Consider the following 72089-nt stretch of genomic DNA (forward strand, 5'->3'; position numbering starts at 1 on the left):
CAAAAAGAATATTAATTTTGGACATGTAATTCCCTTTTCTACCAGTAGGGGTAAAATGGAAGGTTGTGAAAATTGTCCACTGTCCCCCTCTATTGATGGACACTGGTCTCATGTCTCTATCTTCCTGCTGACGAAAGTTATTACAAAAAGAATATTAATTTTGGACATGTAATTCCCTTTTCTACCAGTAGGGGTAAAATGGAAGGTTGTGAAAATTGTCCACTGTCCCCCTCTATTGATGGACACTGGTCTCATGTCTCTATCTTCCTGCTGACGAAAGTTTTTACAAAAAGTTTATTAATTTTGGACATGCAATTCCCTTTTCTACTAGTAGGGGTAAAATGGAAGGTTGTGAAAATTGTCCACTGTCCCCCTCTATTGATGGACACTGGTCTCATGTCTCTATCTTCCTGCTGACGAAAGTTATTACAAAAAGTTTATTAATTTTGGACATGCAATTCCCTTTTCTACCAGTAGGGGTAAAATGGAAGGTTGTGAAAAATGTCCACTGTCCCCCTCTATTGATGGACACTGGTCTCATGTCTCTATTTTCCTGCTGACGAAAGTTATTACAAAAAGAATATTAATTTTGGATATGTAATTCCCTTTTCTACCAGTAGGGGTAAAATGGAAGGTTGTGAAAATTGTCCACTGTCCCCCTCTATTGATGGACACTGGTCTCATGTCTCTATCTTCCTGCTGACGAAAGTTATTACAAAAAGTTTATTAATTTTGGACATGTAATTCCCTTTTCTACCAGTAGGGGTAAAATGGAAGGTTGTGAAAATTGTCCACTGCCCCCCTCTATTAACTGACATTGGTCTCATGTCTGTGTCTTCCTGCTGATGAAAGTTATTACAAAAAGAATATTAATTTTGGATATGTAATTCCCTTTTCTACCAGTAGGGGTAAAATGGAAGGTTGTGAAAATTGTCCACTGTCCCCCTCTATTGATGGACACTGGTCTCATGTCTCTATCTTCCTGCTGACGAAAGTTATTACAAAAAGAATATTAATTTTGGACATGTAATTCCCTTTTCTACCAGTAGGGGTAAAATGGAAGGTTGTGAAAATTGTCCACTGTCCCCCTCTATTGATGGACACTGGTCTCATGTCTCTATCTTCCTGCTGACGAAAGTTATTACAAAAAGAATATTAATTTTGGATATGTAATTCCCTTTTCTACCAGTAGGGGTAAAATGGAAGGTTGTGAAAATTGTCCACTGTCCCCCTCTATTGATGGACACTGGTCTCATGTCTCTATCTTCCTGCTGACGAAAGTTATTACAAAAAGAATATTAATTTTGGACATGTAATTCCCTTTTCTACCAGTAGGGGTAAAATGGAAGGTTGTGAAAATTGTCCACTGTCCCCCTCTATTGATGGACACTGGTCTCATGTCTCTATCTTCCTGCTGACGAAAGTTATTACAAAAAGTTTATTAATTTTGGATATGTAATTCCCTTTTCTACCAGTAGGGGTAAAATGGAAGGTTGTGAAAATTGTCCACTGTCCCCCTCTATTGATGGACACTGGTCTCATGTCTCTATCTTCCTGCTGACGAAAGTTATTACAAAAAGAATATTAATTTTGGACATGTAATTCCCTTTTCTACCAGTAGGGGTAAAATGGAAGGTTGTGAAAATTGTCCACTGTCCCCCTCTATTGATGGACACTGGTCTCATGTCTCTATCTTCCTGCTGACGAAAGTTATTACAAAAAGTTTATTAATTTTGGACATGCAATTCCCTTTTCTACCAGTAGGGGTAAAATGGAAGGCTGTGAAAGATGCCCACTGTCCCCCTCTATTGATTGACATTGGTCTCATGTCTCTATCTTCCTGCTGACGAAAGTTATTACAAAAAGTTTATTAATTTTGGACATGCAATTCCCTTTTCTACCAGTAGGGGTAAAATGGAAGGTTGTGAAAATTGTCCACTGTCCCCCTCTATTGATGGACACTGGTCTCATGTCTCTATCTTCCTGCTGACGAAAGTTATTACAAAAAGTTTATTAATTTTGGACATGCAATTCCCTTTTCTACCAGTAGGGGTAAAATGGAAGGCTGTGAAAGATGTCCACTGTCCCCCTCTATTGATGGACACTGGTCTCATGTCTCTATCTTCCTGCTGATAAAAGTTATTACAAAAAGAATATTAATTTTGGACATGTAATTCCCTTTTCTACCAGTAGGGGTAAAATGGAAGGTTGTGAAAATTGTCCACTGCCCCCCTCTATTAACTGACATTGGTCTCATGTCTGTGTCTTCCTGCTGATGAAAGTTATTACAAAAAGAATATTAATTTTGGATATGTAATTCCCTTTTCTACCAGTAGGGGTAAAATGGAAGGTTGTGAAAATTGTCCACTGTCCCCCTCTATTGATGGACACTGGTCTCATGTCTCTATCTTCCTGCTGATAAAAGTTATTACAAAAGAAGGATAATTTTGGAAATATAATTCCCTTTTCTACCAGTAGGGGTAAAATGGAAGGTTGTGAAAATTGTCCACTGTCCCCCTCTATTGACTGACATTGGTGTCATGTCTCTGTCTTCTTGCTGAGGACAGTTATTACAAAAAGTTTATTAATTTTGGACATGCAATTCCCTTTTATACCAGTAGGGGTAAAATGGAAGGCTGTGAAAGATGTCCACTACCCCCCTCTATTGATGGACACTGGTCTCATGTCTCTATCTTCCTGCTGACGAAAGTTATTACAAAAAGTTTATTAATTTTGGACATGCAATTCCCTTTTCTACCAGTAGGGGTAAAATGGAAGGCTGTGAAAGATGTCCACTGTCCCCCTCTATTGATTGACATTGGTCTCATGTCTCTATCTTCCTGCTGACGAAAGTTATTACAAAAAGTTTATTAATTTTGGACATGTAATTCCCTTTTCTACCAGTAGGGGTAAAATGGAAGGTTGTGAAAATTGTCCACTGCCCCCCTCTATTGATGGACACTGGTCTCATGTCTCTATCTTCCTGCTAACGAAAGTTATTACAAAAAGTTTATTAATTTTGGACATGCAATTCCCTTTCCTCTATTGATGGACATTGGTCTCATGTCTCTAGGTCCTTTAACTAAAAAGCTATTACAAAAACACTGCCCACTGAGCTATAGCAAAAAACGAAGAAAACTTGCACTTTCCCCTCGGTCCCTTACTGATAGCACCGCGGAGAGTGAGCTCTCCCGGTTTAATGCACATTGCGACTGCTTGTGCGGGGCAGTGCTTATTACATCGACCGAAAATTATGAAAAAGAAGGCTGTGAAACATGATCAGCTTTGCTCTTTTGGTGATCACACTGTTTAGATTGTTTTATGGCAAGTCGATTTGGAGTTATTGCCGTTTATCGCTGAATGTGTCACGAATATCGAAAACAAAACCAACTTAACCCCGCTTTACTTTGCTGTGTCTCAGGAGTGCAGCAGGAGCGAGTAGGCTATAGTGAAAACACAGAATGAAGTTTCATTATATGGACTCTGCTGAGCAAAGTGCAATAGATTGGAGGAAGCAGCAGTGCGGAATTCAAGGCTGTAGCTAAATGAAGTTTAATTTATTAGGGCATTCTTCATGTCATGTGGAATGGATTTGACGGACAGCGCTCTGAAAAGTACAAAGACATTCACTGAATTAGAGACGGTAAAAGTGGGTGGGTCTAATATCATTGGTCACATACAATGGTTCCGACGCTCATATACACATTATTAATAAAATCAAACTGTACAGTATAGCATGGCTTATTGTGTTTATTGCGTTTGTTTGTTTTTTAAAAACACTGTTTTAATGCATTAAGCCACAGTGTTTTAAAATGTGCCTGCATCTGGAGATTTGCCTAGTAGGCAAACTGACTGAATATATTTAGAACTATTAGAAGTATTGTCTAAGACGAGATATTGGTACACAAGAAGTTCACATGAACAATTGGACTAAGGCTACATTTATTATTTAAATAATCGTGTACAAGGGATGTATTGACAAAAAAAAAAACTCACTGTAAATCACTATATAGGTAATAAGCTTTACAGTTTGACAATGTGTTATTTTAAAAGTAATTTTAATTAAAAATACATCGGACGTTTTAACCCAGTCGGTGGAATTGTCAGACGGTCCCTCCATCAATCAGTGGGCAATTGATATCAAACTGACGTCAAATTGACACCAACATTGACGTCAAAAAACATGTCAAAAACGTAAATCAAATTGACGTCAAAAACTTGACGCCAAATTGACATCAAAACTTAATGTCAAATTGACATCAAAAAACAGGTCAAATCAAATTGACGTCAAAAACTTGACATCAAAAATTAAGGTCAATGACTTCCACACATTTATGTCCTATTCTAGACAACCAAAATAATGACACAACTAATAAATGTAAGAACTATTTTATTTATCAAGATACAATTCCAAAATACAAATGTGAACTGGATTTTATCTCGTCAAGGGACTACAGTATGTAAATTTAACAATGTAAATCAAAAGCATAAAAAAGGCCAATTAACAACATACTGTAGATAGACGATGTAGATACACTACCAGTCAAATGGTTTTGAATAGTAAGATTTTTAATGTTTTTTTTTTAAATAATTCTCTTCTGCTCACTAAGCCTGCATTTATTTGATCCAAGTACAGCAAACAAAATAAAAATTTTAAATATTTGTACTATTTAAAATAGCTGTTTTCTCTTTGAATATATTTTAAAATGTAATTTATTTCTGTGATTTCAAAGCTGAATTTTTAGCATCATTACTCCAGTCTTAAGTGTCACATTATCCTTCAGAAATCATTCTAATTTTATTATTTGCTGCTCAAAAACATATTATTATTGTTATATTATGCTGAAAACAGCAAAGTAGAATTTTTTTCAGGTTTCTTTGATGAATAGAAAGTTCAGAAGAAAAGCATTTATCTGAAATAGAAATAATCTTTTGTAACATTATGTCTTTGTCATCACTTTGGATCAATTTAATGCATCCTTGCTAAATGAAAGTATTATTTTCTATAATATATATATATTTATATATATATATATATATATATATTTATTTATTTATTTATTTATATATGACTCCAAGCTTTTGAATGGTGTCTAATGTTACAAAAGCTTTTTATTTTACATAAATTATATTTCAGATCTTTGGATCTTTCTATTCAACAGAAAATCCAGAAAAAAGTACTCAACGGTTTTTAATATTGATAATAATAATAATAATAAATGTTTCTTTAACAGAAAATCAGTATTTTCAGAATGATTTCTGAAAGATCATGCGACACTGAAGACTGGAGTAATAATGCTGAAAATTCAGCTTTAATCACAGGAATAAATTACATTTTAAAATAGCAAAATTCCTAAATAGTAGAAATTCTTAAAAAAACATTAAAAATCTTCCTGTTCATAAACTTTTGACTGGTAGTGTAAATGCTAGCTTGTACCTATTCAGAATCAGAACACAGATCAATCGCTGTCTGGCCCTTTCGGCATCCCATACCCCCACATCTGTCGGGAGCAGACCGGAGATAATTCCGCATGAATTTTTTAATGTCAGCCTCTGACGCTGATGGTTTTGACTGCTGTACAGCACCTGAATGAAGATAGAGACACTTGTATCACTCATTTTAAAATGCAGTATACATTTTCAACTAACCATAACTCGTACTAATCCACAAAGTAATTTAAACTCTTTAAATAAGCATGGATAACCAACTAGTGGCTCAGTGATCCTCACTATTATTTCCAAGTAAGCTGCACCAGCAGGACAAAGTCAACATAGTGCAATTTTAAAATGTCCTATTTTTCAGATGCAAAATTGAACTGACAAGTGTTACATGGACCCGATTCGACTAAAATTGGCGCTACACAAAATAGAATTCACATATTTTACAAGGTGTGTGTTTTATATTCTCTGATAATTCCAGTATGAACACTTGCTTAAGTACATCTCATCCATACTCAAAAGCCTTGATTACATGAGTGTAGTATACAGAATATCCAAATTCTCATATACTGTTACATTTACTAGGAGAAGAAAAAGAATGAAAAAGTGATATGATGTGATACTGAGGGAGACAGTACAGTTTGTCACTGCTTATTGACATGGAAAGCGTTAGGATCCCTGAGCCATTTTGCACTCAAGACATTACAATCTACAAAACAAATTCTAACCAATGCTAGGCTACTATAGGCTTCATGAGTACACAACAGCTTTTGGAATGAATAGTGTAGCAGGGTTGAGTAGGCTATTTTTATATTATTGTCATCTGTGGTGGCTAAAAACAGGGTTTGTACAGATACTGCAAAATAAAATTCCAAGGCTTTCACATATGGGGGTAGAATCGTTGCAAAATTCCAAAAAAGTAGACTATCAGCCATAAATAAATGTAAAGACATTAACAAAAATTTAACGTATTGATAAACAGAATGAGATCCACAAATAAATGTTCTAGTTTCACAATCAAGAATTAAATTCACACACAAAAAATAAAATAAAATAAGATTTGCAAATAAAAAAAAACATTCACAAATATATTTTTATGTTACAAACACAACTTTGCCTGGTATTCTTTTGTGAATCGCATCCTGTGCATTTGTAGATCGGTCACTGTGCATTTGTGGATTTAGAAACATTTCTAGCCTCAAGAAGCTGATGATCCACAAATGTGTACACTCCACCCACCATTTACTCAAGCCAATCAGATAACTGTATACATAACTATGCCTGTTTTAAAGGGTTTTCCAGGACCTAAATTTTTAAAAAGTCAACTTCAAGCACTTTAAGCATCTTGTACGAACCCTCTACAATGAGTAACACTGACCTAGCTGGACACTACATCCTCTAATCATACTAGAAAAGTGATCCAGTACCTATCATAACTCGGCAGAGCTCTGTTTTGCCAAAGGCTTTCTTTGGTCCTGTGCCGTCCATGTTCATCATGGCCATCAATCGATTTGTAAGAACTCTGCCAACAGAAAAAAGACAACCAAGTGAAATCAGTAACCAATATTTGTTTAGTTGAATGAACAATGTAAGTGACCAGAACAGCTGAGCCTTCAAGCAGAGAAGGAATGCCTTAGAGTTTTTCTCCATCGCTTTGGTCGAGCATTATTTCTTATTATTTCTTACTTTTTCCAAAACTTACCCAGGCCTGGAAATTGCTGTTTGAAAATACCATGACATTTCCAGGTTTTTAATGACCGTACAAACCCTGTTTTTAGTGTGTGTACTTCAGGTGTACATGAAAAAGCCTGTGTCAGAACAGCACGTGAATAAAACTTTTAAGTGGCAAAGCTTTAAAGCACATGCAAATATTGCACTTTTGTGATTGTGAATAAGTGCAGTATTGCTGAGTTAACACTGATGTGAATGTATGTGGCATTGTACAGTATATTAAGACAGAGGTGTCAGAACTACAACTGATAGAATGTATGCTGTAGAACGCACACTACGTTATTTCTTCGAAAGCAGATAGTGGAGACATTTTTTATTGTCAACAATCAAAAATCGTTAAATAATTGTTATACCCCTAATGGGAACCTATTTTTCCTGCTAGACTGCATTTTCTGTTTGTTTCAAGAAATGATAAATTGCTTTTATGATGTGAAGAAGTGACTAGGTGATGTGAAAGTTGATCTAGAAGTTAAGAATTTCAATTCTGATCTGAGAAATGCACCAAAGCAACAGAGAAAAACTGTATTATGGAGTTTCATTTACCTTTTCATCACATTTCTCACACAGTCCTCAAGGTTTGCACCCCCAATCTTGGCTAACCGAGACATCTGAAAACATTTTTTAAAATTTGACATTTTCCAACTCAGGAACACAGAGAGAACAGTTTTACTATTGGCATGGCAAAGTTATACTGACCATCTGATTCTTCTGTCCTTCATCAGTTAGTTGCCCTTCTAGATTCTTGAGCTCATGCCTGCTGTTTATCTTATCCAGGTGGAACTGAGATTCTGGGGGCACAAAGTTTTGACCCACTTGGGACAGCTTTGCTCTTATATCAGACAGTAGATAGAGGACTCGTTTTTGGAACTCTGAAAGTCAAAAAAGTATATACACATTTTTCCCATTTGCAAAAACACCGCTGGCGTGGGGTATGGGACCGCTGGCGTGGGGTATGGGACCGCTGGCGTGGAGTATGGGACCGCTGGCTTGGACAGACATGGAGTGGACTGCGGGACCTAGATCTAGGAGTCATTTCTCCTGATGCTGAAGCCTGGCTGGACATTTGTCGAACACTTGGTGGTTTTGGAAAGGACAGACCTGATGGATGAAAGACAACCAAGTTAGATGATGGATTGGCTGAAATATATAATACAAGTTATGATGCTTACCAGTTTGCTTACTGTGTTGTGATTGTGCTTCCACACATGGCTTTCGTACATTGCATCCTTTTCCAGAACCATCTTGGGTGCATTCATCCACATCTGTGTAAGAAGGAAAACAACAATATAACCACAATGCATACTATCACAAGATATAATATCCTTCAGCACCAGAAACCAGGGACCTGCCACAGTGGCCAATTATTCTATACCTAACATAAATCCTGGGTATTTTTTCTTCTTCGATACCCTCTTGACAGGACTGCATTCTTCCTCACTCAGATCTGCAGTTGTTGTTTGGTCGAATGCCTCACACACCTCCCGCTTCTCTAAAGTAAGTGGACAACAAAACAAACTTTTAATAACTAACTTAATTTGTGTTAAAATGTTTATTCAAAAGCAGATCGTAGAGACATTGTAATCTTCCACGATCAAAAATCGTCATATCACACAGCCTTAATTAGAAAAAAAAAAAAAAAAAAAAAAAAACTGATTTAACTTTTAGAAAGGGATGTAAACTTACTTGACTTGATTTTAATTTTCAACAGTGGAAACTTTTTCCAGCTGCTTGCTGGCTGTCGCATCTCTTTGGTTACATTAGCCCCTGGTGGCCAGTGAACCATGCTGTCCTTCACCCAAACCTCTGGGATGACTCCCTCCTCTTCTCCATGTGGCTCTGTCCAAACTGCCCTGATCCACATAATAAGACCTATAAAAGAATCAGAACAAATCAGTACTTTTAGAGAAGTGTTATTTCAGTTTAGGACTCTGGCAACTGCAACAACTTACTTAAGATAACTTAATCATTCTCTGAATGTGTTGCATGCAATCTACATAAGGGGAGCATTCTTTCCTCCACACTCAGAAAAAGCATCATATACAACCTCCACACCCTCACAAGGATAATTTCTGGAAAAGCTGTTAGGCTGATGATACATGGGGCAACTTTGAGCAAATTTGCCAGGCGACTTTTTTGAGCAATGTTGCTTGGCCACTTTTCCATTGAGAATGGGTAACAAATTTCTATCTGGATACTTTAGATTAGTTGTGTGCCCTGTGTCTCACCTGGTTGCCTGCAACATTGCCTAAAGTCATCTGGCAACATTGCTTAAAAGTTGCCCCTTGTATCATCCTCCTTAGGAACATTACTTTCAGTAACATACTTACAATTCAAATACGTTCTACTTCATGCAGCAAGGGGAACAAAATGTACCCTGTGTCAGCTTCACCGGGGTTGTTTGGAAGACAGACAACTTTTCGAATCAACTGCGGTTTGCTGATCAGTCTACGTTTGGTTCTGCTGATATCTCTAACACGGACGATGTTGAGCAGTTTAGAATCACAAGGTTCACTGAAGAAACTCTCTGTGTGGCATTGGCGTAGCACATCACAAGCCAAGGTGCCTTCTTCGCGTATTTCCTTTACAAAGACATAGTCCTTGTTCTGAAGAATGAAACAACAATCTCGTGGCCTTGTGGAGACGCGAGTAAACCACTCTTTGGTCAAGGGCCTACATTTTGTAGACTGCTCTAGTTCTGCCAAACGCTTAGCAACTTGGGCTATAGGATTACGAGATTGTCTGACCATTTTCTTTAGAGTCTGCAGGTAGTTCTCAAATGGAAAGCCTGAAATCCCATTCAGTGAACATCTAAAGTGTTCCACATCATCTGGTAAGTGAAGTAGTGAGTGCACATTGTATACAGTGAAGGTGTTTCCATATATATCCTCACACTTCCTCACATAGTACATGAGTAGCTCTCTGACATAGTCCAAGTGTTCCTCACGCTCTGCATCATCAGAATTCAACAGGATTGACATTGCAACCATCAAGGAAAGAAAGTGACTATATACAGCAGGTGAAACCGCTCTTCTTAGAACCACTGGTCCAGTATAAAGTAAAAACTGTCTGAGTTCTGTGGCCTTCCACCGGTCCAATTCCAGTAAAGTCCTAGGCTGCCGAGCAAACTCACTAGGAAGATCTCCATTCAATGCCTTGAGTTTATCTGAAATGTCACTCCTTTGCTGAAATGAGAGTCTGCATGTGTTGGGTCCTCCCTGCATGTAGTGAAGCATTCTCCTAACTACACCCAAACACACCAAGTGCATGTAGTCCAATGCAAATGTTCGAATACATGGAATCCCAGCTCGGGTCAGTGGAGATTTTTCAACTTGGTGATCTTTGTAGGTAAGTCTACTGAATTCTGCTTCAGACCTTGCAACAACACCGGGTGCTGTAGCACCGAGAACAACTCGTCCCACATAGGTGCCTCTTACTGTGCAGCGCTCACATGCGAAGTAGCTGTTGTGATTCTTTATACACTTCAGAAATGATCGGGCTGGTGCATCACAAATGAAGGCTTTCACAGTCACTTGAAGTGTTTTCTCTCCATGGACTATGCCATCTTCCTTAAGATGCTGCAACTCCTGAAGAAAATCAGAAAGGTAATCTTGAACTGGGCTGGGTTTTGCTTTTCCACAATAGAGTGCCACAATGAAGGGTGCAAAAGCATGGAAACTGCACAGGATTGGCCACATCTGCAGGCTTGATGATTTAAAAAGTGGAATACCATCAATGTTGAAGCACATGTCTATGCGGTCTTCTAGGAAACCAGGACTCTGGGCTAAAACTTTCAAAATGCCAGAAGCAATACCAAAGTATGCATATTGTCCACCACACAGTTCAACTGTTTCCATTCTTTTAGGGGTCTTCAGCAGTGTTCTGGCATCCTTGGGAAGGCGATGTCATTGGCGCCTTAGAATGTCTAGCAGTTCATTTAGTGCAGACCGCTTACATTTGTTGTTAGCTGCCCAAGCTGCAACTTCCTCACCCAGATCAGGAGGAGTTTCCTCTGCAGAATCATCAGAGAGATTGCCAGCAACCTCAGAGTCAGAGTCAGAAGACAAGACTAATGCATCAGAGTCATAATATGAGATGTTGCCATCTGCTGAAGGTGACAAAGAGGCAGTTTCATCCTCACTGAACTGAGCCCTCAGCAACCCATCTGCATCACTGCTATCTGAATCATCATCTGCAAGACACAGCACTTCAGCATTACGTTTCCTCCAGTTTCTGTAGTATGCCATTATTTAAGAGTCACAAGCAGCTGCAAAATAAAGAAGGAATGCATCTAAGATATTTACAAAGATGTTATGGGAGAATGACAAGCATGGGTCTTTTTGTCTTATTAAACATTTTAAAAAAATCTCATGTATTTTCAGCAGTCAGGAGTACTAACACTATCATCAATTAACAGACAAACAAAAATCTAAACTGAAACATGGTTCAACCTCAGTCATAACCAATTACTTAACTGTTAGTATTTATTTTATATTTTAATTGCGTAGTTTTATTATTAATCTACTTTTTAATTATTTTTTATTACAAATTTATTATTTTCAATTAACTTTTAACTAATTTGAAGTAGTTTAACTTATACATTTCATTTTATTATAGGCTACACTGTTTATTTACTGAATATAAGACTTGCAATTGTCTGTCGGGTGCTATAATTGTGCATACAGGATCAGCTCAGCCCATCAGCTAACTATAATTCATTATTTATAATTACGCAATGGGTCGGCCCACATTTTACAGCGGCTCACCGTGAAGGTGCTCCCGATGGCCAGTCCACTGTTATTACAGTCTGCATAGAGACGCTAAAAATTAAATTTAGCGTACACTATGAAACTATTTTTATATCATTATTTTGATTTTAATGAAAAAATCTCTTAATGAAATAATAGTGAAAAGGTATGTTTCTGCTTATTAATCACAGTTTGAACGAGAAGAAACCGCATTTTCCGTATTTAATTTCTGGGATAAATAACGAAAAAATGAATGGACTCAAAAATACACGGACCCCCGTGAAAGCAAGGAGATGTTCGTCGCGGAGCTCTAGTCCGAACACAAACGGTTAACGCATCATCCCCTTGACATTTCAAAATCATTAATGTTAGACTTTCAATACAATGCTTATAGTCATATTTTATATGTTCACACAGCCAAAGCTTCAACCACACTGGTAACGTTAGGCCACATACTGGCGGGAAATTCGAATACACACAAAAAAATCATTGCACGTTGCAGTTCCATTGCAAGTCATAGTTCATTCTAACACAACCTCCTAAGTGTTAATAGTTACACAATATAACTTGATTTATATTTTATAAGATAACACATTTACTCACCTGATAAAACGTGTCAGAGAACCGCTTTCTGGAAGCTTCAACTTCAGAATGGACCAATCAAGGCAGTGATGAGGCGTTTCAACGGAAACCCGGAAATGAGTAAAAGAGCACCATCTACAGATGTGGAATGCTTTCTCAAAAAATGGCCATTATGGCCCTACATTTTTCATAATTCCAGAAAATTATTGGAAAACACAAACTGAATTTGAGAAAATAAAATGCACGTTTCATAGAGCCCAAAAAAATGTATTTTTTTGTTAAACTTTTAATAACTTTAATAAATTACTGTTAAATGACTTTTTTCATGATTTCAATTAATTAGACATACTTTTTATTATTAATATATATTTTTTATTTGTCTGTTGGAGTCAAGAAAAATTAAAAAGAAAAAAAATGGAAAAAATAAAATAGATTTTATAGGGTCATACATTACATCTTGGTCAATTAAGGAAATCTGAATAATTGTAAAATCTGAAGGGGAGCCTGTTTTTGTTCACCAGACATGAAATGTCAAAGTGAAAAAATTCACTGTGAAAAATTAGGCCTAATGTAAATTTTACAATAATTAATAATTGTTACTGTAAATGCTGGTTTTACAATTATATCGTAATAACAGCAAATGGCAATTCCATGCAAAAGTCAACCTTACCATGAAAAAATAACGTTTTTACCAAAGTTTTTTCTATACTGACAGCACAGATGTCAACATTTGGTGGTTCAAATACCCATGACCCAGGTCTCTCTTAAGGTTTTTTTTTTTTTTTTTTTAAGTGCATGATTTTCCATAGTCTGGTAAGTGCTATTTTCAGGCTTGTCACATCCATAACAGTACATATTTATCAAAATTAAAATAACATTATTCTTTGAAGAGCCATCGCTTCTCTATTTGTTGGGTATTATTGCATCTGGTTTGTGCATTTTAATTTGAAGAAATCCTACAAAGTATAGACCTATTCTCTCAAAAACAGTGTCCTTTTTTGTCACATCCATAACACATGATTATTTCTCTTTTTTAACATAGAAAACTATATAGACTGATATTTTTCTGATGTTTAGACTCTATCAACGAGGGTTTATTAAAATATAAGCAGATGATTTAGTATATTGGTAACACATACATTTTCAAGAATTTATGTCACATCCTTAACACAAAATGTCACATCCATAATGCTGTATTTGCCAGTATACAGTATTATGATAGCACTATAAATAAAAATAAATAAATAAATAAGTATTTTTGGTAAATTTAATAATCACTCGACTGTTTACCTTCAATTTCAGCATGAGTAAAAAAAAATTAATAATAATAATAACAATAAATTTCGAGTAGAAGTTACAAGTCCACATACAGCAGTTTGTGTTCCATGCACAAATCCAACACATCATGGTTCAAAAGATGACAAGGATGTGTTTCAAAACCTCATTTAAGAAAAAAATGCTATTTAAACTTAATCAAGCTAATGACAAATTCATAGTACACCATAACTTTACATAAATCCTGATTAAACATACTAATCATTGATGTCAATACGACGTCGATATGACATCAATTAAATGTTTAAAACTTTGATTTGGTCAAACGTTGATTTGACGTACATTGAACGTCAAATATATTGGCCTACATATATATTAAACCAATTTCAGTGCAGGATAACCTCCTATTTTTCCATAATTAACCATCAGAAGAAATTGGCATCCAAGCTGAAATTAAAATTATGCTATAAAGCATCTTGGTCAAATCTTGACTAATATTTGACGTCAAATTGACATCAAGGTGCCCGCTGGATATGCTTTAAAATGTTCTCCAGTTTAAATTTACTGCTAATACACGTTTTTAAATATTTTTTCATGTCAATATGCAACCACTATTTTTTTCCCCAAAACCGCCAAATTCAAACACATTATTAATAAATCATACTATACACTACATAGTTTGATTTTATTAATAATGTGTTTACTGAGTTTGGCGGTTTAAAAACACTATTTTAACGCATTAAGCCAGGTTAAGTGTATTCCTTATGGGAGGAAAACGCTTTACGTGTAATTAAACGTGTTACATTCTTATTCTGGACTCATCTGCTTGTCTATACATAGCCTACTATGCTTTATTAATAATGTTTTTATTGAGTTTGGTCTTTTAAAAACACAGTTTTAATGCAGTAAGCCACGTTAAGCATTTTCAAATGTCCCGCCGGAAGTACCGCTGCTTCCTTTTACACTGAAATTACTTCCTTTTACACTGAAATTACTTCCTTTTACACTGAAATTACTTCCTTTTACACTGAAAAGTTCACGCATATCCACATATGAAATCACTCGCATATACATATATACACAACTAAAGCATGCATCCGTTTTATTTTCTATGTATGCGCGAGTGTTTTATGGGTGTGTGCGCGCACATTGAGTTTATATGTATGTGCGAGTGTTTATAGGTGTATGCATGGAAGTTTATATGTATGTGCGAGTGTTTATAGGTGTATATGCATGGAAGTTTATATGTATGTGCGAGTGTTTATAGGTGTATATGCATGGAAGTTTATATGTATGTGCGAGTGTTTATAGGTGTATATGCATGGAAGTTTATATGTATGTGCGAGTGTTTATAGGTGTATGCATGGAAGTTTATATGTATGTGCGAGTGTTTATAGGTGTATATGCATGGAAGTTTATATGTATGTGCGAGTGTTTATAGGTGTATGCATGGAAGTTTATATGTATGTGCGAGTGTTTATAGGTGTATATGCATGGAAGTTTATATGTATGTGCGAGTGTTTATAGGTGTATATGCATGGAAGTTTATATGTATGTGCGAGTGTTTATAGGTGTATGTGCATGGAAGTTTATATGTATGTGCGAGTGTTTATAGGTGTATGTGCATGGAAGTTTATATGTATGTGCGAGTGTTTATAGGTGTATGTGCATGGAAGTTTATATGTATGTGCGAGTGTTTATAGGTGTATGTGCATGGAAGTTTATATGTATGTGCGAGTGTTTATAGGTGTATGTGCATGGAAGTTTATATGTATGTGCGAGTGTTTATAGGTGTATGTGCATGGAAGTTTATATGTATGTGCGAGTGTTTATAGGTGTATGTGCATGGAAGTTTATATGTATGTGCGAGTGTTTATAGGTGTATATGCATGTAAGTTTATTACTAACATAATATGTATTGGTATAGATTTCATATTAGTGTGCACGTGTATTTCATATATGTATTTTTAACATCCAATAGTATACATGTATATGCGAGGTGTATATTTATAGGTGTATATGCACGTGTTTTATGTATGTATTGATAAACGAAGTTTGATTTAAATCCTACGTGGCGCCTCATACATCTGCTCTCTCTCTCTCTCTCTCTCTCTCTCTCTCTCACACTCACTCGCTCTCACTCAATTCAATTCAATTCAATATTGCTTTATTGACTGTAAAAAATACAATATTGCCAAAGCTTGAAATATAATAACAATGAAAATATCAAAATAACAGAATAAAAACATTATAACAATATAAACTTAAATAAACATTTTAACAAATAAGAACTTGTGTGAACATTTAATACCACAGTGTTTAACATATAAACACACACAGGCTGAGGGTAACTGTGGTAGACATTAGGGAAACACACTGAGGTCAGACATAATACACACATTACACACGTTCACCTGCTGTCTCTCAGGCTGTGGCACGTCCACACGTATCTCGCAGCCAGTGCTGCTGTCTGTCCCTCTCCTAGTATTATCTTTATTTGTTCCTCTTCAGTCATGGCTGTAAAGTTCTTTATGATGTTTGTGAATTTATTGATGTATATGTCTCTGATTGATTTAAATTGGTAACAGTGAAGTAGGAAGTGTGTCCTGTCTCACAGTGAGCACACACTCTTTTCTCTCTGGGTAACCAGCTCGTTCTGTGTCTGCCGGTCTCAATGGCTAGTCTGTGCTCACTGAGCCTGTACTTGGTCAGGATCCGTCTCTGCTTTGTGTCTTTGACACTCTGGAGATATTCTTCTAATTCATATTTTAATTTTATAGTTCGATAGAGTTGTAATTTACTTTGTGTTTTGGTTTCTTGATCCCAATGTTCCAGATATATATTTTTAGATTGTTTGATAATTTGATTTATTTTGATGTTTGGGTGAGAAGCAGTGCTGGTCTGAGACTGGTTAGTGTTAGTAGAGTTAGTCAGGTTAGTAAGTCTCAGAACCAGCTGACTGAGTGGACTCTTTTCAGGGTTCAGTTCTTTGGTTTGTAGTGCTTTAAAATGTAGCGATTCTGTGGGACTTGATTTTAGATGCATCCAGAATTTGAGGGATCTTTTTTGTAAATTTATAATCAATGGGAAACGGCCTAATTCTGCCCTACATGCATTATTGGGTGTTCTCTTTTGTAATTTTAGAATCATTTTGCAGAATTCTGTGTGTAGGGCTTCTGTTGGATGTCTGTCCCATCTAGTGTAGCGCTGATCACTCACATATTGAGCAGCAAACACACAGCAGTTCTTGTGTTCTCCTAACAGATAGGGTAGTTTCTCCTGGTTTGAAAGAGTTTTAAATGTCGGATGGATCTGCTGTATTTTATCAGAGAACACTGTCCGTATATCTGTGTATTTGGAGCATTCTGTTAGGAAGTGCAGTTCTGTTTTTCTATGTCTGCCCGTCTCTATCATCAGCTTGTGTCCGCTGAGTCTGTATCTGGTCAATGTACTTCTCAGCTTCTTATCTGACACTGTGTACAGATACTCTGCCATACTGTACTCTCTCTTTAGGGCCGGATAGCATTGCATTTTACTCTGTTGTTGTGTTTGGGTTTGCCAATGAGTGATGTAACTGTTTGATTTGTGCAGTAATCTGTTTGATTCTAATGTTGTGATTCAGAGCATCAGTAGATGTTAGTGAAGCATCAGGACTAAAGCTCTGGATCAGCTGAGGGAAGGGGTTGCTTTCTTTGCTCATCTCTTGGTATTGCAGGGCTTTATAATGATATGATTGGGGGTCACTGAGTTTCAGATGTTTACAGAATTTAATTGCTCTTTTTTGTATCTTTATGATTAGAGGATATTTGCCTAATTCTGCCCTGCATGCATTATTTGTTGTGTGCCGGTGCACGTGTAATATAGTTTTACAGAGTTCTGCATGCAGGGTCTCAATTGGATGTTTTTCCCATTTGGTGAGATCTTGATTTGGATTTGTCAGTGGACCCCACACCTCACTGCCATAGAGGGCAATGGGCTCAATTACTGATTCTAATATTTTCAGCCAAATTCTAATAGGGATTTTTATAGGACATTGTCGTTTTATGGCATAGAAGGCCCTGCGTGCTTTATCTCTCAGTTCTGTCACAGCATGGTTAAAGTTTCCTGTGGAAGTGATTGTCAAACCCAGGTAGTTGTAGTGTGATGTGTGTGTTATCTGGTTAGTGCCTAATGTAAATGTGTGTTGTGTTCCCTGGAATCTGGATCTTTTCTGAAATATAATAGTTTTGGTTTTCTTCAGGTTGACTGTCAGGGCCCAGGTGTGCCAGTATTGCTCTAGCAGGTCCAGGTTCTGCTGTAAACCATGTTGAGTGGGAGACAGCAGAACCAGATCATCCGCATACAGCAGGCATCTGATCTGTGAGTTGTGTAGAGTGAGGCCAGAGGCTGCAGATCTCTCCAGACTGAGCACCAGTTCATTGATGTAAATGTTAAATAATGTTGGGCTTAAGCAGCAGCCCTGTCTCACTCCACGCTCCTGGAAAAGATACCCTGTACGTTTGGTGCTGATTTTTACGCCACATTTATTTCAGTGTACATTGATTTGATAAGGTCATAGGTTTTCAGGCACCACATTTTCAAATTTTTGGAAACAAGAGTTTCTCATTTAAGTATTTTCCATTGGAGTCGATGAGAATAACAGCTTCTGTTCTGGGTGAGGTTGTCTGGAGCAGTGCTGTGGATGTTGGTCTGTGGATCTGATGAAAAGTGAGGATGGTCCACTGCGGGTGATTGGTGATTGTCAGTGGGGAAACAGGTCAAGTGTTTAGCGTGAGATCCTTTGGAAGTTGAAACATCCTTCATGTTATTTATAAGTTCATCTTTCTTTCGAAGTTCTGATTTCAACACAGACAGTTCTTCATGCATTTCTGTTTTAATTTCAGCTACTTGTCTCCTGAAAGTTGATTTTAATTCCTTCAGCTCTTCTCTGGCTTGGTGAAGTTCCTTTGACATCTGTTCTTTGTTTCTCAGCAGGTATTCAGTCTCTTGTTTTAAAGTCATCATGTCTTTTGTAAGCTGCTCCAAGTCGCTGTTGTCTTTTAGCTGGGACATTATTAATTCTTTTAGTTCCACCACATCTATTTCCAGGAGTGAAAATTTCTCTTTCATTTTTGACAAGGGAGACTGAATTAAGGCTGTTGTAGTTGTTTTCTTCTTTTGGATGTCTTTTACAGGAGAAGAGGTTGTATTTATATCTGTATGATCTCGTATGAGACTTGTATTAAGATGTGTCTGCTGTTTAATTTGTATAAAGTCAGCTGTAAATTCTTGGAGGGCAGGCTCCGACCCTTGGATCATAACAGTGCCGTTGTGGTATAAGTTCAGAGATAAAATTCTTGATTCCTCATTTCCTTCAGCATCTTCAAATACCAGGATCTGTCTGCCTTTGCAGATGCCTCTTTTTGTGGTGAAGGTGAAATGTTGGCAGAAAGAAGTATGCATAAGGAGCTGTTTTCAGTGTAGAAGAGCAGGTTGGTCATAATGCTGCGGTCATAGTCAGCAAACAGTGTTTCAGGATGGTCCTTTATCTGTTTCTGCCTGTGGAGCTGTTTAGAATGTTCAGAGCTCCTCTGAGGATACATGAAGGGGCGGGGCTTGCATGCTGCAGTGGCCATCGCTGGTTTTAGAATGTAAACAAATAACTGAAAATAACTGTCTCTTTGTTTGTTTTTGAGAGTTCCTCTGCGAATTATATACAAATATTGATCAAAATGTCCCCTAACCCTAACTTCATACAGGTCTTGGTCTGGAAGGGTCTCAGTTTGAGAGGGGGTCTTCTCTCTGTGACAGTTGTGTGGCCCTTTGGGTTGCTCTCAGTGAGTTGTCTTCTGCTGTTTTTCTTGGTTGATTTAAACTCTCTTGTGGGTAATATAAGTTGTAGGAAGTTTTTTTGTTTTAAAATTGATCAGAACTGAATGCTGTAAAGCCCAAATGAGGCCTAAAGCCTCCTTTTCAATTACAGAATAATTTTGCTGATACTTATTAAATTTCCGGGAGAAGAAACTGACTGGACACTCAACATTGTCATAATTTTCCTGGAGAAGCACAGCCCCAGCACCGATTTGACTGGCGTCTACCTGCAATTTGAAAGGTTTCCCAAAATTTGGTGCTGCCAACACGGGTGCCAAACACAAAAGAACCTTAACTGCATCAAATGCCTCTTGACACTGGGTGGACCAGATAAATTCAGCCTTGGCCTTCAACAGATTGGTCAGTGGGGACACTACTACCGAAAAGTTTTTACAAAATGCACGGTAGTACCCCGCCATTCCCAGGAAGCGCATCAGTTCTTTCTTTGTTGAGGGCTGTGGAAACTGCTTCACAGCCTGAACCTTGGCTTCCACAGGACAAACAGAACCCTGACCAACAATTTTGCCTAGGTATGTGACTGTAGCTTTGGCAAACTCGCACTTTGCCAAATTGATAGTTAACCTGGCCCACACCAGTCTTTTGAACAGGGCTTGCACCCTCTGGACATGCTCCTCCCAGGAGTCCGAGTAGACGACCACGTCGTCCAAATAGACAGCACACCCTTCCAGACCCGAGACCACCCGATTCATCAGCCTCTGGAAGGTGGCTGGAGCATTCCGCAAGCCAAAAGGCATAACTGTATAAGAGAACAAACCAGATGGAGTTACAAAAGCAGCAATCTCACAAGCTCTTTTAGTAAGGGGTACTTGCCAATATCCCTTTAAAAGATCAAATTTGCTTACATACTTTGCTGACCCAATTTGATCAATACAGTCCTCCATCCTAGGAAGAGGGTAAAGGTCTGCTTTAGTAACATTATTTACTTTTCTATAATCAGTGCAGGGTCTGAAAGTGGAATCAGACTTTTTGACCAGAAGACAGGGTGAAGCCCAATTTGAACAACATGGCTCAGCAATACCATTGTCCAACATATACTGTACCTCTGTTTCCAATTTCAGTCTCTTCTCCTCAGATACACGATAAAATCTCTATTTGATAGGCTTAGCATCTCCGATGTCTATATCATGCATAATTAAGTGGGTTTGCGATAGGGTGTCAGAAAACAGAACAGAGTAGTTTCTAATAAGAGTTACCCATTCATCACGTTTCTCGGAGTCTAAATGATTTACCAAAACCCCAAGGTTTTGCAAAGTCTGGGAGTTCTTCAGCCGACCCCGAAAAACCTCATCCAAAACCATTACTACCTCTTCTTCTCCCCCCTCCACAAAGCCTAAGACACAAGATTCAGTGACTGGAGCAGCAGTCAAGGCTTATTTTCTTTATAGGCTTATCATCTTATTTTAAAACAACATTAAAAAGTAAAATAATCAGGAGCTCATTTGGTATTTCCTATTCTGATTTAGTTAATTAGTAATCATCGTTTAGTCCGGTCACCTGTTTTGAGTTAATTATCTCGTTGTCTCCTTTGTTCCCTGCTCTTTATAAGTCCTCAGTTGTCCTTATGTTTTCGTCAAGTCTTAAAGTTATGTTAAGGTTTTGCATTGGGATGAAAGTTTTATTCTGCTGTATCGATCTCTTTATGTTATTAAAATCCTGTTTTGTTTATATCCTCGTCTTCCTCCATCCTTGGACTCACTTACCGTAACAGAAGACTTGACCCCTACAGATGACAACATGCAGAGGAGGCAGTTGGTTTTGGTTCCCCGGAAGGGAGCTCCGGAGTTCCACAGCTCGCTTCCCCAGTCCGCCACGAATTGGTGGATTCCTCCCGCGACGAAGAGGAGATCGCCGAAGAAGGCGATGAACATTCCGCCCGCGGCGAGGAGGATACCGCCATGCCGGGCGTTGAATGTTTCGCCCACGGTGAAGTGGAAGCCGCCGTACGCAGCGATGAATGTTCCGCCCGCGGCAAAGAGGATACCGCCGCAGGAGGCGATGAACGTTTCGCCGTCCACGGCGAAGATGGTTCTGCCGCCGACTTCGGCTCATCCCGAGCCGCCGAGGGAGGAAGCTCAGGTACCGGTGGGAATTCTGGTAATTTATGAAGGAATGTCTTGGACTCCAGTGCCTGCTCCTCGCCATTGCCCTCCAGTGCCTGCTCCTCGCCAGTGCCCTCCAGTGCCTGATCCTCGCAAGCGCCCTCTAGTGCCTGCTCCTTGCAAGTATTCACCTGAATCTCCGCTGGTCACGTTCAAATCCACGCTATCCGAGCAACCCCAAGAATCCTCGCTGTCTGAGCGCCGTCAAGAATCCAATTCTCAGACCCCGATCAAGAATGCTGATCCCGAGTCCCAAGAACCCTGTCCTCCAACCACGGCTGGAATTACAGATCCCGAACCCCGAGAATCCAGTTCTCAAACCACGGCCAGGAGTGCCGATCCCGAATCCAGTTCCCAGACTACGGCCAGGAGTGCCGATCCCGAACCCCGAGAATCCAGTTCTCCAGTCACAGCCAGGAGTGCCGATCCCGAATCCCGAGAATCCAGTTCTCGAGCCACGGCCAGGTGTGCCGATCCCGACCCCTTTGAATCCGCGCTGCAAGAGCGCCATCAATTGTCCGCGCTGCAAGAGCGCCCTCAAGTGTCCGCGCTGCAAGAGCGCCCTCAAGTGTCCGTGCTGCAAGAGCGCCCTCCTGTGTCTCCGCTGGTCCCGTCCAGCTCTCCTTCATCTCATCTGGTCCCGTCCAGCTCTGCGCCTCCCGTGCGCCCTCTAATGTCCGCGCTGCAAGAGCGCCCTCAGGTGTCCGTGCTACAAGAGCGCCCTCCTGCGTCTCCGCTGGTCCTGTCCAGCTCTCCTTCGCCTCTGCTGGTTCTGTCCAGCTCCGCGCCTCCCGTGTGCCTCCAAGAATCCGCTCCTCCAGAGCGCCCCCAAGTGTCTGCTCCTCCAGAGCTTCCCACAGAGCCCGCTCCTCCAGAGAGACCTCCAGAGCCCGCTCCTCCTGAGCGCCCCCAAGAGCCCGCTTCTCAATTGTTCCCTGGAGGGAACATTCCCCAAAAAATTTTTTGGGGGGGGCTATATACTCCGGGCCTGCGTGGCCGGGCCGAAGGCAAATGCCACGAGGCCTCCCGTGTCTCCTGATCCGCCATGGTCTCCTGAGTCTCCTATCCTGCCATGGCCTCCCAAGGCCCCTGATCCGCCCTGGAGGCTTCCCTGGTCTCCTTCCTGTCCGGGCCCTGCTCCAGCCTCCAGAGCGCCCGCCCCCCCGCCCGTGATGTGTATGTTACGGTGCGGGACGCACCTTCCAGGAGGGGGGCGATATGTAACATGTCAGTTTCTGTTTAGTTCCCCTTTTGACCTTATTTGGTAGTTCCTATTCTGATTTAGTTAATTAGTAATCATCGTTTAGTCCGGTCACCTGTTTTGAGTTGATTATCTCGTTGTCTCCTTTGTTCCCTGCTCTTTATAAGTCCTCAGTTCTCCTTATGTCTTCGTCAAGTCTTAAAGTTATGTTAAGGTTTTGCATTGGGGTGAAGCTTTATTCTGCTGTATCGATCTCTTTATGTTATTAAAATCCTGTTTTGTTTATATCCTCGTCTTCCTCCATCCTTGGACTCACTTACCGTAACAAGTTGTTAAAGGCAGACTTTTAAAAGTAAGAGCTACTTTTGAAAAATGGACTTTTGTCTTTATGTGTATGTCCCTACCTCAGCTGTGGAAAGAATGGTGTTTTTAAATATACTTTGTTTTGTTATGCAAAAATGTTGTGCGGAAGACTACTTATTTCTGGGTGGTGATTTTAACTGTACAGTGTCAAATTTGGATAGAAATCATTTTGAGCCCCATTTGCCCTCTCGTAATCGTTTGTCTCAACTTGTTAAGACGCATGAGTTATGTGACATTTGGAGGCAGTTTAATGGGACACAAAGACAGTACACCTGGCCTCATGTTCGTGACAGTGTTATCTCTCTGGCTAGGTTGGATCGGTTCTATGTTTATAAGCATCAATGCAATATTGTAAGAAAATGTTTTATCACCCCGTTGAGTTTTACTGATCACAGTATGGTACAGTGTTGTGTGTTTTTAAACTCCATTAAACCAAAGAGTGCATATTGGCAGCTAAATGTTAACTTGTTAAGTGATAAATATTTTGGAGATATGTTTAAGGTGTTTTGGGGTGAGTTTAAAACTACAAAGGGATCTTTTAGTTCTTTACAACAATGGTGGGACTTTGGAAAAATTCTAATTAAACAGTTTTGTATACAGTATACTCAAAACGTCACTAAAGAGGCTACTTTAGTTATGAACACCTTGGAGGCCGATATTCTAAAACTTCAGGAAATGGCTGAGTCAACTGGTGTCCAAAGCTATTTTGACACTTTGGCCAATAAGAAGATACAGTTGGCTGATTTGCTGGGTGTTAAAGCACAGGGGGCTCTGGTCAGATCACGGTTCTTGAGTGTGAATCAGATGGATGCTCCTTCCAGGTTTTTTTTTTAACTTGGAGAAGAAGAATGGCCAGAGTAGAGCCATTCATGCCTTGCGCTCAGATTCTGGCAGATTATTGACAGATGCTGCAGGAATCTGTAGGAGAGCAGTTATGTTCTATGAAAATTTGTACAAAAATGAACTTGGAGCAGGATATGAGGCTGAAAGTGACTTTTTTGATGATTTGCCTCAAGTTTCGGAGGAAGCCAATGCTAAAATCTCAGGTGCTTTAAGTGAGGCAGAGCTGTATAAGGCCCTCCAAGGAATGGAGTCCGGAAAAGCTCCGGGAATTGATGGTCTGCCGGTTGATTGGTATAAGTCCTTCTGGGCTGAATTGAGAGAGCATCTGCTAGAGGTATTGAATGAAAGCTTGGCTGAAGGCCGGCTACCTCTGAGCTGCCGTAGAGCAGTGTTAACCCTCTTGCCCAAAAAAGGTGACCTTACCGACATCAAGTGTTGGCGGCCCGTATCTCTGCTCTGTAGTGACTACAAACTGCTCTCCAAAGTGTTGGCAAATCGGTTAGCAGGGGTGATGAGCTGTGCCATCCATCCTGACCAGACCTACTGTGTTCCCGGCAGATCTATATTTGATAATGTTTCTTTAGTTTGTGATGTTCCTGTGGTCTCCAAGATGCTAAATTTGGATTGTGGTTTAATTTCTTTGGATCAGGAGAAGGCTTTTGATCGTGTGGAGCACTGTTACCTTTGGAGAGTTTTAGAATCGTTTGGTTTTTGCCAAAAGTTTATTGATTATATCAAAATTCTTTATAGTGACGTTGAGAGTATTCTTAAAATCAATGGTGGTTTATGTGCTCCTTTTAAAGTCTATAGAGGTGTCAGACAAGGGTGCTCGTTATCCGGCATGCTGTATTCTTTAGCGATCAAACCTCTTTTACACCAAATAAGTGCTAAACTACAAGGTATATGTTTGCCAAATTGTAAGGATAATCTTATATTGTCAGCTTATGCTGATGATGTGATAGTTATGATTAGCAGGCAAAGTGACATACGGACTTTGTTAAAACTACTTTCAGTCTTTAGAGGTTTATCTTCTGCAATTGTAAACTGGAGGAAAAGTGAAGCTTTATTATTGGGTAAATGGTTAGAGGGAAAGCCAGAACTTCCAAAGGGCTTAGTTTGGGGAACATCAGGTTTTAAATATTTAGGTGTGTTCCTGGGTGATGATTTAACAGTGCAAAAAAATTGGGAAGGGGTCATTGAGAAAATTAAAGGTCGTCTAGAAAAATGGAAATGCTTATCCCCAAAGATGTCATATAGAGGCCGCATTTTAATAGTTAATAATTTAGTTGCATCCTCATTATGGCACAAATTTCCATGTGTTGATCCGCCCATTTATCTGTTGGTTAAAATCCAGACTATTTTAAATAATTTTTTCTGGGATAAACTGCCTTGGGTCCCGCAGAGTGTGTTGTTTTTGCCCAAGGAGGAGGGTGGGCAAGGTTTAATACATTTGCAAAGCAGAATAGCAGCCTTTCGATTGCAGCGTATCCAAAAACTTTTATTTGGTTCTGTTGATTTTAAATGGTGTGCTGTTGCATATGTGATTTTACATAAACTTGAGAATCTGGGGCTAGACAAAACTCTTTTTCTGTTGAACACCAGGAAACTGAACACTTCTAGTTTGCCAGTGTTTTACAGGTACAGAAATTGACTACACCCAGCACCCCCTACACCCTGATAGCACAGGTACTTCATCGTATAGACGTCGTATAGAGGTAAAGACGACGACTCATTAACAACAAAAAACGTTTGATCGAATGCGATGTTTATCAGACTCTACGATCTTTCACAGACGTCTCCGCGATGTGTGCTATCTGGGCATAAAACCTTCCCGCGCCCTTGCCTTTAGTTAAGATTATTTAATTTATTCACTATACTATTTATTACTAATGTTTCATTTCAGTTTTAGTTTGGCTCTAGTTTTGTATTTATTCCAGTTTATATGAAACGGTTCATGTAGCGTGGATTGAAATAAATACTTTTCACTGAACGTTAAAAATAAGTTTGAGAAAGTTGTCGGGAGCACGGTGGTGCTGTTGTTCGTTTATAGCCTAAGTTTAGCTTTTCAGTTCTGGCGCTTTTATTTAGGCTTCAAAATTCGTCAATGTTATATTATTTTGTGAAGATTATCTAGATGGACAAAACGTGTAAGTTTCATGATCTATGATTGAACGCAGAGCTTTCCGGGTTGAACGACATGTTTCCTGGAAACGGTGTGCAACGGGGTTTGAGATACGTTTTCTCTTGTTTGGTGGGTGTGTCAAAAATGTCAGCCCAATCAGCAGCAACGTGTTTATAAACCATGCGGTATTAAAGAGACAGATCGCACTAGGGGTCCAAGTGAAGCCATTTAATATGTGTGCGCTGCAGCTCGGTTTACACAACAACAGAAGATATTTGAAGACATGTTTGTCATAAGAGTTTTATAGTAACATAGCATATCAACATGATGATGATGAATTTGTAAGTATATGTAATTAACATCTAAATAAATTCACAAGAGCAAGTATATTGTTTGCATGTTTATTTACATTAAAGGCAAAATAACTGAAATAATAAGAGCACAAGTATAGATCTGGGACTTCTTAAAGTCTGTCTAAATATGTAGTAATTGCGATGTCTTCTGGTCCATATACTTTCCTTAGGAAGGTGTGCTAGACACTGATTGTAACTTAAAAATACTATACATATTTATATATTTTGCTATTGTATTGTGGTGTGACACTTTCATAAACTTTTCTATGCTCCTCTGATTATATATGGTCAATATTACAATATCATAGCACAACAACAGTGATCAGCAATAATGATAAGCCTAATACTCACAATAAAAATAATAAGGCCATATAGATCATATCACAGTTTCGGAGGTAAGAAGTGGATTATCCTTTACCTGAAATTTCTTTTCATCCTGAAATGCGAGGCAAATGTTGGATCACAATAATTAGGAAACACAGTTTCCACAAATCCCTTCACTCGATTGGGATGTTCTCTTTTATTCTGGACGGCAGTGACTGTAATATCGAGCGTATTTTGCAGTATTAAACATGTATTTATACCGATTTTATCAGGCTCTGAAAATTCTTCAAAAAGAACACAGAGTGATCTTCTCAGCTGCCATAGTTGCAACACTTGCGTCATCAGAACAGGGTGTTCAATGCATCACCGTTTCTGTTTAATAAACGTTATGCACCGTTTCAGGGCTGAACGCAGCCCAGATTCATGCTAACAGCCTATCCGCATACATAGTTCCCCCCACTCTATAATGCTCACAAATCTGTGTTTTTATAACAGTAAAAGCTTTTTTAGTGTACGACGCACTGTTGTCTTGAGTCATTTTTATCAAAAAACACTGATAAAAGTATATATACCCCCACTTTATTGGTATTTACATAGTATATGTTTGTTGAAATTTATTCATGAACAGATGGCGCTGTATTAAGCAGTATAAAAAGTTTTTCTGTTGCTCATCAAAACGTTTCTGTGTATTTGACAAATATTCCATTTAATTCACTTTATCTGTGAAACACGTGAGAGCATCCCTACCGGCCGGGAGCAGAAAGTGTCCGACTTGACATCTCCGCTTTTAATTCCGCCCCTCTCTCTCCAGCCGGTGCTGCCTCGAAACACATTCATCTACTCAGAGGAGCAGATCCAAGCACAAGCAAAACAATAGTTTTTCTAGTGCTGTCAGATTAATCGCATCCAAATTAAAAGTTTTGGTTTACACAATATATGCGTGTATATTATGAATATATAAATACAAACACATGCATGTATATAAATACATGTATTTTCAAAATATATACTGTACGTGTGTGTATTTATATATACATACTAAATATACACAGTACACATACATATGAAGAGTTCATTTGCAAAAACCGATAAACGCCACTTAAAAAAAAAAAAGAAAAGAGCTGATGCCCTGAAATGGTCCTCATGCTGTAAAAACTAAAGGTGCCTCAGATATCCTTTTGAGTAGCTACTCTAGGAACTTCAAAATGTATTTTAAGTGCCCCAAAGCTCTTTTTCTCATAAAAGGGTTCCTGGAGGAACCATAACAGTCTTTCCAGTGCATGCAGGAACTCATGCGATCCTTGAAGCACTTTGTTTCCAGTTCTGAGGTTCTGGAGTCACCGTTTCATTACACTGAGACCTCAAAGTGCTCTGGAGGTTCCCAGAGATCCATGTGACAAAATGAAATATGACTGATTATTATTATTATTATTTACTTTATCGGATGGAACATAATGACTTTTGTTGCACTTGCCATGTGAAAACAAAAAACTTGGGTATAGTTAAATTGGGTAAATTGGTCACACTTGTTCTGTTCACAGTCAGAATTGGCCGTCATAACAAAAAAACAAAAAAAAATGAATGAATGAATAAATGAGTAAATAAATAAATAAATAAAACAAAAGGACGTATGAAATCTGCAAATCAGCTACAGTATATCCAACGAAAATTATTTCGGAAAACACTGTTGTCAGCAATAGGGAATATATACATATAGGCATCCAATGGCTACACCATTATTACAAATTATTTTATTTCCACCAGATTGCAGTTCTATCTCCCTCCATTTGTTGGATTTTAGATGTGGTATATCTTATATACTCTCAAAACTAAACATAGTTTTATTGAAATAAATGTTAAATAATTTGAAGGTGGAAGTTTACCCTGAAACTTTAAGGCAAACATTAAAAATATTATTGAACTAGGCCTAAATATGGCTCAATAAATTAATTTAATTAAAAAGAATTTGCTAATTCCAACAATCAGTATTAATATTTAGAATTTTTATTTCCCTAATTAAATAAGTTTCAATTATTCAGAAGTAATTGTTCAACAATTACTATAATAAAAATAATTATGCTTGTCATGCTGTTGTCAAGAAGAAGAAAATGCATGATGGTTGGCCTGGCGTCCTCGCGCGCGTGCTGTTTGATTTCGGCCAGGGCCCGACGGGCCCGACTTTTTTTTACGCCTCTAGGGCCGGGCTTCGGGCCAATTTCCACGTCATAGTTCAGAGGGCATCGGGCCTGTTTTGGGTTTCTCCTTATTTTATATTGTAGACATCTATCAATTAGTGATGAAAAAAATTGCCGCGCTGGTGGAAACAACACGAGACCGTGAGACTGAGAGCAGCTCGATGGTGTTTAGTGTCCCGCAGCAGCAGCGAGCGCAAGTGACTTCAGCGCAGCGGAATAGTTCTGCGTTCAAATGCACGCAATAGGCTAAAGCTTGCTGCAAAACCGCAGCAAACATAACCATGAATGTGTCTGCGGGAAATAGTAAGGAGATATTTGAATTATTTACTAATAAGCTAAAGTTTTCTGAATCTGTGTTGCAAGGATTAAGTTGCTGATCCTGACTCGTCGTCTCCTCATTAGACGCGCCTTTAGAGAGAAATGAATCTTTATTGATTATGATTCAATTATAATAAAAGAGTTTTTGTTTTCAATATTTTTATTTCGTTAAGTGATCATTTAAAGCTTTCTATAGATATATTTATCATGTCTATGAGGCATGTATTCGCTCAGCTTCGGTTCATTTTTGTGAAGTTTTTGCACTTTGTGAAGTGCTCCTGTTCAAGACGGCAGAAAGCGCATCATGTTTGTTTTCTTTGTTTTATAAAATAACTACCTTTTGTTGGTATTGTGAGTGCACACAAATACAAGTAGACCCTTTACAGGTCTGAATGATGTATTACTCTTACCTTTATCAAAAAAAAAAAAAATGACGGCGAAGGCTATTTTGATTTGTTTCCACTGAAAACAATGCAAGTGTTTGCTGGTGCCTCCATGTCCTGCAGAGCGCGCTTTAACTTCCACTCTCCGCACAAACTTACATATAGGCTAGCGCACATTATTATTATAGCAGGTTTAACATTTAAACATTGTTATATGCTTGAACTGTTTTAGTATATCTATAGATTTTATTTTAGGCAAGTCGTGATGATATGAGAAGGCTAAATTGATCAAACATAGGCTATGATCAGCTCATGTAGTTAGCAGCTTGGTCGTTACTTTAAAAAACAAAAACTTATAGGCTATTTAACGAACAAAAATGCTCCAAACGTTTTTCAAAATTAACTTAATAAAAAAACCCCGAAATATAATCATTTTGCCATTACACACAAAACTGAACTATTTTAATAGCAGAAACAGTAGTATAAACTGTTTTAGGAGAAGAGGGAAAAAAGAGACGGGCTCGGGTCGGTAATTCTGATAATCTGTCGGACGTGGGCCGGGCTAGGGCCTGAGCGTCTCAGGCCAGGGCCGGGCTAGGACCTAAATTTGAGGCCCGTGCAGGGCTCTAGTCCCGCGCATGCATGCAAGAGCGATTTCAAATACAAAGTATACAAATACACGTTTTAAGGCGCCAAAATAAATAGAAGTTACAGATTTACTTTGTACACTAATTCCTACCCTGACACGATTAATTTAACTGTATGTTTTTCTTTTTAAATGTTTGTTTTAACTGCTAATTTAATAGCCGCGATGCTAACGAATCTAATTAACTTTGTGGGACGAAATGAAGACTATTAAATTACAGACAGTAATTTTTAGTTAACGTTAGCTTTTCTCATGTTCACTTTTAGTCATCGTAACTTCTTTTCCTTTTCTGAACTATTTGTTGTCGTTTACGTTGGTTAAATAGTTACACATCCATGTTAAATGTAATGCTAGGCTGTCTAATAAGATATTAACTTCAGCCTATTTTTTCGAGTCATTTACACATACATAAAACTGGTTTTATAATTGTATCTCCTCAGAACATCCATACATGAGTTCTCTTAAAATCTCAAAGGGTTCACTGAGCAGCACTATGTAAGTTAAGTTTTTTTGTTTTTTGACATTGAAATGACTGAAATAGTGTTTCGGCTTGGCCTAATCCAAAATTATATATGAATCCAGTCCTATATACACTGTTACACTGACCTAAATTAAACAGTTAAAAAATATCCATGTATTCTTTTTTTATTCAGCAGTTAATAAAGAAATCTGCATATGTTTCATGAATATGGCTCTGTAGTGGACACCTCAATGTGAGGCAGTGGACAGTTGCTGATGTCTGTTGCTAGTTGACAAAAAAAAAAGACCTCTGTGGACCTACCCCATCCTTTGAAGGTGTGTAAGTAAGTGAACAATTGCAGATACACATCATAAACCCTTCTAAAGCATTACATTATTTATAGTTTATTAACCCCTCTTTATTATATTCTGAGAAATCCAGCCTTGTCCTACCTGTTACATCATGATCCTGCTGTACTGGACTGTATATGTTAAATGAGGTAAATCTGAGTTAGTGCATGTGTGTAAACATATACTGTACACACACATATTACATACACTGTGTGTGTTATTGTAATAGATATTGTGCACTTAATTAGTCCTACAACCATTAATCAGTGCATTAATATGACAAAAAAAATTAGCTTGTGTTGTTCCTCATTTTAAAAGAATAAATGCTAAGTGAATAAATGTAAATATTTTCTTATTTAATTTGATGTAACTCCCTCTTTTTTGAATGAACAGCCTACACACAATCTCACAACAACTGTGGTAATAACAGGAGACCCCTTTGGTGAGAGCAGCACTGCAGATTTTCCTGATGGTGAGGAGCTACTTGCTGACGAACCTGCCGACATGATTTCACCTTACTATGAGTGCCTATATGTTCTATTCAACATTATACAGAAAAACAATTAAAAGTACACTAAAGTGCACTATTTTTCAGCTGTGTCTGTTGGGCATTCAGGAGGAGATGATGGACCCTTTTCACAAGACTGTGATGATGCATTTCAGTGGTCATCAGCATCAAAAATCCTTGTTTTTTTTTTTTATATATATATTTAGATTTTTTAAAAATTCTGTACATTTATAACACTATACTTTGTATTATATCACATTTGTATCAAATTACAAAAAAACTAGTTAATGCTAATGCGAGGGTGTTTCTAATGCAGGGTCTATGGGAGGGACGGTAAATTTGACATCGTTTTCTCTTCTGACTGCCGTTATCAGTCTCTCGTGAAAATGAAAGTCTCGTGAAAGTCGTGAAAATGCTATCGCGGCGTTTTTCTTTTGCTATTTGAGCAAATGGGGATGCAAAAAATATATTTGTGGTACTCTCCCATTCACTGCTCTCGAAGTTTACCCAACTATGATGACTTCCACTGCTGAGAAACCTTATCAATTTCTTAAAATGTCCTGTGTGAATGTTCCCAATCAGTGACCTCCATTTAGAACAGGAAAAAATGTTACTATTGATTGCACCGTACATAAAATGTTAATTAAATTTGTAATTTAACTTATTAATTGAAATTGTACTATTTTTGAGGTACAAGAAATGTGTTTTAAAGTTCTAAGATATTTGAGTGATTTATTTCTTTACAGTTATGTCAAGGTGTAAAAGTTTTATGTTTTGTTTATAACACTGTTAACACTATTGTGTTTTCATGAATGGGATTGTAATGTGCAGTATTGACTATTTAAGGTGATTATTTGAAACTATGAATATTGTTGTTGTTTATCAATAAACAATGTTTGATATGCATTTGTTTTAGTTTTTCATTTTGTTTATTAAAATGATTAAAAATGTCAATAGCAAGAACAATAAACCAGTGGGAGGGGTGAGGGGTGCAAATTAAAGAACTGAAATTAGGAAATGGTGCCTCGATTCACCCAAGGTGGTTCCTGACCATTCTTAATAAAAGGGTTCCTCCAGGAACCGTTAAAGTTCCTCAGAGAATCACCCCTTTTAAATCGGTGCCTAGAGGCTCTACAGAGGGTTCTGCCGGTGTGGCAAAGTGAAGAGCCCCAAAAGGTGCCTCCAGGAACCTTTAGTTTTTACAGTGCACTGCAGAACACAAAATCCAGGGGGCATGGTTGGATCTATGGATGGTCTCCACCCCCTGATCCCTAAACCCACCTATCTCCACCCCATAGATATGGATCCCCTGGATCTTTGTTCTGCGGTGAGGGGCTACTGGATGCCCTGCATTACTCTCCACTAGTGTTGTCACGATTCTGGAATTTCTAACTTCGATACGATACCTTGAAAAAAAAACCACTGTTGGAGTTATCTGCTTTTGCTATAAAACAAACTTTTAATATGAAAAAAAACATACTTTCAATGAACTTTAATTTTGTAAATTATCTGTATTTGTTTAAGTTATTATTACTTAATCAAAACAACCCAACTCCAGTTTGATTGATATTACTTGGAATGCGCAATAGGAAAAAAAACTTGATTTCTGAAAGAAAAAAAGGAGTTATCGGTTTTTGCAAATGAGCCCTTCATATTTTCAGTAAACAAAAACTTTTATTTTGAATGCGATTAATCGCGATTAATAATTTGACAGCACTAATTTTTTTCACTAGATGCATGAAGGTTTTCATATTTCTTTTTTAACCGCTGGAGGGCCAACAGTTACATATTGTAGCTTTAATTTTTTTTTTTCATTCTAAACTGATTGATAGAACCGTAGTACGGAAGCGTATTGCATTCACTTGAGGAAAAAAAATCTACTCTGTTTTTCTGAATTAACGAGTTAATTATCTCAGAATTACGAGATAATTTTTCATTAAAAAAAGTTTTTGCTCTGTTTTTCTGAATTAACGAGTTAATTATCTCAGAATTACGAGATAATTTTTAATGAAAAAAAAAGTTTTTGCTCTGTTTTTCTGAATTAATGACTTAATTATCTCAGAATTAAGAGATAATTTTTCATTAAAAAAAGGTTTTTGCTCTGTTTTTCTGAATTAATGACTTAATTATCTCGTAATTCTGAGATAATTAAGTCATTAATTCAGAAAAACAGAGAAAAAACTTTTTTCATGAAAAATTATCTCGTAATTCTGAGATAATTAAGTCTTTAATTCAGAAAAACAGAGCAAAAACGTTTTTTAATGAAAAATTATCTCGTAATTCTGAGATAATTAAGTCATTAATTCAGAAAAACAGAGCAAAAACTTTTTTTTTTCTTTAAAAATTATCTCGTAATTCTGAGATAATTAAGTTGTTAATTCAGAAAAACAGAGCAAAAACTTTTTTTCATGAAAAATTATCTCGTAATTCTGAGATAATTAACTCGTTAATTCAGAAAAACAGAGTAGATTTTTTTTTCCTCAAGTGAATGCAATACGCTTCCATACAATAGTAATCACCTTTTAAAATAAACTCAGTTCTGCAAAATCTATCCAGCAGGGAGCACTATATAGTTACCTGTATAATAGTTGATGTATAAGTGCAGTAGTTTTAAGAAAAGTCAAATTTATTAAACTGTATTGTGGGAGCAGAATTCTTCTAGATGTATTCTATTAAACAATAATAATAAATAAATGCATGCATACATAAAGAAAAAACAAAGTAGTGTATATGGCTTTGCTTCATTTTAACAGTGCATCTCTATCACAGGAAGAGGAAGAGAAACCTATGTATGGGTAGCTGAACCCTTAAGAAATCAGTCTGAAAAAGAGAAGAGCCATTCACTCACATAGACGGGGGTGAAACCCTCAGCAGAGAAAGACAGAAAAAAAGACGGAGGAAGTAACAGCACATGTCTCACAAGTTCTTGAGAGAGACAGATAGAAAGTGCTAGAGACCAAGGGCGTAGTCTGTACATCGCTTAACATTTTTGGAACCACAACCATACGAGGTAAGAAACAGAAAAAAAACTACAGAAAGGAAGGATGTTTTGTCTGACGGCTGTTGTAAGGTTTAGAAGAGAAGGTGCACGCTCACAGGCCTTCAGGCCTAGACAGCGTACCGTAGAGACCGTCTTTGTTTTGTCATAATGATGTCTTAAGTTTATTTATTATTATTTTAATCAAAACTGTACAATATTCCTGGTGCACCCTGCTACATGTGAATTAAAGGTTTGATTTTTTTGGTACCACTTTAGTGTAGGGACCAATTCTTACTATTAATTAGTTGCTTATTAGCATGCATATCACTAGCATATTTGCTATTTATTAGTACTTATGAAGCACATACTCGGCTGGCATGACCATATTCTACATCTCCAATGCTACCCAATACCTAAACTCAACAACTACTTTACTAAACACGATTTAGGATAAATAAACCTTAAAAACATACCCAGTGTGGGTATATTTAAAGCAAAGCAAAGGCCACCGATCACATTAAATTTACACAATTTAAGTTTGTCTTTTTCTGAATGGTTAATGTTTTTTATTATTAAGTAATTTTGTATAATGTAAAGTTGAATTTTATTTAACATAACGTACATATTATTTTACAGAGAGAATAAATTAATCAAGCAAATTTTAGCGAACAAAAGTGCTGGGAAAGTTTTAAAAAGGCCTTCCTTATGCAAAGTACTTTTATACAAGGCCAAATTTAAATTAGATTTAAATTAAATTCTCTCTCTCTCTCTATGTAATGTAATACATTTTATATATGTCATGTTATTTGTATTTGTCAGCCACCCATCTGAAATTGTGCTGATTAAAGCTAGTTTAAGGAGTTTAAACTAGGATTAAATGCAAAACTATAAAAAAGGGAAATAGCTGACATTATGTTAGCATTCAACTGGTCAAGGTTATATGCGATTTAGAAAATACAGTAATTGGTAATAATAATTTGTATTACTTTTTATATAAGTCATGTTATTTCCATGTTATTTGTCAGCCACCTATCTGTAAATGTTCTGATTAAATCTAGTTAGAAAGCAGCAGTTAGCAGGTTAAACAGATTAAATGCAAAACTATAAAAAGGGAAATAGCTGAGATTGTGGAAGCATGACGTCTCATGGCATCTCTATTCAAATTAGAATGGCAGTGTGGGACCTGTCCGTCTATGTAGAGGAACTGGGACCGGAGGCCCCACCTCTTAAAATCAGTGTCACCTCGGACCTACATATTGGTGGAGTCATCCTCAAAGTTGTGGAAAAGTCACGTGAGTTGATGTCTGATATTTGTGATTTTAAGTGACATTCAGAGTTTTTGCAGTGGCTTTAAGACATTGGTCTCAAACTCAATTGCTGGAGGGCCGCAGCTCCGCATAGTTTAGCTCCAACCAGCTCCAAATCACACCTGCTTGGAAGTTTCTAGTGATCCTGAAGAGCTTGATTAGCTGGATCAGGTGTGTTTGATTAGGGTTGGAGCTAAACTGGGCAGAGCTGTGGCCCTCCAGGAATTGAGTTTGAGACCAATGCTTTAAGGGCATTAGGATTGTTGATTTCATGCATGTCCATAACTCTCTAACACAGACTCTAAGTCTCAGGTCTTTCAAAGCAATTCCCAGATCCATTTTGGTAAGAGTTTTCTAAATTTGTATTATATATATCCCTCTATGGTACAGAGTTTCCATATAGCAACAATTAATTTCAATATTTCACTGAAAGGGCAATAGGAAGAGCACAGAGTTGGCTTTTCCATGTGATGACAATGAGGATGAGTTAGCCTTCAGTGACCATAACAATGAGTGTGTGTGTACATGTGTATGTGTGTGTGTATAGCAGGTTTTGATGGAAATTAAGATTGGATGCATCAGTTTTTAAAAGAAATGTGCATTTCAATTGCAAAGAAAATCATAATTGAATAGAAAAACAACTTTTTTGGCCATTTTCCATTGTGGTACACTGTTACCATATGGCAACGTTTTCCTAAATACCAACCCTAAATATGTATTAGGAACAGTTCCCCCACATTTTACAAAGTTAACTCCAACTGGACTAGCCAGTAAAAAGGGCATAAAATGTGTCATTATAACCCCTGGGGTCGAGGCCTTCACCGGTGCGGGCTGTCTCGTATTTTCTTTATGACGTGAAAAAAACTAAAAATACTCCACGAGTTTTGATCGTACAGATAAGAACAAGGTATCGTTTGAAACTGCAAAGGGTCTACTTTTATTTGAGTATAGTCATAATAACAACAAAACAATATGCTTTTAAAAAAATAGAGAAAATAAACAGGGTGCGTTCTCCGCCGGCTCTGTCTCTGTCACCTCTTCACAGACACGTAAATAAAACAACATGAATCTCTGCGAATACTCGCCTCAAATACATGAGAAATATATGTATAGAAATCTGCTGATTTCTCTCTCTCTCTCTCTCTCTCTCTATATATATATATATATCTGCTGAGAGAAATAACCCAGAATTTAAAAATGTGTGTTTTTGTTTTTCCTTCAGAGCACATAAACAATATACACTATGAAAATGCCAGGTTCAAAAGCTTGGAGTCAGTATATATACAAATTAAAACTTTTATTTAGCACACAAATGATGATAAAGACATTTATCATGTTACAAACGATGCTGTTCTTCTGAACTTTCTATTCATCAAAAAATAAATAAATATTCTTCTCAGCTATTTTCAACATAATAATAATATATATTTTTTTTTGAGCAGCAAATCAGAATATTAGAATGATTTATGAAGGATTGTGTGACTGGAGTAATGACGCTAAAAATTCAGCTTTGATTATTCCTAATACAATGTTCTGTGCTCGCAAGTGAATTTCAAGTTATTTTATGTGATAGCTAAATGTATTCTAAATAGACTACAAACAAAAAATATATAAATGTATTTTGTCCTCATATTCTTTCTTGTAACTCTTACATGACTGAATGGCTCATTATGAAGCTCATTATACAGCTCATTATGAGGGCCTTTGTCTTCTCAGGTGTGAATGTGAAGGTTGACGCCTTAAAAAGTGACTTAGAAAATTTTAATCAATAGATTGTAAGAAAACAAGATGATTTTCACATTATTTTAAAGCAAAAACTCTAGACTACAAGATCCAGTTCTCAAAAGTCTTGTAAACTAATTTTCTGTATGTTTTGTATGGCCTTATTTCAGTGACTTCAAAATGTTAGTTGTTCACTAACCACACATAAACATTGTTTTCTCAAAAACACAATCATGTACATAAATGCTGCAAACATATTATTGTAGCCCACTTTGTGCTGTTTACAGTGTTATTAGACTTTAGCCATTTATATGTTGAACTGAAAAAAGCACAAATGTCAGTGTATGTCAAAACTTCTCCAGGCCCCCAAAACACCCTTAGACCCCAAAGGGTTAAAGTAATAGCTCATCCATCATTTCCTCACCCATCATGAGGAAACCTGTATAAATCCAAACCTGTATAAATGTTTGTCTTCTGTGGAATACCAACGAACGAACGAGTGAACAAACAAATAAATAACATTCTTCAAAATATTTGAAAAAAACACGAGTTTGAAACAACATGAGAATGAGTGAATAATATTATTATTATTATATATATATATTTTTAAATGTTCCCCTATGCCTGTCCTCACCCTAATAATTTTGCACATATTTAAACATCACATTGTTTGTTCCTGTTTGCCCTTATTTGGTTATTTTCCTGTTTTGTTAATCAGCCTGTGTATATTAGTTCCCATTTGTCCCTTGGTTCTCTGTCCTGTCTCATGTCATTTTAAGTGGTTGCGTTCATTGATTTTCCCATGTGGATTCATTCAAGACTTTATTTTGTTTGAGATCTGCCTCCTTCGTACTCTTTTGAGCTACTGGCTCCAGCAACCCGTGACACACATATGGTGCCACATTTGACATTACTAAATGCAATTCTCTAATTTTTAAAGTCATTCTTCAAAACATCTTTATTTGAGTTTCATGGAAGACATAAAATCATATTGGACAGGAACTAGGTAAGAGAAACTGTCAATTTGTTTCTCCTCTTTAGAAATAAAAAAGGATTGGTCCGATCATGCTCTGTGGTGGGAACAGAAGCAACAGTGGTTACTGAAACCATCCTGGACGTTGGATAAATGTGGAATTCATGCGGATGCCCGGCTTTGCCTTACACCCCAGCACAAACCCCTGCGGTTGGTAATGCCCAGTGGCATTGTTCTCCGAATGAGAGTCTGCTTCTCCAGCCCCATGATCCGCACCGTCATGGGGATATGCAAACTCCTGAGTGAGTGATGAGTTCAAATGATCTATAGCTCTTCTAGCTTTTAACTTTCAGATCATCTATACAGAATATGCACACATTTATGTTAATGTATGACCAGTAAGTTCAGGATGGATCAGTGTCTACCAGAATGAAAGCTCTAGCTGTAGCTTTTCCAAACCACATGGACTACATTTGTTTTCTCTTCTTTAGACATTCGCCGCTCAGAAGAACTATCCCTTCTATGGCCAGCAGAAGAGAAGAAGAAAAAGAAAGATAAAGATGTTGGGGAAGAGGTGTATGATATCACATGCGCACCACTTCCGTCAAGTGAGCAATACATATCAAGAAAATATAAATTCCAAATCAATACACATAAATATAAGACCCAATTCAAAGTATGCTTACACACTATTATTTATTTACTTATTTACACACACAGATACACACACACACACACACACACACACACACACACACACACACACACACACACACACTCATGTAAAGGTCAGGTATAGCTGCTCTGATGTTCATTTGTGCAGTTGCAGGCCCAATCCCAAAGCTTGCCAACGGCATGCCTGCTTTCTTTGCTGAAACGCCTGAAACTGAGGCTGTGTACAAAATGCTGGCGGTCAGTCAGCCTCCTCCAGCACCAGAGACCATTGCTAAGCTGTATCGGACAACTAACATAATGGAGAAAGCACATATTAACAGCAGGTAGGGTAATACACTAGGCAACATCTGGTTTTCAGGATGACTAAATTCAATGAAATACTGCTTATTGTGTATGCAAAAAAAGGTACTGCATTGTGCATTCAGAAAATAATCACCGCCTCACTCCTTGTCATTTTTTCAAATTTTTTGTTGCACCCTCATGCTGAAAAGCTTCATTTTGCACTTCATGCCCCAAATAAAATGCATTTTTAAAAAAAACATTCTGTAATGGTTATTTGTTCTGAAATCTCTGCTCAGGTGGCTGGATTCGTCCCGTTCTCTTCTACAACAGGGAGTCAAAGAAAATGATAAACTCTTACTGCGTTTCAAATACTATACTTTTCATGACATCATACCACAGGTAGGTACATCATCTTTTGTATTTTGTACCTTTTTCATTTATGTATTTACTTGTATATATTTTTATTTATTTTATTTAAAATGTTTGTCCTTTCCTATTTTCCCCCCATAAAATTATGAAAAAAACGCGTGAATCTATCTGCCAGGCTGACGTGGTACGCCTGACGCAGTTGTATGAACAGGCAAGGTGGGCCATTCTGCTGGAGGAAATTGAATGCACTGAGGAGGAGATGATGGTCTTCGCTGCCTTGCAGGTATAGGTGATAGAGAACAGATATCATCTTACCATACAAATGAAAAATGATCTATCATTGTGATCACTGAGATTGTGAACAATGTTCTAACATAATTGGAGCTATAGTAAAAAGTGTGTGTTTTTTTTTTAAATGTTTTTATGATCTCTGTGTGTGTGATTACATCAGTACCACATTGGGAAAGTATCTCTGACGGAGCAGTTTGTGGCATCTTGTCCAGCTATGGAAGATCTGGATTCGGCTCTACAGTGTCTGGAGGTGAAAATGGAAGGAGAGAGCAGTGCAAATGACATGCTGGTCAGTTTCATGACATATACACAGCTCTTTAAAAGACAAGTTTAACAAATTCTGTAGAGTCACGCATTTGGTCACACTTTATATTAGGTGGCCTTAACTAGTATGTGCTTACATCAAAAAATAAGTACAATGTACTTCATATTGTATTTCAAAACACTTTTGCTGCTATTGAGCTGGGATATGGGTAAGGTTAGGGACAGGTTTGGTGGTATGGGTAGGTTTAAGGGTGGGTTAAGGTGTAAGTGATGGGTCAACAGTGTAATTATAAATGTAATTACAGAAATTAATTACAGATGTAATTACATATAGGTATTTAAAAAATATATAAGTACAATGTAAAAACATATATGTACACAATAAGTGCATTGTACCAAATGATACATTTAAATGTAAGTACATAGTAGTTAAGGCCACCTAATATAAAGTGGGACCATGCATTTACATATTCACATGATCAAAACAGTAGGACAAGTCTACACCAAACTAATCACGTGCAAACATTTTTTTATGTTCCTTGCTTTTGCTGGATTGTTCCAGTGTACACCTTAATTTTTTCTACTGGCTTCTTTTACAGACCAGCTAAAATAAAATATTTATTTTAGTATTAAATAGATATCAATAGTTACTGAATAATGTTGAATTTTGGGTAGCTCAGTTGGTTTTCTCTCCTATTGCAATCCATAATGCAAGTCTTGCTACCCTAAGTCTTGGGAAAGTCTTTACTATCACAAAGATTTTGAACATTTCTCTGTTATTGCCCAGGAAATGGTAGTATACAACACACACTTCGGTTTCACTTTATTTTGATTGTCCCTTTAACACATTCTGTTGACTATAAGTAACATTTATAGTCTAACACATCTAACTCTCATTAGAGTGTTAGTAGTGTATTAGTAGACTGGTAGGGTTACGGTTAGAATAAGTTGACGTACTTGCAAAGTTACTTACAGTCAGTAGAGTGTCTGTTGGGAGACAATCACAATAAAGAGTTAACAAATATAAAGCAGACAGTCTACTAATACTTTAATGAGAGTTTGATGACATGTAGTTGCAACATTACTTACTGTCAACAGAATGTTCAAAAGTGACCATCAAAATACAGTTACCCACACTTCATGTAACACACAGTGACACTATAGCAAGGCTATTTGCCTGGTGATTGTGTGAGAAATGTAAAAAAATTGGATAGTTCTATGCAGTTCTGCGGGTCCCCACAACCATAGATGTGAACCAATGCTCTAGTACAGGGATAGGCAATGTCGGTCCTGGAGTGCCGATGTCCTGTAGAGTTTAGTTCCAACCTTGAAAAAAAACCCTCACCTGCCTGTAGCCTTAGTGATCCTGAAAACTTTGATTATTACTTTGGATCATGGATCTGATGTTCTGGATGTGCACCTGGAGAGAGGGGAAAAAGATACAAGGTATCGAAGGTACACAAATCATACCAACCGCTGGACAGACACAAGACAAATATGTCCATGAAATTACCCTCAGCTCCTGAGTTGATGAGCAAAGAGCATTGACGACTGCTGTTGTGGAATATCAATGAGACTGGCAAGAGGGTACAAAGGACTGGTAAATAAGACAGAAGTTCTGCTTACCAGAAATCACCTGGTTATTCACTTACAAGAGCTTTTACTAGACAGAAAGACACAGACCATTGGAAGGATGGCACTGGTTCTCTTCCATAGTAAGACGCAACCTTCTCACCTGCATGGGCTCAGGGCTTAGATGCCACCTTCCACTACTCAGGAGCAGAAGTGAAATTAGAAGAATCAAACCATAACCTGATGGAAGAACCCTGGATTCTGAAATGCAAAACTATGAGATTACCCAGGTGGATGGCAAGGTTGATTAGATCATCACAGGCCTCCTGATCTCAATGTCTTGATGTCCCTATAGAAACTTAGCAAAGCATACCGAAAATGATTGAAGGGAATGGTAAAAGCATGCCCCTGTTTCACAAAATAAAGCAGTCTAGCCTTTTTAGTCAGTCCATATACACATGAAGTTATTTTACACATCTCTCTCAGCATTGCTTTCACCTGCTGAGTTGGGGTTTGCATTTTTGTGCAATCAGGGCATTATCCTGCCTTCACGTGCTATCGGAATCGAGTTTCCTAATCGGAAATTAGGCGTGAACGCCTCTCAAGTATTTACTACTGGGAAACTCAGAGATAATTTTGATACAAGAGTTTCCGAGTTGGGCGGGCTATAAACTTTAAACATGGTGGAGGGGAGATTGCTGCTGAAATTTTATTCTTTATTAGTTTTTTTTCCAAAACAACATCACTTTGTTCTGTCGCTAAAGTAGTGTATTGCTATATATGAACAATTGGTAACACTTTATATTATGGTTACACTTATTAGTTGCTTATTAGCATGCATATTACTAGAATATTAGCCATGTATTAGTGCTAATTAAGCACATATTAATGCCTTATTCTACATCCCTAATCCTACCCAATACCTAAACTTGACAACTACCTTACTAACTATTAATAAGCAGCAAATTAAGAATTTATTGAGGGAAAAGTCGTAGTTAATAGTTAACAAGTGTTACCTATTCCAAAGTGTTCCCGAACAATCATTTGAAGCATATTGTATGTTTTATAAATGGTGAAATAAGCATGTATTTGACCAAACTTACAGAATCGTCAACAAGGTGACTATTTAGCACGATGAATATTTACATGATTGTCAACCAATAGGATGCTACATTTTATTCTTTATTCCGACAACAAAACACTTGAATGGGACAAGCTTGTAATCACTTACAAGTGGGAAATAGGAAATTTCCGATAGCATGTGAAAGCAGCATTAATCCATGCAGCAATACTGAATCACACAATCTAGTGTACATACAGTGTCAAACAAATCTAAAAGTGCAGTTTTTGATTTCTTATATTCATGTGAATTTATTGCTCAAACCTCAGCTCTTTGGAAGCACGAGGTCAGAGTTTTTGTCATGAAGGATTTGTACTCCTTTTGATGAATGGTTTGCAGTTGTACTTTCATGTATGTGATATTTTTTGCTTTAAAAACTACAAATCTTATGCTTGAACATGACAGTTCTCACCAGCTTCCCAGTCACAACCCATCCATTAAGGAAAGAGATCGCACATACCACCTTGGACCCCACCATGATGTCTGTGGCTGAAAGAACACCACTTCACATTAAATCATAAAGAACTGACCAGCAGGCTCCCAACAATAAACAGCTGTTGATCCAAGGCTTGTGGGAAGGACAAACAGTGGTGGCAGTTGGGATCCCAAAATTCTGCTTGATCTAGATTCAGCAAAGCTGGCCCAAGAGCTTGTTGACCCGAGAAACCAGAGCATCAGAAATCTCCTCCTCAGTCATGATGACCCAGCATAACTCTATGGAATTCCATCACTGAGTAGGCAGGAGATATCTCACCTGGGTTTATACTGGCCAAAGTGTAAAGTCAGCCTTTATGAGATATGACCCAGAAGCAGAAAGATACTGAACAGAAACTTTATTGAGAGTTATTCAGAAGCAAAACACTCAGCAGGCCACGTGTCCAGAGTCGAGCTCCAGCTGGTTGGGCAGTGGGATGAGTCGAGACGGGCCAAAGTCAGAGCTGGGAGGACAGTCTAATCAAACAAAGTAACCAAGTGAGAGTCAGAATCCGAGTTATTTGGGAGAGATGTATTCTGAGAAACAGTCCACTAGTGCAGCCAAATCCAAGGGTTGATCAGAGGATCACAAAGGGGAAGGCAGACAGGAGACTTAAGTCTTGCGTAACTAGAGCTTTGGACTGACAGCAGAAGGTCTGGATTCAATCGCAAATTAATGTGATCTATATAACCGTATAGCAGACTGTTTACGTAAAATGCCTATAAAGATCAGTTTTCACTCTATGTCCCCATTAATATCTTAATGGTATGATATTTAATGATGCAAAATGATTATTTAATGCAATATATTGATGCATTAATTGAGAGATGTACAAACAAAAATATCATATTTGATCAATTTTATATATCTAAAAATGATGCATGGATAAACAAGTAAACCTAAATTGCTTCAGTCCAGTATGTGTTCATCTTGAAATATTAATTTCAGTTAATTAATATTTAATTGAAAAAATCAATTAAAATATTCAATTATATTAGTGTAACAATATAAAATGTAACATGTTTAGTTTATAAAAATCAGTAGAGATTTTTATAAGATTTCACAGCAAAAACATATGTCAGGGTGTCTTTATTAATAACCAAAGGTAATTAGTTTTTTTTTTAAATAACCACGCCCTTAAGGTGGACATTTTTACAGTTATACTAAAAGTATGGAGCGAATTTTGTGCCAATATTCATCAAACAAATCCAGTGTTTTGCAAATAAACACAATCTGCTTTTCAAAGAAAAACTCGACTTTCAAGCAAACAAAGTGATTTGCAAATACAAAACTCTTTGAGAGAAAATGCAGAGGTATTGACAAATATATGTATTGTGTGTTACAACTGAAAGACTCAATTTGCCTTTTTATGAGGAAACTTGGCTTGATTTTCTCACAAATGCGTGCAGGCTGATTTTCTCACAAATGCGTACAGGCTGATTTTCTCACACGTGCAATTGAGCAACTTTCTTTTCCAAAAACAGCAGATGGCGCTGTCGGTCAATTTACGCTAGTCTCCTGAGACCCAAAACACCTCTTTACCTTTTCAGACCAATATGAGTGGGGAACAGGTGAGTTTCTGTCTTACTGTCTCTATAATTAACCATTTAGATGTTTTCACAAAGCGACCCTACTACAATGTCAGTCAAATTCACAACAAGTGCTGTAAAGTTGTTAACATGATTGATTAGTTCAAAAATCAGGAGTGACATGGCTAAGCATTTAACTAGGCAGTCTTTCCCTATAAAAACTGATCCATTATCTGTACCTGTTATCCTCTGTTAACAGCTCATAAAAAGGCAAATGAGTCTCACAGTTGTAACACACAATACATATATTTGTCCATACGTCTGCATTTTCTCTCAAATAGAGTTTTGTATTTGCAAATCACTTTGCGTTTGTTTGAAAGTCGAGTTTTTCTATGCAAAGCAGATTGTGTTTATTTGCAAAACACTGGATTTGATGAATATTGGCACAAAATTTGCTCCATGTAAAAGGCCTTCTACTTACTAAAAAGTATGACCTATCAACCAGATGGCAGAAGGCACATAGCACACTGTCTACAACAGGTTTTGTTCAGCAAAGTTTTGATCATGTTGATAATTGTAACAAAAATTTAGAGGCCTTAGAAGTATCATCATTTTGCTTATCAAATATGATACAGTAGCATTTATAGAGCTTCATATACTACTGTAGGTGTTTCAAAACAGCCCAAAATCACTGTTTTGATGAGCTGTGAACGGTTTGCATATCTAACATCTCAAGTGTTCACACAGCAAACAATGACAGCGCCAGAACTACATGACTACTTGAAAATATTCAGGTAAGACACAAATCCCAGCTCCCCTTCCACATAAATACCACAATGTTCATATTATTAAATCTTTAACAAAATTAAATGACTCTTAATTCTTACTAAAGTTAATTAGTAATTAGTAATGACAGCAATTGATAAATACCACAATATAGTAATCCAGTCTGTAAAGCTGCTTTGAAACAATGTGTATTGTGAAAAGTGCTATACAAATACAGTGGTGGCCAAAATTATTAGAACACTAGTACTTCCACTGTATTTTGCTGTAGTGTGTCAGTAGGAAATGTCAGTTCACATTTCCAAACATTCATTTTGCCATTAATTGTAGTAATCCAGTGAGATTTTTGTTTGCACAAAGAGTCTGAAAACAGATCTGATCATCGCCCAGTCTGTCTGGGATGACATGAAGAAATAGAACAAACTGAGACAGACTAAATCCAGAAGAACTGAGGCAGTTAATTGATAAAGAAAATTTATGACATTATTTTTGACAGCATCCTCATTTTACAGCATTTTTACACAAGTGCCTAAAACTTTTAACAGTATGCTCACTGAATATAAACCTAACAGACCACTCAGATCATTAGGATCGAGTCAGTTAGACACACCAAGGGTTCACACATAACAAGGGCAGTCCGCTTTTAGCTATTATGCCGCCCGCAGTTGGACCCAGCTTCCAGAAGAGATCAGATGTGCTAAAACATTAGCCACATTTAAATCCAGACTCAAAACTCATCTGTTTAGCTGTGCATTTGTTGAATGAGCACTGTCCGAACTGACTGCACTGTATTTTATGTAATAATTTTCTATCCTTAACTGTTTTAAATTCATTTTCAATAAATTTTAAAAGTTTAAACAGAAGGTTAAAGTAAGTGCTGTGATGGTAAAGAGAATGTGGGCAAAGAAAGAAAGTGTGTTGGTGAATCAGTTGAAAGTAGGACCTCTGAGTTCTATTTGTTTGGTTTATGATGGTCAGAGTAAGTAGGGGGTGAAGTAGTGAAATAGTTAGGTGTTTTGGAAGGTTCTTTCACTTAGTGCGGAAGAGTTGTAATGTTTGTTTTAAATTCCTTGTTTTTATTGCTGTGATTATTGTTTTTAATGACTATTTCACTTCCTTTTATGTAAAGTACTTTGAATTACCACTGTGAATGAGCTGTGCTATATAAATAAACTTGCCTTGCCTTGCCTTACTGTAGCTTTGCAGGTAGGTTTCTTGAAGAATCTTGGAGATGTTGCCATAGTTCTCCTGGATTTAGTCTGTCTATTTTAAGGTGTCCTTGTTACACGTTATATGTACTTACTATTATAATTATGCATAATTACATGCAAGTAACCCTAATCCTAACACCTAACCATATATTAAGTACATGTAGTTAATTAATATTACTCAGTACTTAAATGTATAATTACACTGTAACAAGGACATCTTAAAATAAAGTGTAACCTGTCTCAGTTTGTTCTGTTTCTTCAGACTGGATGATGATGAGATCAGATCTCTGTGTGGAGTACTGGCTGTTGTCAGACGACTTGTGCAATCAAAAATCTCACTGTATTATTGAAATCAATGGCAAAATAACGGATATTTCCTACTGACACACTACAGCAAAATATAGAAATAACTGACAGCTGGTGAAAATACTAGAGTTCTAATAATTTTGGCCACCACTGTAAAACTGACTTTTATGACTAATATGCTTGTGGTTTCACCTTTTTTTCAGACCGAAGAGACTGACTCTGAAAGGATATAAACAATACTGGTTTACATTTAAGGACACGACCATCTCCTACTATAAGAGTAAAGAGGAGAGTTCTAAAGAGCCAATTCAACAAATGAACCTTAAAGGTGATCACACACTCATGGATGTTAAAATGTGTACATACACATCACACAGGTGCACAACAGCTTTTTCATCAACACAGGTTGCGAGGTGGCCCCTGATGTGAGTGTTGCTGGGCAGAAGTTTTGTATCAGGTTGCTGATACCCGGGCCAGAGGGCATGAATGAGGTGTACTTGCGCTGTGAGCATGTAAGTCTATAATTATATGTGTAGAACAGCTTAACTGACATCAGTATATGCAGTGGCCAATTTAGACCTAATGAGCCAATAACATGGCAGTAACGCATCACATAAAAGCTTTCAGACATTATAATCTAAGGGGTGTTTACACGACACCATTTTAACCTAAAAAAAAAAAAAAGAAAAACATTTTATCTGTTCATTTACATGACAATGGCATTTTGGGGGCATGAAACTGCAATTTTTTGAAAACAATACTGTTATTGTCTCCATTGTAAACTACGAAAACACAAATTTGTGGAAACGGTGACATTATACCCGATCGTCTTTCATGTTCATTCTATTGAAAGCGTATGTGTGTAGGCATGTAGTGTTTCTTTATAATGTGACATCGCCAACTACTGGCCTGACATGCATAACACAACATTTTAGTAGTTTTCACAGATCCATATGAACGGCGGTCATTTTGACAACATTGTTGTCTGTACATGAACGTTTAAAAAAAATGAAAAAGAATAAGAAAGAAACAAGTTTTTACTACAATCATCATTGTGTAAACATCCCTCAGTGACAATTTTTTTTTTTTTTAATTATAAGTTTTCTGAAATGCTGTTTAAATATGTAAATTATGTGTTATCTAAATAAATATCCATGAATTTTCATACATTTCAAGTAAAGAAGTGGATACGCCCAGGTTCAACATCTATGTTTTATTTTGTTAACATATTAGAAGTAGAGGTTTTTAGACATCTGTTTTTATCACTTCATGTATCAGAAAATACATCAAAAATATTATGTAAAACAATCTTGGTATTTTTAGTGTACTTAAGCTTTTGGGAAAGCCTTAGTAGATTCTAACGGCAACTGGTGCCAATGGCTTTGTTAGATTCGATACATAAAACTGTTAGATCTTTCCAATATGCCAGGAATATTGGATGTAGTCTCTTTATCAGAGACATTTCTCAGCTGGAGATATGAGCATTTCATTTAGCACACCATGGGAAATATGAGCTTTCAGTTCTGGAAATTCTAAATAGCATAATACATTCAAAGAAATCTAATATAAGAAATCTGATTGGCTGATGGCACCACAGAAAATGTCCTTAGCACCCTTGTAGAACCAGGTCTACAGTGAGTAATACAGGTTCACCAAAAATGGACAGAAGTACATTGTGTCTATGTTGCATAAAACTACAGAAAAACTCTGACTCTGTCTTATTTTAGGAACAGCAGTACAGCCGATGGATGGCAGCATGTCGTTTGGCTTCGAAGGGCAAGACTTTAGCTGACAGCTCATTCTCTAGTGAGGTGCAGAGTATCCAGTCATTCTTGGCCATGCAGAAAACCACACCTAGTAATAACACAGCTCAGACAGATGAAAGTATCAATACACACAGCCTTGTCTCTCCACGCTACCAGAAGAAGTACAAACCCAAGCAGGTACCACATTTAGAATACATGTTTGAACTGGTTAATTACTGCATTATACAACACTAATCCACTAACTATAAGTTACTTTGCAACTATATACAAACTAGCAGTCATTGGCGTATTAGTGGACTGTCTGCTTAATATCTGCTAACACTTTATTTTAATAGTCCCCCGACAGACATTCTACCAACTATCAGTAGCTTTGCAAGTATATGTCAATACTAACCCTAACCCTAACCCTAAATTAACAGTCTACCAGTAACACTTTAGATTAGGGAACAGATATTCACAATTAACTAAGAGTTTTCCCCTCAACTCCTAATTTGCTGCTTATTAATAGTAAGTAAGGTAGTTGTTAAGTTTAGGTGTTGGTAGGGTTAAGGGATCTAGAATATGGTCATGCAGAATAAAGCATTAATATGTGCCTAATAAGTACTAATACATTTACATTTTACATTTATTCATTTAGTTGACACTTTTATCCAAAGCGACTTACAATTGCTATATATGTCAGAGGTCGCACGCCTCTCGAGCAACTAGGGGTTAAGTGTCTTGCTCAGGGACACATTGGTGTCTCACAGTGGATTCGAACCCGGGTCTCTCACACCAAAGGCATGTGTCTTATCCACTGCGCCATCACCACCCCAGCCAGTAATAAACAGCCAGTATGCTAGTAATATGCATAATAAGCCGCTATTAATAGTAAGATTTGGACCTTAAAATAAAGTGTTACCAGTCTACTAATACCTACTCTAATTAGAGTTAGTAGACATGCAGTTGTTGCAAAGTTACTTATAATTAGTAAAATCTCTAAAGTGGACTATTGAAATAAAATTTTACCATTATATAAAATGTAATCTTCAGTGTTTTTTGTTTCTCTTGAACTTAAGTTTGGTGTCTCTTTCCCTCTAATTGTTCAGCTCACGCCGAGGATCCTGGAGGCCTATCAGAATGTAGCTCAGCTCTCATTAACAGATGCCATTCAGAAGTTCCTTCAGATCTGGCAGGCTCTGCCTGACTTTGGCCTCTCTTACATTGTAGTCAGGTGAGTTCAGTAAAAATTCTCTGTAGGCAGAGCCCTGTAGGGGTATCATGCACCTATTTTTAAAGCTTTAAAGCTTTATCTGTTGATTCTAAAGCTTATTTATACCTCATATTATATGTATACATTTATATTAATTTAAAATAAAACCTTAATAATAATTAGTAAACTAAAATGGCTTGTGTAAAGGATAATAATTATATAAATTCTATAATAATTATAATATTAATAAATAATCATCACTAAAAGCCAGATTTTTATCTTTTAAAATGTTTTACTATGTAGTGACTTTTAATTTGGAACAAGGGAAACTGGGGGGTGGCTTTGTGTCACTTTGCTCGAAGCTGTTTGGTCAAATGTCGGTTTGAGATCTCTAAACCAGAATATATCCTGCCCAGGAGCAGTTTAGCTGTGGAGCATAAGTTACTATGGCAACGAACACCGCTAAAATCCAAACCACTTGTGCCTAAAACCCATAGTTGGTGCAAACTAAATTGAAATTTACCTAGCTAGCCAGCCAAACCAGCTTCATAGTATAGGCCCCGGTTCTGGCCGAAGCAAGAACATACGTCATTAATGAATTTACTTTAAATACTGCAAAGATTCAGTCTTCCACATATTTTGTAGTTTATAGGAATAAATTAATTTAAGCCATAAAAACTAGATACTGCAAAGTTAAACTGTGCGTTATCTCTGCATTTCATGTTGCATTTGGTGAATTAGAGGCTGTTCTAACAGATTCCCCAGTGGGCACTGAGTTCAGCTGATCTGCAAAAGTCATTTTCATAAAAGTATGACATTTAAACATTTATTACAGATCTCATTAAATGCTAAAACTGGTTGTTTCTGTTGATTTTGGATGTATCCCCCCAACCTCCCGCACACAAAATTCCTTGTTTCTTCACAAATCGCATCCATGGGTAGGGTGGCCCTTATTTTTGGACTTTTGAAATTTTTGCTCTCACCCACCTAATCAACTCTCCTTCATGAGAAATGGAAACAAACTAAATTTTGCTGAGATTGGACAACGTTTGGGGTGTGCTCAACAAAGTTAACAGCATGTAATTAATAACTATACAAAACCAATAGCAAACTGTGAATTAGGTTAAAAATGAGAACACAGAACAGTGTTTTTAGTCTTACAATGTTAAATTACATTGGCGGCGATAGCCTTTTGGTCAGCGCACTGATATGTAGTGCTGTTGCACTTCAGGCATCCCGAGTTCAAGTCCCAGCTCACCGACCTTTCCCGATCCCGCCCCCTCTCTGTACCACTTTGCTTCATGTCCACTTACTGTCCTATTGAAATAAAAGCATAAAATGCCAAAAATAAAATAATAAAAAAATATATTGATATATTGTGATCTGCTCTGGATCGTGATGTCAATCCAATGTGCTTTAGCAGCAGAAATTAGAAACAGATTTCAGTGCTCTCTGACAATCTACATAATGAACTGCATTTGTTCTTCAGTCTTTGAAAGAAGTCCGTTGTACTCTTGGATACACCGCTTTCTTGCATTTGCATTGTTACAGGATCTTCATTTAGGAAGAATAACAAAGACGTTGCTAGTGTTCTGCCATTGCCATGACATGTTGCGAAGTATAGTAACCCATGCTCAGAATTTCTGCTCTGCATTTAACCCATCCAAGTGCACACATATAGCAGTGAATAGTGAACACAGCTCACACACACTGTGAACATACACCTGGAGTAGTGGGCAGCCGTTTGCTCCAGCACCAACTGGAGCAATGAGGTTAGATGCCTTGATCCTCAGTCATGGTTACTGAAAGTGAAAGAGAGTGCTGTACATTCACTTCCCCCACCTTAGGAAGCAAAGTAATTTGACATTATTCAAAGCAAGGACAAAATATTATGCTAGTTCTACCATTCCTTTTGGTATTAGATTGCAAGTACATGCCAATTTATTATACATGCCCTAATCTACTAATAAACAGTCTACCAGTAACACTTAAGATTAGGGAACACATATACATGATTAACTAAGAGTTTTCCCCTCAACAAACTCCTAATTTCGAACCTTAAAATAAAGTGTTTCCAGTCTACTAATACCTACTCTAATTGGAGTTAGTAGACATGCAGTTACTTATAATAAGAAGAAGGTCTAAAGTGGACTATCAAAATAAAGTGTAACTATTATGGAACATATAATCTTCAGTGCTTTTCAGTGTTCCTCTTGAACTTAAGTTTGGTCTCTCTTTCTGTCTAATTGTTCAGCTTCATTATTATTCAAAGCAAGGACAAAACGTTGTGCTAGCTCTACCATTCCATGTATGCTTAGGGTCCTTTTTACAGTTGCTATTTCAAAACTTTTCTTCAGAAAGTTATATATATACAAGGGGAGAAACAAGGAACTATATAAGCAAAGACAATAACATGGGTATCCATGACAAGAAATGATCAGCGGGAGAAACCAAGGCAACAAAGGAAACAGAAACAAATAAAACAAATTACACCTCAAATGATGCACTATACACTATGCACTTATACACTGTGTACTTTTTATACATATATACTCAACTGTGTATTGCATACATTTTTAAATGTTATTTTGTCATGCATCTTCAAGTGTGATAGCCTCCTTGTGACAGTTGAGTGTATGAAGTGTCCAACATTCCATACTTAAGTACATTATCCTGGTATTTAAAGTGCAATTTTTCTTTTGGAATTTTCAGTGTGACATAATTTAACCAAAATAATATCACATTATAAGTTAAAAAACGTTAAAATAAAAAAACATTATTTTTGTCCACCTAAGGTTTAAGGGTTGCCGTAAGGACGAGGTTCTCGGCATTGCCAATAATCGTTTAATCCGCATTGACCTTAGTGTTGGAGATGTTGTGAAAACCTGGAGATACAACACCATGAGGCAGTGGAATGTCAACTGGGACATCAAACAGGTAATCCGGCTTTATATATTTCTATACCAATGAGATTTGTCAATTTTTCCAAGCTCTCACATTAATATAAATATCACAGTATAAAATAATAAATTCCTGCCATATCTCTACCAGGTTGCCATTGAGTTTGATGGCAATGTGAACATCGCCTTCAGCTGTGTGACAGCTGATTGTAAGATTGTCCACGAGTACATCGGTGGCTACATCTTCATGTCCACTCGAAGTCGGGAGCAGAGTGACATCCTGAATGAAGAGATGTTTCACAAACTGACAGGTGGCCATGAAGCTCTATGAGGGGAAAAAAGTCTGTGTACCTATGGACTGAAGAAGATCTGACAAAAAATAAAATAAATACACATACAGATATGGCCATTCATAAATATTTCTCTTAAAAAAACACTATTGTGTCTTAACACGTTTGTGCGACCTGAGGTGTTTCATTTTGTGATGTTTCTCTGTCTTTGTTTTAATTGGCTTTGAGCATTTTATTGTAGGTTATTTTCAGTTTTACTGTTAACACCATATATTGTAGTTATTAAATTTCACTGTAAAACCTTGACAACCTTTTGCTTTAATTCTTATGCATCTGATTGTTATTCTCGGCTCTTTATTGTTCTTAAATTCAGAGTTCAAACATTTGGGTTGCTGTATTAATATATGTATGTGTTAAATTCAGCGTTGCCAATCGACGTTACAATGTTTGATTTGCAGCTCAAGTGTTAAAAAGGGTACATTGTGGTGACATAATTTCGAGCAGGAAACCACAGTGCAAGTTTCACAAGTATTGTGTATAGCAGAGCATGTAAAGGAGCATCCTGTGCACTAAAATGAATTCTGCATTCTGCAAAATTTTAGTGCACAGGAAGCTCTTTTACTCTTAAATTGCAATTATAAATGGCAAAAACTCTATATACGCACATCTACTCGTTGTTTTGTAGATGTGAGACGAAATCATATTTTATTTCTTTACAATTCCAATACATTTCCTAAAAACATGAAATATACTTTTATTTTCCTGTCTCCTGTTAATAACAGCATACCATTACATACACAGTATACAGGGGTAAGAAAAAGTTTGTGAACCCCTTGGAATTAACTAGCTTTCTCTGGTAATTTGCCATACAATGTGATCTGATCCTCATCTAAGTCACAACAATAGAGAAACACCATGTGCTTAAGCTGATAACACACACAAATTCTAATTTCTTGTGTCTTTATGGAACACACCCATTAAACATTCACAGTGCTGGAGGAAAATGAAAGTGAACCCTTGTTAATAGCTGGTCAAATCTCCTTTGGCAGCAATGACTTCAAGCAAACGCTTTTGGCTGCTCTGCACAATTGGACCTTCTAGTCAAAACAAAGTCATCAGAATCAGAATCAGAATCAGAATGAGCTTTATTGGCCAAGTATGTTTACACATACAAGGAATTTGTTGTAGTGACAGAAGCTCCACAGTGCAACAGAAAGACAGCAACAGGACAGGACACAGGTAATAAAAACAAAATAACAAGAAATAGCCAATAACCAAAATGTACAAAGCAGCAAAAAAAAAAAAAAACAATATATAATATAGACAACTATGTATGTACAGGTCAAGTATGTGCAAATTAGAAATGAGAAAAATAAAAATAAAATAAGTGAGTGTGGTGAATGGATAATGTATTAGTTGTGTGTTCCACGTTTATTATTGAGTGTTCATGAGATGTATTGACTGAGGGAAGAAACTGTTCCTGTGTCTGGTCGTTCTGGTGCTCAGAGCTCTGTAGCGTCGACCAGATGGTAACAGTTCAAAGAGGGAGTGTGCTGGATGTGAGGGGTCCAGAGTGATTTTGCCAGTCCTTTTGCTCACTCTGGATAAGTACAGTTCTTGGAGAGTGGGGAGGGTTGTACCAATGATTACAAGTCATGAGGTGTTATTCATATTTGCTATATATGAAGTGTATGGTTTTGACACCTATATTTACGAATATATAGTATATGTGTGAAATGAGGTGTTACAATTTTCAATAGTTTAAATTAATAATAGGCATGCTTGCTATCTAAGAAATGGGGAAGTTGTTATTTTGTATTTGAACTGTTAACCCTGCCATGAGCAGTATCTGGGTGAAGGGTCACGGTCTCTGCCAGCTCGAGGAACTGAAACCAACCCAGACAGCGGGGGGAGATAGACGATACGTACAAGAATAACGCAGGTGGATGGAAGACTATAAAGGGCTGAAGACAGAGATGGACGTCGCCGGCAAATTGCGTGGTGAAGACTTCTCGTTTGTTATTCACTTATGAGTTGCTGTATTTTTTTAATAAAACGAAACCATTGTACTGGTGATTTGTTAAACTTTTAAATCAGTCTCTGAGTAATTAATTCTTAAATAACTAGTTATCAGAACCTAAATAAATCCTTACTTCGAGTTTCAAGTGGTCAGAACTTGACTGAATTAGCACGGACACAGGGAAGAGAGCTAGAGTAGTTGAAGCTACACCTAATATCCATTCAACGGAGAGGTGAGTATAGAACGGTCTATTATGAGCCTATTATGAGAAATATGGATATGATTAGTGGGTTTTAATTCCCTGTACCAGTATATGAACAGTACAGAATATATTAAATACAGAAAGCAAGCAAAGAGCGCCCCCTTTAATATAATCACTACAGCTGTCAATCAGTGGCAGCGCGATTGGCTACATTGCTCAGCATGTACTGGACCGTGTCGAAATAGTCTTGGTTATTGGACCCGCAATCTGCCCGTGCTTGTCACCATCTGGCCCGCACCTGCACCACACCCTACACATAAATATTATTCCACCTGTTACATCAAATATTAGCAGTTCACCTGCGTGTACCCGCCCGCATGCAGGACTCTGGCTTCCCCCTTGTGGACAACATAATAGACAACTCTGGCCCCAGAGAGTGATTGTAAATTAAGTTTACATGAAAAATGTTTGAAATTTGCATCTTCTGAGATTTCATTGTAATCCTTCTCATAAAGTCACAAAATTAACCATTAACTGTACACCTGATTGCGTTTCCGTCTGTGTGTGATGTTAGAGCGTTTTTGAGAGAGAACAAGAATGTATTGGAAATACACTTACCTGAGCTGATTTTTTTACATATATATATCTCTGAAATATATGATAGTTTATGCTGGCAATGATCCAGAAGACGAACATTGAACCCCTCCACAAAGAGGGTAAGTCACAGAGAGTCATTACTGAAAGGTGTGGCTGTTTACAGAGTGCTGTATCAAAGCATTTTAAATGCAAAGTTGACTGGAAGGAAGAATTTGGGTAGGAAAAGATGCACAAGCAACAGGGATGTCTGCAAGCTTGAGAATACTGTCAAGCAAAGCTGATTCAAACACTTGTGAGAGCTTCACAAGGAGTGGATTGAAACTGGAGTCAGTGCATCAAGAGTCACCATGCTCAGACGTCTTCAGGAAAAGGGCTACCAAGCCACTTTTGAACCAAAGACAACGTCAGAAGCGTCTTACCTGGGCTGTGGAGAAAAAGAACTGGACTGTTGCTCAGTGGTCCAAAGTCCTCTTTTCAGATGAAAGTAAATTTTGCATTTCATTTGGAAATCAAGGTCCCAGAGTCTGGAGGAAGAGTGGAGAGGCACAGAATCCATGTTGCTTGAAGTCCAGTGTGAAGTTTCCACAGTCAGTGATGATTTGGGCTGCCATGTCATCTGCTGGTGTTGGTCCACTGTGTTGGTCGTGTTGGTCCACTTCTGAAGTCCACAGTCAACGCAGCCATCTACCTGGAAATTTTAGAGCACTTCATGCTTCCTCCTACTGACAAGCTTTATGGAGATGCTGATTTTATTCACCTGCCCACACTGCCAAAGGTACTAAAAGCTGGTTCAATGACCATGGTGTTACTGTGCTTGATTGGCCAGCAAACTCGCCTGACCTGAACCACATAGAGAATCTATGGGGTATTGTCAAGAGGAAGATGAGAGACACCAGACCCGACAATGCAGATGACCTGAAGGCCGCTATCAAAGCAACCTTGGCTTCCATACCACCTCAGCAGTGCCACAAACTGATCACCTCCATGCCACGCCGCATTGAGGCAGTAATTAAAGCAAAAGGAGCCCCTACCAAGTATTGAGTACATATACAGTAAATGAACATACTTTCCAGAAGGCCAAGAATTTGCTAAAAATGATTTTTTTTATTGGTCTTGTGAAGTATTCTAATTTGTTGAGATAGTGAATTGGTGGGTTTTTGTTAAATGTGAGCCTAAATCTTCACAATTAAAAGAACCAAAGACTTAAACTACTTCAGTCTGTGTGCACTGAATTTATTTAATACAATTTGAGTTGAATTACTGAAATAAATGACCTTTTCCATGACATTCTAATTTACTGAGATGCACCTGTAGTAGTTTTGTTACTATAGGCTATTCATTGCAAACAGCGCAGCCGTTCACCGTGGCATCGTGCACATGCTTTGTTTTGGCTTGTTTATAGCTTAACCTATATTAGCCTATATACCACAATCAGACTAGGCTTCTTTATTTTCCTCTCAAAAACATAATTTATTTTTTGCGTGTTAAAAAAAATAAATAAAATAAAATTGTGCGCTCTGACGCGACCCTGATAAAGGCATTTACATTTTGGCAGCCTAAAAACAGACGTCATTCACATGAATCACAGTAAATAATTAATTAACGAAATGTATATTGTCCTAACTGCGTGAGCTTGACTTGTTATCATTTTTTACCAAAAAAATATGTAAAAAAAATGTTTTATTTTTTATTTTTTATCTGTGCTTCTCATCCATTCTGTGCTGTCTATGGGTAGAGCAGCTTCAACATACAGATTTAACTACGCGCACAGCTAAATAAAACAGGCTGGGTGCTGATTAACATTTCTGAAATAAATATTTCTGTGAAACACCTTAGGTTACACAGAGGAAAGCCCGATCTAGGACCTGCCCCGTACAGCAGAAGAGGACTATTATTTTGCTGAACGAACTGAGGATGACATCACAGGCTCAGATTTGGTTGGCCAATCGGCGGAAAGGGGCGTGCAGTTTCCTGAAGTTGTGGATGAATCTTTTTCTAAGAAATTTAACCCTTTTCTATCTGAAACTGCAAGCTATATTGCTATTACCTGAGTCTACTATTCAAGGCATTGTTGAAGAATTTCAAAATATCCATGACGTTGGGCAGTCTTATTTTCTTAGCAAACTGAAAGAAAAGCTTGCTTAGCTTGAATTATCAGAGGAGAGGATTAATGACGTGATTGATCAGTTGTCTAGGGAGGATTTGCTGACAGCTTGTAATAGTGGTGTTCTCAGCACAGAGGAGAAAGGCTGCTTTCAAGCAAGATTTCCACTATGTTGAGCCAGTCCCTATTTTGCTAGGAGTTAGTGAAAGAAATTGGAAAGAGTGCTTTGCTCAGTATGTACCAGTTAAGCAGACCATCAGTGCTCTGTTTCAGTGCCAGTCTGTGAGGGATCAGTATGAACATATGCACTCACAAACAGCTGAAATTGGTCTGTTTCTTTCAAGCTGATGATCATGGGTTTGATCATTTATCAGGATTCATTCGAGGTGGTAAATCCTTTGGGCTCAGCCAGAAAAAAAACACAAATTGCTTGCAGTTTATCTTAAATTGTCTGATATTTTACCTCATAACAGGTCAAACATAGACCGCATGCAGCTCGTTCTTTTGTGTAATGAGCAAGATTTTAAGCAATTTGGACCAGCTCATGTTTTTAGATAACTAATTGAAGATCTCAAAGATCTTTTTTTTTTGTTAACAACTATTTATTGAATTTCATTCTGTGGAACAGTAGCACAAAACAAAAAGCAGCTGTATAAATTTAAAACCACCCCAACCCATTTAACCGCATTTAACCCATCCAAAGTGCACACACACAGCAGTGAATACACACACACCATGAACACACACCCAGAGCAGTAGAGAATCAGTAAGTAAGTAAGTAGAGAGTTCCATCGAGATAATGTCCAACAAATACACAGTCCAGGTTCGTCTGTCCATTGTGTGAGGAGGATTCCAACAAAGATCTCAAAGATCTTGAAGAGAATGGTGTCGTTTTGAATGATGGCAAAACTTTGAAAGCTTCTTTGTGTTCTGTCGTAGGTGATAACCTGGTATCCCACATCATTGGTGGTTTTGTCGAGGACTTTTGCCGAAGCCTACATTTCTGCAGATATTGCACCATTGACAGAGACACATTTCATGCCACACCTTTGGAACCTGCTTTGAAGTGAACTGTGGAGTCTTATGAGAGAAACATTTAGGAACTTGCAGCCAGTGGCTATAATGTAGTTGGAGTCAAATTTAACTCTCCTTTCAATCAGGTGAATTCTTTTCATGTTTGTCAGCCTGGCTTGCCCCCTTGCCTTGGGTCATGACCTCTTTGAGGGTGTTGTGGCTTCTGATCTTAAGCTGTACATTGATTACTTGGTAAATCAAGAAAAATGCTTTACTTTCACAGAGCTTAATCGTTATATTAAACAGTTTGAGTACACAGGAAATGATGCTGCCAATAAACCAGCTGAGATTAACTCAGGGGGTGAGAAACTTTGTGGACACGCTGTGCAGAATTGGTGTCTCCTAATACTATTGCCAGTTATTGTAGGACACCGGATTACGGATCCAAAATCAGAAGTGTGGCAGCTTGTTCTGCTTCTCAGACAAGTTGTTGACCTAATTTGTGCACTAGCAATAATGGCAGATCAGGTCACTTATCTGAGAGTGCTCATTGATGAGTACGTTCATTTCAGGTCTGTGACTTTCCCTTCTAAGCCTCTCAAGCCCAAACATCATTATTTGTGCCATTACCCAGAGCTCATAAAACAATTTGGACCACTCATTCGGTTATGGACTATGAGATTTGAGAGTAAGCATACCCATTTCAAACAATGTGCTAGAAAATTGCACAACTTCAAAAACTTATGTGCAACACTTGCAGAAAGGCACCAGCTTCTCCAAGTCTACTTAAATGCTGGAAATCACTTCTAGCTTTCTGTGCAAGTTGAGAAAGACGGTGAATTTTATTATCAAGGAATCAATTGATCATTTTGATTTTCAGCCAGGCAATACATTAGTAGCTACTGAAATCACTTTGAAAGGATCAAAGTACAGGAAAGGCATGACTGTGCTTTTGGCCAGTAATGATGAGGGTTTGGAGGTTGGCAGAATTAAACTAATTCTTGTTCACCAGAATTCAGTGGTCTACTTTGTGTCTGAGAAACGGCATGCTGTGCAGTTGGTGGATTTGGGTGTATACTGAATAGCAAATGAGGACCCAAGATATGTCTGTGTACTTCAAGAGGAGCTATTAGATTATTACCCTCTCCAGGAGTACAAAACTCCAGGAGTATATCTTTTCTTGTGACAACACTGAAGAAATTACACTTTGCTACAGTGTAAAGTAGTGCATGTACAGCTTGTATAACAGTGTAAATTTGCTGTCACCTCAAAATAACTCAACGCACAGCCATTAACACTTTGGGTCCAATTTGGACATTTTCACTTAGGGGTGTACTCACTTTTGTGGCCAGCGCTTTAGACATTAATTATATCGCATGGAATTGATCTTACCGATATAGATATCGTTCCTCAAAGTGATGATGTTACTGATCCTTTCCTGCAGCATGCATGTTTCGTGCATGCTGCGTATTACTGATATTAATTATATGGCTCTGCATAATCGTCCGGGCAGAATTATTGTTCCAGCCACCAAGTACAGATTCACAAATAACCTGCCTGATTTATCTCAACTGCTCTGTGTACCCATAAATACACATGAACTAGACGAAATGACTAGCAACATGGGCACTATCTTCTCTAATACATTAGAAGCTGTTGCCCCCCTCAAATTGAAAAAGGTTAAAAAAAAAACGTACTGCGCCATGGTACAACAGTTATACACATTCTCTCAAGAAAGAAACTCGTAATCGGGAGCGCAAATGGAGAAAAACTAACTTGGAAGTTTTTAGAATTACGTGGAAAAACAGTATGTCCAGCTATAGACAGGCTGTAAAAGTTGCCAGGGCAGAGCATATCCGCGAACTCATAGATAATAACCAAAACAATCCAAGGTTCTTATTTAGCACAGTGGCTAGATTAACAAATAAACAGACAGCGCCGATCTAAATATTCCCTCACAGTTTAATAGTAATGACTTTATGAATTTCTTTACTGATAAAATAGATAAAATCAGAAATACAATATCAAATGTAGATTCTACTGCGTCTAGTATTTGAGCTCCATTCATCGCACCCAAAGAAAAACTGCAGTGCTTTACAACTATAGGACAGGAAGAGCTAAATAAACTTATCAGTGCATCTAAACCAACAACGTGTTTATTAGATCCTGTATCCACTAAACTACTGAAAGAGTTGTTACCTGTAGCAGAAGAACCGCTTCTCAATATTATTAACTCATCGTTATCTTTAGGTCACGTCCCAAAACCATTCAAGCTAGCGGTTATTAAGCCTCTTATTAAGAAACCACAACTATTCTAATTAACTGGCAAATTACAGACCCATTTCAAATCTTCCGTTTATGTCTAAAATTTTAGAAAAAGTTGTGTCTGCTCAATTGTGCTCCTTCTTGCAAAACAATTATCTCTATGAAGAATTTCAGTCAGGTTTCAGGCCTCACCATAGTACAGAAACTGCACTTGTTAAAATTACAAATGACTTGCTTCTTGCTTCAGACCAAGGCTGCATCTCATTGCTATTATTACTTGATCTTAGTGCTGCGTTCGACACTATAGACCATGACATACTCATAGACCGATTACAAAACTATACTGGTATTCAAGGGCAAGCTTTAAGATGGTTTAGATCCTACCTGTCCGATCGCTACCACTTTGTTCATTTAAAAGGAGAGTCATCACAATTATCACCAGTAAAGTATGGAGTACCACAAGGATCTGTCCTAGGTCCTCTGCTATTTTCAATATACATGTTGCCTCTTGGTATTATATTAGAAAATACGGGATTAGTTTTCATTGTTATGCTGATGATACTCAACTATATATCTCAACAAGACCAGATGAAACTTCTAAACTATCTAAGCTAATAGATTGTGTAAAAAATGTAAAAGATTGGATGACCAATAATTTCCTCCTATTAAATTCAGATAAGACAGAGATATTACTTATTGGACCAAAAAACAGTACACAGAATCTCGTGGATTATAATTGGCAATTAGATGGATGCACTGTCACATCCTCTAAAGTAAAAAATCTGGGTGTTATATTAGACAGCAACTTGTGCTTTGAATATCATATTTCCCATGTTACAAAAACAGCATTCTTCCATCTTAGAAACATTGCCAAGCTTCGAAACATGCTACCTGTTTCTGATGCAGAAAAGCTAGTTCATGCATTCATGACCTCTAGACTGGACTATTGTAATGCACTGCTAGGTGGTTGTCCTGCCTCTTCAATAAACAAGCTACAGATAGTCCAAAATGCAGCGGCTAGAGTTCTTACCAGGTCAAGAAAATATGATCATATTACCCCAATTTTACAGTCTCTGAACTGGCTACCTATTAAGTTCCGTATCATTTACTAAATATTATTACTTGCCTATAAGGCCCTAAATGGTTTAGCTCCTGCGTACCTAACTTGTCTTCTACCACGCTACAATCCAACCCGCCCCTAAGGATAGCAAAGTCCACTAAAGGAGGTAGAGCTTTTTCACATTTGGCTCCCAAACTCTGGAATAGCCTTCCTGATAACGTTCAGGGTTCAGACACACTCTCTCTGTTTAAATCTAGATTAAAGACACATCTCTTTAGCCAAGCATTCACATAATTCATCTTATAATCTTGTACTGCAGTTATATCTGATCAAATTTACATTATTATTATTCTTTAGCTTGGTTTGAACAAATTGTTGCTTAGATGGAACAGTAGCTACGCTAATTATGTCTCTATTTGTTTCTCTGTTTCTTTTTTAACATCCCGTGGTAACTAGGAATGACAACCTTCAGTCTGGATCCAACCCTTAAATGATCTGAGATGACCGAACACCTGAGAAAGATGATGCCAACCCCTCAGAGGACTTCGGAGGATGCCAATGCTCAGACAACATACAGAATTACCAAATTTTGCCATAAGTCAAACATATTAAGGTTCTGCAATATATAAATATATTGTGGAAACTTAAATTCCTGTAGAGCTGCTTTGCAACGATTTGTATCGTAAAAAGCGCTATACAAATAAACTTGAATTGAATTGAATAGTTAAGTCCCTTTGAAACCATCTGTTAAAAATGGTCTTTGTTTTTTGTAGCTTAGGGGTAAAGTTGTCATCCAGTCTTTCCTTCTTTGATTTTTTAATTGTTATTCCGAGATATTTCACTGACTGCTTGACCTTAATTCCATTGATAATGGTTTGGTTAGAGTCATGAACAGTAAGTATTCCACTCTTGTCTGTGTTGATTAGGAGGCCAGAAACTTTTGAAAAAAGATCCAGTCCTTTCAAAACATTCAGAACCTGGTTTTCATCTTTAAGAAAAAAACATGTCATCTGCTAGCTGAGATAACATTATCACCTATTCTTATACCCTCAACATTGATACAATTTACAGTATTCAATAATTCTGCTGCACTTAAGAACAAAAAGGGGGAAATCGGGCAACCCTGTCGAATACCTCTACTAAGTACGAAACACTTAGATGTACCTTCTGCAAGGGAAACACTACTGTTTATACCTATATATATTGTTCTCACCATATTCTTAAATTTGAATCCAAATCCAAATTTATCTAAGGCTTTATATATAAATTCATGTTCAAATGCCTTCTAGAAGTCTAGGAAAAGAATAATGCCACCATCTTCAATAAGATCAGAATAGTCCAACATATCCAATACAAGACATATATTATTAGAAATATGTTTGCCCTTAATAAAGCCTGATTGTGTTATTGATATAATATCTTCTAGACAGGGTTTTAATCTTTTTGCAAACAAAGTTAATTTATAATCAGAATTTAGGAGAGTGATAGGCTGCCAATTTTCAGTGTAACGATTATCTTTATTTGGTTTTGGCAAAAGTGTTATAAGACCTTGTTTCATAGATTCTATTAATTAACAGTCTTTAAATACGGTGAAAATCAAATCTCTTAGATCCTTCCAAAAAGTTATATACAATTCAAATGGCAAGCCATCAGGCCAGGACTTTTATTTAAAGGAGTTTTAGATAAAATACAATCTAATTCTTTTAAAGATATGAACTATTAAAACTATGGGAAGATATTTTAGGTATAAACTGATCAACTCTATCGAAAAATAATTCACATTCACTATCATTGAAGGATGAGGAGTTTTGATAAAAGTTAGAAATGTATGAATGTATAATTTTGCTGTCAGATGTAAGGGTGTTATATACAAAAATATTTTTCTCCAAATTAAAAAAAAATATATATTTTTTTCACCATATTCAAGCCATTTGGCTCTTGGTCTTATAAAGGCTCCTCTTGCTCTTTCTATGTAGAGTTTATCGAGATTCTCTTGTAAAGCATGAAGATTTTTTAATTCCTCTTCATTAAGCAGTGTTTTTTTGAGAAGGTCATTAATTTTACTTAATGTATTATTATGAATTCGTACTCTCTTTTTAGCCTGTTCTTTTCCATATTTAATTGAATAACTTCTACACTCATTTTTTAATAGCTCCCATTTTAAGGATGTAGATATATCAGTCATATCTTTGTATTTTTTAATAATATCTTGGTCTTACAATATATGGGTCTTGCTCTAAAAAAGAACAATTCAATTTCCAATACCCTGAATTTCTATTATTTGTCATCTTGGCATTTGAAAGGAGCAAAGAAATTCCAGCATGGTCTGTTAAAGGAGCCGGAGAGATTTCACAAGAGTAGATGAATGGAGATAGACAATCTGAAATCAACCACAGGTCAATTCGAGACTTTTTAGACATTTCAGATTTGAACCAGGTGAATGAATCAAGTGAAAAAGGGTGAAGAAACCTAAAAGGATCCAATAGTGATAAATTATTGCAAAAATCAATAATAATAGGGTTAATAATATGACCAGTGGTCCTTTAGGGAAACCTGTCAATATTGTTATTAGGAGCCTCATTGAAATCACCACCTGTAAACAAAAAAGATGATGGGAATTTACCCTTTACCTGTGAGATCTTATATGAGAGTTCTTGCAATAGGGTATTATTAGCAGCAGAATTATTGTAACCATACACATTTCCTAGAATAAAGAAAGTATCATCAAACTCTATCACAGTTACAATCCATCTACCCTAGCTTTTCTCTTGATACTATCTCAAATCCCTCGAACATTAATTGAAAAACAAGACAACGAAAACATTAATGTAACTGCTTATCAAAAGAATAGAATGGTCTGTTAAACAAGTGCAAAATCTTAACATAACTGGCACTCATCGATGGCAATGTCTATGGTGCATAAATATAGACTACCATTAATAACTTTACCCCTCCTCATTTATTTTTTAAACCCTTATTTATTTTTAAGAGGACAACCCACTAATTAAAACTAAAGTGAAACAAACTGAAAAATTAATAACTCTGCTTCAACATTCACATAATAATAATGTCTTTTTGTAAACTTTATAGAGGAGCGTTTTTACAAAATATGATTAGCTATCACCTTAGTCCAAGTCTTCTACTGAAATTCTTCTACTCTCTATGACGGCAAAGGGCCCTTTGAATCCAGCAATCTTCTTCTGCCATCTGGCTTTCTCCACCAGAGGCCATAGCTTGGCTCTTGCATCTTTGACATGTTGTGTCAAATCCTCATCTTTTGAGAACCTCTGAATTTTTGGCGTCGATCCAAATGCGGTCACGTGTCGTACGCGCCAAGAACTGTAGCCTACGATGATACGGCGTGGTTGTGAGGAATCTAAACCCTTTTTTGGTCTGGGACCCAAGCGATGAGCAACATTCACAGAATTTTGCAGAGTATCCGCAATGGCAGGAGAGATGCCTGACAGAAGATCAATTACCATTGTCTTGACATTCTCGTTGTCCTGTTCCGGAAATCCAGAAATTTTCAAATTCCAGCACCTTTGATAGGATTGAAGTTCATTCACCCTGTTTCGCAGCATCTTATTCTCCGCAGTTATCGTTGCTAATTTCTCCTCTGCCATATCCAATCTGTCGTTTATCCCACTCACTTGTTCTTCGATTTCTTTCACAGCGCTCTCAACAGACATTAATTTCTCTAGAAATGACTGTTGTGTTTTTCCAATTTTGTTGATTGTTGGTAGAAGGGTGTTGTTAGAAACTGTTTCAGGTGTTTCTACTCTTATTGCTTTTTTTGCTGGACTGTTCACCGGAGTCTCTCCTGACTGTTCTCCATGCTCGAAGGTGGATTGTTTCACATAGTCGTGGATCCGTTTAATCCTTTCCCCCTCAATTTCCATTGACGTGGGTTTCTGTAGATTCTCCCTCGAGTTTCCGACACTTGCCTTCATCTTTCTTTCCGGGAAAGTAGCTCATCAGCAATCACGATCAATTCGACTGAACTTGAAGTTCTCACCAATAAAGTCACAAAATCAATAGGGGAGTGGGTACTTATCTTTTTTTTTGTCCGATTTAGCAAGACATTAATAAGAAAGTCTTTCAGCACCTACAAGTGTACATTTGAGTAACCGAGAGCTAAAATTTTGTACAAAAGAAAATCGCGATTATCTCTCCAACGATTCTGAGCTTAGTTTTTAACCAGATGTGCGATGACGCGGAGTTTGCTTTAGAAACACCCGTATCCCAGCTAACACAAATACGTAACTGCAACGTAATCTGGTGACCAAAGTTACGTCGTATATTAAATAATTATAAAAAATTACCAACTGATTACCAGCACACAACTATTGATCCGCAACGTTGCCACGACGTCGCAGTTACGAACTAGCAACGTCACAAAGTTATTTCGTGGCGACGTATACGCACCTTTCACTTTTCCGGTTGCCACAACGTAACTAGATATGTCGCCACGACGTAACTTTGTGACGTTGCTAGTTCGTAACTGCGACGTCGTGGCAACGTTGCAGATCAATAGTTGTGTGCTGGTAATCAGTTGGTAATTTTTTATAATTGCAGTAGTTTAACCTAATTTATGTCCTCATATGCCCAAACTAATGTAAAGGCTGTTTCAACAGCTGTGAATGATCAATACAGACTCGAAATGAATTTAATTCATTTATTTTGAAAAACACATATATGAACGGTAAAATACACCCAAATTATTAATAAAAACATAGGATATACACGAAATATATATATATATATATACGAAATATGAATGAAAGCATTCAGGAGGTTCCGTGCTCAGCATTATTATAAATAGATATGCTATGGTAGCATAATATTTGCTAGCAGACAATTCAGATAATTAAGGAAAGATACCATAATCACAGATGTATAAATATTAACAAAAGTACTTAAAGTAGACTGTATAAACATAATTTTTCTAAATAATAAATCTTTAAAATATTGAAAATGTTTGTAAAACAGAACAATGACCAATTATAACCACATGTGAACATATTTCACACAAAAATGTAAATTCTGTCATTAATTACTTACCCTCATGTCGCTCCAAACCCATTTGACCCTTTTGTGCAGAACACAAATGAAGATATTTTTATAAGCAAAAAACAGCAACAACAAAAATATTATGTTTTTATTCACAAATTATGTATATCCAATGCATTTTCACAAAAGCAGCATGAGATGACCAGTTCTCACGCCAACACAACACTGATGCATCATGGTGCTCTCGTGAACATGTTATTTTGTAAATAAAAATGCAATGTTTGTTGTGCACACAAAACATTCACATCACTTCATAAATTGATGTTAAACAACTGGGGCCTGTACCATGATGGTGGCTAAACAACCTCAGGGTTACAGGATTAGTTTTGAGTTGACAAAACCAAACCAGTTCAATCCGGCTTTGTTGGTACCATGAAGCTGATCATCAACTTTCTCTGTCAACTCAGGCTTGATCCTGAGTTAATGGAGCTCGTGCACATGAATGTGTGACATCAGTAATGAGCAGCCAATCACATGCCTTGAAACTGTGATTCACTTCTCATGAGAGTGAATGTAATTCACTACCAAAGATTAAAAGATTGAACGATATGAAGAATTTAAACACATTTACACAGCAAGATGAAACAATCGATCCATGAAAGAGGAAAACGTATCTTACCATATAAGTGCAAGTAAAATTTGTAAAGTTTATAATATTTATAGATATAACACTTAAAAATTAAAACTCATATGTAGTCATGTTTACAGCTATTGATTGTAAAACGTATTCATATTGCATATTATCTATATGTTTATATTAATTTAAAATAAAAGCTTAATAATTACTATTAAATAAAGCTGGCTTGTGTAATGGATTAAGGGTATAATAATGATATAAATAATAAAAAAAATAATCATCTCTAAAAATCAGATGATTTTATCTTTAAAAATGTTTTATTATGTAGCGTCCTTTAATTTGGAGTAAGAGAAACTGGAGGAGTGGCTTTATTGAGTCAGAGATGTGTCACTTTGCTTGAAGCTGATTGGTCAAATTTCAGTTTGAGATCTCTAAACCAGAACATAACCTGCCCCGGAGTAGGTTAGCTGTGTAGGCCAAGTTACTATGGCGCTGAACACTGCTAAAACCCAAACCACTTTCATGGTACCTAAAACCCAGATTTGGCGCAAACTAAACTGAAACTTACCTGAAAATTTCTCCGATTTCATTAAAAAGATCTACATTTATGTTTCAAAGATGAACAAAAGTCTTAAAGGTTTGGAACAACATGAAGGTGAGTGATGAAAATTTTTGGTTTAACTAAGACATTAGGTAAATCGGTTCCCTCAGGCGCACCAGTAGATTTCTGCCAGATCTCTGTTCTTCTGCTCCTTCCACCATCCCAATCCTGGATTGAGCCAAGACAGAAGTTTCCACTTTGAATGCTTTAGCCTGGAGGTTTTTTCAATAGCATCTAAAGTGAGAAAGAAATCAATAACCCAAATGTAAATGTAAAAGTAATAATAAAAAAAACAAAACAATGGTTGTTTAAAATGTAAAAGCATACACTTGAGTTGTCCCTACTGTTAGGGCATTTCTACCTCAGGGCACAAAAAGTGGGGACAATTAAGAACAATTTTCTAGAATTTTCAGCAGTTTTTTGTCACTTCCTATACAGGGCTCCAGACTGTTTTGTGACCGATTTTTCTGCCAGTGCGAGTACATTTTGTGAGCACTAGCACGACCACCACATTGCCCCAGCTCATAAGCACTGCTAATTCTGTTGCATATGAGAAACATCAAACAGCAAGCGAAACAAAAGCTAGTGAAACGGCGCTACTCGTTTGAGCTGTGCAGCGAGGACCGTTTATCAGCTCGGATCAGTGCAGAGCAAACAAACTTCTCCGAGCTCAGAACAGGTTTACTCAGGAATCAGTGTTGATTTCGTGTTACTGTACAGTGCTCAGAGATCCAGTGAGAAGCACTTGAATTTGCTGCAGAATAAATAAGGTTGTCGTGAGCTCTAGTGAGAAGCATTCAAATTCTGCACAGAAATCTGTTATAAACAGTGCTGACATATAACCAGAAGTAACGCTAACTATAACCATGGTTTCATTACATTATGCATATCAGGGTTTGTACAAACTTTTGAGAGAGAAATTCAAGCACATTTAAGTATTTCACACAGCTATTTACAGCACTTTAAAACTCTAAAAAGCATACAATTAAAATGTTATTTTTAAAGGGATGACCAAAATATACTTTGTGGTAAACAAACACATTTGTAAAAAAAAAAAAAAAAGGGGGCATCAAATTTCCACTATAACCAGTAGATGGCAGCAGAGGAACACTTATAGGCTTATTAGTCATTCATTTCTACTTTTTACTTTACATTTTGAAATGATAAAATCACTATTATAAAATTTTAAATCATCAAGAAAACTAATTTTGTAAACGTTTGCTCTTTTTTGTGTATGAAGTAAGAAAAGTCACAAAATGCCTAGAAAAACAAACTTCTCTGACTGAATCACACTTATAATCACTGAAGTTGTTGGTCAGTTCCATATAATACTACAGAAGAATAATGGTACATTTAATAAGCGTAGAGTGTTAATTTTCTATATAAAACTTACTGTTGTTAATAAAAGTATTTTAAAAGTATAAAAAATGTTGTGCTTCCTAACTCAAGCTCAGTGCTTTACTGTCACATGTGCAATACCAAGAAGTAAATGTGTAATATATTTTTAATACCGCCCACACACCACCCCAAGCGCTACCAAATCTGCTTCTGACGCCACCATCTGTAGAATTTAGTGGCGCTTTGTCGCGTCCAGTGTAGACACGGTGTGAGATAGTGTAGCTTGGGTATAGAGAATGGGAATCTACGTCATTGTGCATTGAATTCTGGGTATACAATACAAATCACCAGACGAAAAGATGACTATTTACGTTAATATTTTTAAGAGCTTCTGGCATTTTATTAGAATAAATGAATGAATATTCGAATCCCTTGTGTTATTATAGATTGTGGTCAGTTATTTATTTTTTTGAAATAAGTCTCTTTATGTTCACCAAGAAAACTGCATTTATTTGATCATAAATAAAAACAGTAATGTTGTGAAATATTATTATTATTTAAAATAATTTTTCTATGTGAATATATTGTAAAATGTAATTTATTCTTGTTTTCGCAAAGCGTGATTTCTGAAGGATCATGTGACACTGAAGACAGGCATAATGATGCTGAAAATACAGCTTTGATCACTTTTTAAAACATACTGAAATAGAAAATAGTTATAAAAAATGGCAATTTCACAATATTACTGTATTTTAATCAAATAAATGCAGCAGTGGTGAGCATAAAAGACTTATTTCAAATACATGACAAATCTGACCCGTAAACTTTAGGCAGTGTATGTTTGAGGTATTACTTAGTCATATGCTTCATAATGTCTAGAGATGTTCTTCGACAGGAGATACTCTAGTGCACAGCCATCAGCGTGGAAGAATCTAGGAACAAACAATCTGTCACAGAGCCAACAATATTTATTATACAATGCCAGGTTTATTTAAACTATAGCAGAGGTGAAATGCAGAAAACAAAAATAATAATTTACAGAATATACAATTTAATAACAATGTACATTATAGGTTTACTTATTTAGTATTGCTCTTACGGTGTTACTTATGTTTGGACATCAAAGCCCTTTTAAAATAACTAACAAGCAAACACACACACACAATTTTGCAAAAGAACATTACAGATGAATGGTGATACAGGCAAAATATATTGTGAAAGATGCATATAAAGTTATTTAAGCTTTCTCAGATCACCTGTGTTTTCTATTTCTCTGTCAGCAGCTCCCTTCAGAAATGGTTTAAATCAGGAACTTCTCCCGTGTCATAGAGGGTTTTTTCTGACACTTCTGAAATCACAGAACAAGTGGTATCAATATGTGTTTAAAGATCAAAACCTGTTTTAAGTTTCAGCCCATTTTCACGCT

The 72089-nt window shown here is 37.1% G+C and overlaps 1 protein-coding gene across 1 annotated transcript; it reads left to right on the forward strand.

The window, feature by feature from the left end:
- The first annotated feature begins 34625 nt into the window (after window positions 1-34625).
- On the forward strand, window positions 34626-54550 carry LOC306870696 (fermitin family homolog 3-like). The gene is made up of 15 exons (XM_079418119.1): window positions 34626-34818; window positions 35956-36080; window positions 38859-39092; window positions 39282-39398; window positions 39614-39788; window positions 40044-40146; window positions 40292-40399; window positions 40568-40696; window positions 46115-46161; window positions 47871-47995; window positions 48073-48179; window positions 49395-49610; window positions 50522-50646; window positions 53421-53562; window positions 53677-54550. The coding sequence occupies exons 2-15, from the start codon at window positions 35957-35959 to the stop codon at window positions 53854-53856; spliced, it is 1932 nt and encodes a 643-aa protein (XP_079274245.1). The 5' UTR covers window positions 34626-34818; window position 35956; the 3' UTR covers window positions 53857-54550.
- The last annotated feature ends 17539 nt before the right edge of the window (window positions 54551-72089 follow it).

The sequence above is a fragment of the Barbus barbus genome (genome assembly GCF_936440315.1).
Source record: "Barbus barbus genome assembly, chromosome: 6".
Classification (NCBI taxonomy): Eukaryota; Metazoa; Chordata; class Actinopteri; order Cypriniformes; family Cyprinidae; genus Barbus; species Barbus barbus.

What these genes read in the sequence shown, in the direction of transcription:
- LOC306870696 (XM_079418119.1), top strand. Translation starts at nt 35,957, where the DNA reads ATGGCAGTGTGGGACCTGTCCGTCTATGTAGAGGAACTGGGACCGGAG. An exon ending in GCAGTGCAAATGACATGCTG is followed by an intron (nt 40,697 to 46,114) that starts GTCAGTTTCATG and finishes GTGTTCACACAG; the next exon opens with CAAACAATGACAGCGCCAGA. An exon ending in CTCTCTTACATTGTAGTCAG is followed by an intron (nt 50,647 to 53,420) that starts GTGAGTTCAGTA and finishes TGTCCACCTAAG; the next exon opens with GTTTAAGGGTTGCCGTAAGG.